This window comes from Lissotriton helveticus, chromosome 8 (genome assembly GCF_964261635.1).
Source record: "Lissotriton helveticus chromosome 8, aLisHel1.1, whole genome shotgun sequence".
Lineage (NCBI taxonomy): Eukaryota > Metazoa > Chordata > Amphibia > Caudata > Salamandridae > Lissotriton > Lissotriton helveticus.
The window spans coordinates 33,175,348-33,247,170 of record NC_136069.1 but is presented as its reverse complement, the minus strand read 5'-3'; the positions used below and the strand labels follow the sequence as shown (position 1 = coordinate 33,247,170).

The window sequence follows — 71,823 nt, the reverse complement described above, 5'->3', positions numbered from 1 at the left end:
TGAGCTGGGATGGTGCAGTGAGCTAAAAAACGGTGATGGATCAAGCCCTGATCTTTGGACTGGGTAAGAGTGGTCTGTTTAATTCAGGCACTCTGTTCATCACCACCCCCTTTTCTGAATCATTTTGTCCACCATAAGCGTGGAAGGGTATACTCAGATGTGAGTCCCTTGCTCATTGCACCATCAGGATTCAAGCAAGCCGGGCCGACGACGCCTGAAATGGCAGAAACCGGTCCCCGGAAGCTTGTTTCCTTCCCAGTATAAGAATTGGCTTGGTAGTTTGGTTTGCCCTGTTCCCATCATGCACTGGGACAGGAACAGACTAATTTGCATATAGCCAAGTTCTGAGCTGGGATGGTGCAGTGAGCTAAAAAACGGTGATGGATCAAGCCCTGATCTTTGGACTGGGTAAGAGTGGTCTGCTTAATTCAGGCACTCTGTTCATCACCACCCCCTTTTCTGAATCATTTTGTCCACCATAAGCGTGGAAGGGTATACTCAGATGTGAGTCCCTTGCTCATTGCACCATCAGGATTCAAGCAAGCCGGGCCGACGACGCCTGAAATGGCAGAAACCGGTCCCCGGAAGCTTGTTTCCTTCCCAGTATAAGAATTGGCTTGGTAGTTTGGTTTACCCTGTTCCCATCATGCACTGGGACAGGAACAGACTAATTTGCATATAGCCAAGTTCTGAGCTGGGATGGTGCAGTGAGCTAAAAAACGGTGATGGATCAAGCCCTGATCTTTGGACTGGGTAAGAGTGGTCTGCTTAATTCAGGCACTCTGTTCATCACCACCCCCTTTTCTGAATCATTTTGTCCACCATAAGCGTGGAAGGGTATACTCAGATGTGAGTCCCTTGCTCATTGCACCATCAGGATTCAAGCAAGCCGGGCCGACGACGCCTGAAATGGCAGAAACCGGTCCCCGGAAGCTTGTTTCCTTCCCAGTATAAGAATTGGCTTGGTAGTTTGGTTTGCCCTGTTCCCATCATGCACTGGGACAGGAACAGACTAATTTGCATATAGCCAAGTTTTGAGCTGGGATGGTGCAGTGAGCTAAAAAACGGTGATGGATCAAGCCCTGATCTTTGGACTGGGTAAGAGTGGTCTGCTTAATTCAGGCACTCTGTTCATCACCACCCCCTTTTCTGAATCATTTTGTCCACCATAAGCGTGGAAGGGTATACTCAGATGTGAGTCCCTTGCTCATTGCACCATCAGGATTCAAGCAAGCCGGGCCGACGACGCCTGAAATGGCAGAAACCGGTCCCCGGAAGCTTGTTTCCTTCCCAGTATAAGAATTGGCTTGGTAGTTTGGTTTGCCCTGTTCCCATCATGCACTGGGACAGGAACAGACTAATTTGCATATAGCCAAGTTCTGAGCTGGGATGGTGCAGTGAGCTAAAAAACGGTGATGGATCAAGCCCTGATCTTTGGACTGGGTAAGAGTGGTCTGCTTAATTCAGGCACTCTGTTCATCACCACCCCCTTTTCTGAATCATTTTGTCCACCATAAGCGTGGAAGGGTATACTCAGATGTGAGTCCCTTGCTCATTGCACCATCAGGATTCAAGCAAGCCGGGCCGACGACGCCTGAAATGGCAGAAACCGGTCCCCGGAAGCTTGTTTCCTTCCCAGTATAAGAATTGGCTTGGTAGTTTGGTTTGCCCTGTTCCCATCATGCACTGGGACAGGAACAGACTAATTTGCATATAGCCAAGTTCTGAGCTGGGATGGTGCAGTGAGCTAAAAAACGGTGATGGATCAAGCCCTGATCTTTGGACTGGGTAAGAGTGGTCTGCTTAATTCAGGCACTCTGTTCATCACCACCCCCTTTTCTGAATCAGAATTATGACTCAAATGATGTCACTACAGATATGGAGTCTTCCGTTAGCCTTAACCAAATAAACTCAATATTCAATGCAGAAATGGCGCAAAATGTGCGTTCTATTTAATAAAAATTAAAAAAATGAATAATATATGATGTGAACTCCAAGTCACTGCATGCGTCACAAACTACTGTCCGTGCTAATCCCCTGTGTATGGCAGCATCACCATGGTCAGCCACACCACAGGCCTCGTCCATGGACAAGGGCTTAGCCCCGCCCAGGCGCAACACAGTTGTTGAGTGCTTCACGATACCTGCTCATACAAAAGGTTTACTTGTGTTCCATTGTCTGCTACTGCGGCCATCGCTTTCGCTCCTACACACACTTCCAATTGCGTTGCAATACGTCCTACCTTCGTACTGCAGGCTCAGTGCGAACATAAACCCGTCATTTAACAAGACTTTCGGTAACCGTGCTCACTTTGCCACTGGATTCAAGCAAGCCTGGCTGAAGACGGCTGGAATGCCAGAAACCGGTCCTAGGAAGCTTGATTCCGGTCCAGGGAAGGCATGGCTTGGCAGTTCGGGCTGGAATGTTCCCATGAGGCACAGGGTCATACTGATTTGCATATGGCCATGTCTGAACTGGGGTGGCAGAGTCGGCTAAAGAACTGTGATGGAATAAACCCAGATCTGTTGACTGGGTGTGAGTGTTTGATTGGTTCAGATGCTCCGTCCATCACCACCCCCTTTTGTACCGCTTTGTTTGCCATAAGTTGGCAGGGTATGCTCAGACGTGAGTCCCTTGCTCACTTTGCCACTGGATTCAAGCAAGCCTGGCTGAAGACGGCTGAAATGCCAGAAACCGGTCCTAGGAAGCTTGTTTCCGGTCCAGGGAAGGCATGGCTTGGCAGTTCGGGCTGGACTGTTCCCATGAGGCACAGGGTCAGACTGATTTGCATATGGCCATGTCTGAACTGGGGTGGCAGAGTGGGCTAAAGAACGGTGATGGATCAAACGCAGATCTTTTGACTGGGTGAGAGTATTTGATTGGTTCAGATGCTCCGTCCATCACCACCCCCTTTTGTACCGAAAATGATAAACAAGCACGGCCAAAGCGGACCGCACTGAATAGGGAAATGAAAGCGTGCTTACAGACTTATAATGGAGACTGTGTAACTCCGCCAGTAAACGATCCAGTCCGGGTGGGCGGGGCCACCAGGAGACAGAGCGGCAACAAGGAGGGATTTAAAAACCTCACGTGCAATGGAAAGCCAGCGTTTTGCATGCACGATGATGCAAGCCAGTGAAAAAAAGGGGCCAAGCCTACACTCACTTCTAAAATTGTATCGATTGCCAGGCTGTGTACAGATGTCAAGCATTGGAGGTTGATGCCTCTGTCGCTGGTGGGCTGCTCAGCTCTTTTTAAAATGTTGGCTCTCCAACGATTTCTGTACATTCTCCAGAACTGCCCGCATCCGGATTCCAGATACATATTTTGTAGCGGTGGAAGGGGAGATACGTACACTGCTCTGGGATGGTAAAGCCCCGAGGATCGCACCTCTGAAATTGATGAAAGGATGGTATGATGGGGGCATTGCGTTGCCTGATATAAGGCTGTATTATTGGCCTTCTCAATTGGGTGCTGTGAATAGATGGAGATAACGCCCCGCCAGATGACCCGGCATGGGTCCTAGAAAAGTATCAGATGGATCGTTCAGGCTATCTGGGAGCTCTGTATTCCCGTACTAAGAAGCAACAATATATTGGCCCCACATTACATACAGTACTGATCTGGCGGTTAGCTAACTCACGTCTGGGATGGGCAGGGGTGCTCACCAAGGCAACGCCACTGTGGTATTCGCAGAAACTCGGCATGCTTTGCTTTCACCCGGGGATTGATAGGTGGGATGTCATTGGTATCTCGACAGTCAAAGATCTGGTTAAAAGAGGAGCAATTCTCAGATTCGAGGAGCTGCAAAAGGCCTACCACTGTGCCCCAGGAGAGATTATTAGGTATCTGCAAATTAGGCATGCTTTGCAGGTGGCCTTCCCTAGCTGCAAGGACATACCGGAATCCTCACCCCTTGAGGATCGCTTGTTGGATGGGTTGTTGCAGTCCAAGGCGATCTCCTTGACCTATAAAAAACTTAGTAATAATTTGCCTGATACCTTTGAAAAGCTTATGGAGCAATGGGAGGGAGACCTTGGGCTGATTGATGGGGAGGGCTGGAGACAGGCGCTAATGTCGCCTAGAGAGGCTGCTATTACGCTCAGATTCAGATTAATACAGCTTCCTATCCTATACCGCTCCTATTTAACTGGAATAATACTAGCAAACATCGGATGTAGACAAAATGACCTGTGTCTAAAGGGCTGCCGGCATCCGGCTACCTTTTATCATATGGTGTGGGAATGCCCCGATTACTTACCGGTAATCTTCATTACTCCGAGTATAGTCTTCCCCGCCACATGACTAACAAAGTGAAGAAAGTGAGCTTCAGCTCCACACCAGAACCCTCCAAAGGAAAAAGTCAGCCTCCCATGCCTTCCCAATATGGCCGACCCATTACACCCCGGACCTCTATAAGAGGCGGGCCAGCCCAACCCATCAGCCTGAAACTACCAAGCATAAACATGAAGCCGATAGCCAGACAGGGAGGGAGGGATGGGAACTCATGTGTTGAGGAAGACTATACTCGAGTAATGAAGATAACCGGTAAGTAATCGGGGCATTACCACCTCGTTAGTCTTCCTCGCCACATGACTAACAAAGTGAGCATATACCAAAGCCAAGCGGCTTCATGGAAACCCACAAGAAACCAACGGACCAGGATGGGACCTCCACGGAAGAGGACAACCAAACAGGCCAGACGAGCAGAAGAACCACCCAAGAGAGGCAACCACGAGCCATAAGAACCAGCCCGGGACTGAAAGACAACGGAAGGGCCGAAAACCAGGACTCCCGCGACACGAAGTGCCACCAGAAAACGCGCCCCCGGGAAAGACCGAAGGAGCACAGAGAATGCCCGGCACCAGACTGCACAGAGCCAAAAGCAACAGCAACAGGCCCCAGAAGAGAAAGCAGCAACCCACCAAGACAGCCCAACGGACAGCCAAAAGTGAGAGGGAGGGCAAGAGCCCACGATACAGAGGGCAACCCCACCACAGCGGCCAACAAAAAAGGCACCGCAGTAAGAGAGACGCAGTCCAACAAACACAGCAACACTGCAAGGGAGGCCAACACAAGGGACCCCTGTAAAGGATCGAGACCACGAGAGAACAGAGGCAGGCACAAGGCAAAAAAAGACCAAGGAAGGAGCCGGAAATGACACAGAAGAGACCGGGCCACCGAGGGAACACAATCAGCCAACCAAGAAGTGCGGAAGGCCCAGTGGCCCGCCTACGGAGGCCGAAGGGCAGAAGGGACCAGGCCAAACTACCAGAAAGGAAGCGAATAGCCATCAAAAGAAATCAGAGGTGCCCACCTCCATACAGGAGGAACAAGAAACATCGAAACACCAGGAATCGAACACTCAATATTGAGGGGAAGAGTATAAGACCACAACCAATCAGGCCATGGGGACCACCCAGAGGACCCTAAGTATAAAGTCACCGTTTGAAAACGTACCACCAGGGGATACTTTTACAGCATGGGCCGGATTTGAACCCTGGTCTGTGAGGGAGGACACCACCAAAGGGACAAGACTCACCTTTGAGCTATAGCTCCATGGTACAGAAGAAAAAACACAGAGCCCGACGGAAAGGACACACAGCGCGGTGGGCCAAGACCGTCGTCCCAGGAACGCCCCACAAGATGGAAGCGAGCCGCCAAAGCGCGCACCCAGGAGAAACAGGGCGGAACAAGCCCAAGCCACCGCAATAATCCCAGAGAGCCACAGAGCCAACAGGCCCCGGAACCCCAAAACCAGGGGGAAAAAATTAGGACACAAAGCCACCATGAAAGAGCAGGACTCCGCCCGGGAGAAGAGAACCGTGAGGAACACCCCCGGGCACCCAACAGCACCGCCGGAAACAAAAGCCAGCAAGGGAAAGCCAGAAAGCAGGGGCAGGACATGAAACCTGCACCCACATAGGCCCTACACGGACCAAAGAGAAACATTGCCCAAGCCAACCAGTTCAGCAGCTCACGCCAATGGAGAAGCACACAGGCGAGTACCACCAACCGGACAAAAACCCCGGACAGGCCACAGAGTCCGTCGACCCAGAACCCCTGGAAGGAAAAAGGACCCCAGGAAACAGCAAACCCGGATGGCCGAGGAGAACCCGACCCAGGCACCAAGAGGCCCGACCCACAGAGCCGAAGGAGAGCAGACGAGAACATGAGCTGACAGGGCGGTACGGATGGAGCCAGAAGAAAAGAGACCCAGGTAAGGACTGCACCAATGCGCCAAAAGGTCAACATGGGCGAACCCCGCAAACACCCCGGAGCACGAAGCAGGGGAGAAACCACCCAGGAGAGCAACCAGAAGCCCCACAGGGGCAAATCCGAGAGAGGCCAAGGAACAAGCGACAGAAAGCCGACCCGGCACTGACCGGGAACCCCTGCACGCCCCAAAGGGAAGCAAAGGCCCCCTGCACCCGGGATGGACACGGACCCCACAGGAGAGGCAGCCCAAACCCAAGAAGACCCAGGCTGCGACACACCAAGGAGCAAACCAGTCCAGAGCTGGCCAACAACCGAGAGCAGAGGAGGACAGATGCACTCAGGGCAAGAAGGCCATGGGACGCAGGAAGACCAAGGATGGGAAGCACGACCAAACGGCAAGGCGTAGCACCAAAAAGGCTGTGGCAGCCAGCCATAGAGCAGCACAGAAGACACCAGAGAGGGTGACACAGTGAGGAAGCAAAGGCCGCCAGCACCCAGGAAGGGGAAACCAGAACAGAAAGACCACCTGACCCACTGGCAGACAGTGTGGGAAAGGAGCCACCGGGGCAAGAAAAAAGGAACACCCACGGGAACAGGCTGGAGACGGGAAGGCCCACAAGGCACAGAGACCAACCGAAAGGGGAGGATCCCCAACGGACAGATGGTGAAAGCACCGCAAGACCCAAAGGCACCCAAAACTCTCCCTGTTGAGGGCCCACACCAAGGGGAACAACCCGGATAGGAACAGCCGGGGCCACAAATGCGAAACACAAAGAGAAAGTGCGAAGCGCACGTATCACCCAAGGGCCTCAAGGGGCCGAATCACAGAAGGCAAAGGCCACCCAGTGGAAAGGAACTCATCAAATCGCCCCCAGATGAAGGAAAAGACAGAGGAGAACCGCCAGGAGAAGACCCCGCGACCATGAGGACAAACACAGACCTCAACAGCGGACGCATGAGACCACCGTGCCATCAGACCCAGCCACGGAATAGGCCCCCAAGCAGAGACCCCAACCACTAGGATGCGAGGAAAATGTGACCGGGAGGGTAACGCAAGGCCACCAATCGAGACAGGCAAAAGGGGATGCAACCGCCACGGGCTGGAAAAGAAAAGGCCAGACCTCAAGAGCAGCAGCAGAAGAAAAAGCCCACCTGGAGACCACAGAAGCAGCCCAGGGAAGGACGGGCAGGGGCAGACAGAGGCACGGCCCAGAAGATAAACCGTAGCCTTCGGAAACCCCAAACCTAGAGAGGGTACCCAACGGAAAGAAATAAGGGTCCAAGAACGAAACCACGGAGGGGGACCTAATGATTAGCAGTCAAACGCTCCCCCACTGAGCCACTCCCCCCCCACCCCCACCCCCCCCGGTGCCACAGCATACAGGACGGAGGAACCGCAGGACAATGTCCGCAACACACCAGGCCAGGAACACACACCCCACCGGGCAAGCGCAAGCCGTAAGAGTCACCATAAGCCCAGTGATGGGAAAACTACAGGTCGAAAACAAAAATCCGAAGGTGGCAAGGCGCAGGGGGCTCTCGGGAAGAGTAAGTGAGCAATTGCCCAGAGTCACATGGAGTTGGGCTGATCCGCCCTCATTGGGGATCGAACCGTGAGCCCCCAGGTTCCAGCGCCAGTCGCGCTGGCCGTAGCACCACACTACGTCCCCAATTGAAGAGCGGATGACTACTCCACAGCACCCCCACGGCAATCGCAGAAAAAAACATAAAAGAAAGGACCCAAAACTCGACAAGCAGCGCCCGCTTAACAGGGAAAACCAGGAGCACCCACACCCCGAAGGGCATGCCGGCACAGAAAGAGTTGCACACCCACAGGGCCACGCGGTCCCGACGAGATCTGAACCTGTGGAAAGGAACCTGAACAGAGGCCCCAACCAAGAACAGCCGCACCACAACACAAACCCGCAAGGAGCTTGTGAGCACGGGGAGAGCAGGAGAGCCGGACAGAACAAGGGAGACCGATCTAGCCCAAAGGACGCGCCCCACCCAATCAACCCATGAAAACATGGGGGGGAAACCGGGAGGAAAACCGGGACCCGCAACCGGGGAGGAAATGTAAATAAACACACACACAGACCCCGGGCGGTGAAAAGTACAAATAATGTCCCCAACAGAAACCACATCAGTGTCATCATGTACAGTACAGTGTGCAAGCATTAACTAACGAAACACCGAAATAGCACATAAGAGAATAACAGTCCATACCAAATGCCGATACATCGCCCAGGCAATGGCTGTCTCCAGCCAATCGCAGACACCTATGAACCTCCGAAGTGAAACCAGAGGCGCCCGGCCCCGCCCCCCCGGTCCGAGGCGAGGAGCCGAAACATGGAGGCTCACAAGAACAAAACAGCCTGGTCCCGTCCGACAGAGGTCGGGAAAGAAACGTGGGAAGAAGCTGCACCCGGCCGCGTAGTCGACCCCCGCCAAACTCCTGAAAGACAACGGAAGGGCCGCAGGACAGACCGAAGCCGGAGGCAGCAAGCCATAACCCGCCTAGCGGAATGCCCAGGCAGCGCCGAGGACTGCCCCTGCCCTGGCCGAAGGTGAGTCAGCGAAAAGCGTCGAACGAGCTGAGCTGCTGGGGGAGAGCTCAGAAGCCAGCCCCACGGGGCTGACAGCACAGGCCGTACAAAGGCCCGGGTGCACATGGGGGCGCGGCCACGGAAACAGCCGCTCGATGCAGACCCACCCCCACAACAAGGAAGGAGCACACGCGCCCGACATTCAAATGCAGAGACAGGGACAAGGGGGCGCGGCTGCGAGAATGGAGGCGCCACGCTGCCAGCATGCAAGGGAAAACTCCCCAGGAGATGCCTAGGCTATAAGCGAGTGTCTTGCCACAGGAGGGGGCAATAAGACGCCGCAGGCAGAGATGCCAAGGGACAGGAAAACCTCAAATGTAGGGAAGAGTCAGAGGCCAGATCCACAAGGCCTGAGAGACAACAAACGCCCACCCAGAGAAGGAGCGGGCCATAAAAGGAAGCCCGCAGCCTCACGGGAGAAGAAAGCACCCCCCACCAGAGCCCACCAGCCGTCCCACTCGGTGACCGCAGGGCACAAATAACAAAGCCCGCTAAAGCAGGGCAAAAAGCTGAAAATGGAGGGGCAGGGCAGAACTCCCAAGAGCCTGCAAGCACTAAGAGCCCGCTAGAGCAGAGCCGTGAACCCATAGGGTCAGTGCGAGGGCCAGAGGGCAGGGGAACCAGAAAGTGAGCCCGCTGGAGCAGGGCTTCCCCCCCCAGGGTACAGGGACCTGCTGTAGCAGGGCCTCAGCCCAACTTACCTGAACAGACGCTCTGGAGAATCTGCTGCGTAGAACTAAAAAAACAGGCTGATGGGTTGGGCCGGCCCGCCTCTGATAGAGGTCAGGGTGTAATGGGTCGGCCATATTGGGAAGGGAGGGGAGGCATGGGAGGCTGACTTTTTGCTTTGGAGAGTTCTGGTGTGGAGCTGAAGCTCACTTTGTTCACTTTGTTAGTCCTGTGGTGAGGAAGACTAACGAGGAGGTAATGCCCATTTGTGCGGAAACTATGGGACAGGGCCTCAACACATGTGCAATCTGCATTGGGGAAGACGCTGAGCCTGACGCCCCGCTTGGGCTTGCTTAATGTATGGGAAGATACAGACCTGACTGAGACAGAACGGCAATTGGCAATGCTAGGCTTTACGCTAGTCAAGCGGGAGATAGCGAAAGAGTGGGGCGGAGTGGCGCCGCCGGGAGTGGGGCCGCCGGCAGCGGCAGTATGGCTGAAAGAATTCGATAGATGTATGCTAGCGGACAAAGAAGTATTTATAGCTAGGAGGTGCCCGAAGAAATGGGATAGGAAATGGTCGAAGTGGAATTTCTATAGGGGGAAGATATGTGTATCGCCTGTGGTGGAATTGGAAATGCGGAGAAGTAGAGACAGAGAAGTAACTGTTTAATATATAGGATTTTCCGGCCTTTGTCCCAGGTGCGGTGTTAAATGTAACTTGCAAGTACTGTATGTAATTACTGTCTATCTGTCTGTCATGCACTTTATTTATAAAAACAATTTTAAAATTGTATCGATTACAAGAAGCCTTCCAGAGCAAACAGCACATGCGCGCTGCAATGCTAGGCTCGACCTAAAACCTAAAACAAGTACCCACGTTTATGCCTCCCTGATCTAGCAGTAATGACTTACTATGCTACATTGGTTTCAAGTACTCGACTCAAATATAATTTTTCACAAAAGGGGGAAAATATATGGGAATCAGTTTTTTACGAAAAACAAATGAACATTACATCCTACTGCCAGCAGTCCTCTCTGAGGGTGGTGTCCTGGGCCAAATTACCACATAGCTAGCGCTGTGGCAACAGACTCAGGGCCAGATGTACGTAATCCCAGATTACCGATTCTTAAATACCGAATCATACTGATTCGGTATTTAAGAACAGGCAAATGGGATGTAGGTAATTTTACCGAAAAAATTACCGAATCGGTAAGTTTCGGTAATTACCGAATCAGTAAATACCGATTCAGTAATTGCCTGGAGGCCCATAGGAATGAATGCCAATTACCGAATCAGTATTTACCGATTCGGTAAAATGGGGAAACATTGAAGGGTGGCAGGGTGTCACTTTGACACCCTGTTGCACCCCTCAATTGTGTATGGGTGCACATTTTGCAGACATACATGCATGTATGATGCCCTAAAGGCATGTATGTCTGCAACATGGCAATGTTGGAAAAGCAAAAAAAATGCTTTTTCCAAGGTTTTCATTATTTACCACCAACTTGTAGTTGGTGGTAAATAACGAATCCTAAAAGGGGAAAAGCACATATTTGAGTGCTCCCTACATAGCAAATTCGGTAATTTACCGATTCGGTATTTTAAGAAATCGGTACTTTGCGATTTCTTAAAATACCGATTCGGTAAATTACTGAATCAGGAAAATGGCCACCTACATCTCATTTTCCAAATACCGGTCGGTAACGGCCGAAGTTACCGAATTTTGGCCCTGTCAATATCTAAAAAGTGATGACATCAAACATACGTAGCTTGGGCTCTGCGACCAAACGCCAAGAAATCTGGATGTATCTTTAAAGACGTGGTGTGCATGTTGCCCTAATTCATGAGTCGTACCTCACGTTGGTTGAGTCTGATCGCATGTATGTGTGCCACATGACACTTTTCAAAGAAAAAGGCCAAATTGCACTTTTTCTGTGCTTCTTACATTGCATTTAAGGAATAGCAATTTTTCGATTCCTTAAATGCAATCGCAAAATAAGGAATCGCAAATTTTGCGATTCCTTATTTTGCGAAGCAGTTTTCTTTTCATACATACCACTTAGCCAAATTGTGATCGCAAACTGCGAATTTCGGCGTTTGTGATTGCAATTTGGAATGATACATATATAGGGCCATATGTATCAAGCTACCCATTTGCGATTCTCAAATAGCGATTTTTAAGAAATCGCTATTTGAGAATCGCAAATGGGTATGTATGTTCAAAATCTCATTTTTTTAGCGATTTCTTAAAATTCCTTAATTGCAATTAGCAAATTGCGAATCGCAATTAAGGAATGCTTTCCCATTCATTTCTATGGGCCAGGAGGCCCATAGGAATGAATGGGAAGTTATTCTCAATTTGCGATTCGCAATTTGCGAATCGCAAATTGAGAATAATTTCAAAGGTGCAGGGGTGTCTAAAGGACACCCTGTTGCACCCCTGAAATATGCATGGGTGCACATGTGGCGCACATACATGCCCTAAGGGCATGTATGTGCGTCACATGGCACTTTGAAAAATGCAAAAATGTGCATTTTTCATGGAATTCGCAACTGTTGGTGGTAATTTGCGATTCCTTAAGGGCATTTTACTAATTTTTTTTGCCACATACATTGCATTTAAGGAATGGCCAAATTTGCGATTCCTTAAATGCAATTGCAAAATAAGGAATCGCAAATTTTGCGATTCCTTATTTTGCACCAGATTTTGCTTAATACATTCCATTTAGCAAATTCGCATTCGCAAAGGTCGAAATCCTGCGAATTTCGGCCTTTGCGGATGCGAATTTGCTTGATACATATGGCCCATAGTTTTTTAAAAATCGTTTTTACTTTGCAATTTCTATTCCCTAAATGACAAGCTTGGGCGACATATCAATGCCTGTGACCGCTATCATCAGATACTGTGGACCTTTCAGAGCACATTTAGCGCTGTGTTCACTAGGCGCATTGATTCCACACGTACATGTAGCGCTGTGTTCACTAGGCGCATTGATTCCACACATACATGTAGCGCTGTGTGCACTAGGCGCGTTGATTCCACACGCACATGTAGCGCTGTGTTCACTAGGCGCATTGATTCCACACGTTCTTGTAGCGCTGTGTTCACTAGGCGCATTGATTCCACACGTACATGTAGCGCTGTGTGCACTAGGCGCGTTGATTCCACACGCACATGTAGCGCTGTGTTCACTAGGCGCATTGATTCCACACGTTCTTGTAGCGCTGTGTTCACTAGGCGCATTGATTCCACACGTACATGTAGCGCTGTGTTCACTAGGCGCATTGATTCCACACGTACATGTAGCGCTGTGTTCACTAGGCGCATTGATTCCACACGTACATGTAGCGCTGTGTGCACTAGGCGCATTGATTCCACACGTACATGTAGCGCTGTGTTCACTAGGCGCGTTGATTCCACACGTACATGTAGCGCTGTGTTCACTAGGCGCGTTGATTCCACACGTACATGTAGCGCTGTGTTCACTAGGCGCGTTGATTCCACACGTTCATGTAGCGCTGTGTTCACTAGGCGCGTTGATTCCACACGCTCATGTAGCGCTGTGTTCACTAGGCGCGTTGATTCCACACGTTCATGTAGCGCTGTGTTCACTAGGCGCGTTGATTCCACACGCTCATGTAGCGCTGTGTTCACTAGGCGCGTTGATTCCACACGTTCATGTAGCGCTGTGTTCACTAGGCGCGTTGATTCCACACGCTCATGTAGCGCTGTGTTCACTAGGCGCGTTGATTCCACACGCTCATGTAGCGCTGTGTTCACTAGGCGCATTGATTCCACACGCTCATGTAGCGCTGTGTTCACTAGGCGCATTGATTCCACACGCTCATGTAGCGCTGTGTTCACTAGGCGCATTGATTCCACACGCTCATGTAGCGCTGTGTTCACTAGGCGCGTTGATTCCACACGCTCATGTAGCGCTGTGTTCACTAGGCGCATTGATTCCACACGCTCATGTAGCGCTGTGTTCACTAGGCGCATTGATTCCACACGCACATGTAGCGCTGTGTGCACTAGGCGCATTGATTCCACACGCACATGTAGCGCTGTGTTCACTAGGCGCATTGATTCCACACGCACATGTAGCGCTGTGTTCACTAGGCGCATTGATTCCACACGCACATGTAGCGCTGTGTTCACTAGGCGCATTGATTCCACACGTACATGTAGCGCTGTGTGCACTAGGCGCATTGATTCCACACGTACATGTAGCGCTGTGTTCACTAGGTGCATTGATTCCACACGTACATGTAGCGCTGTGTTCACTAGGCGCATTGATTCCACACGTACATGTAGCGCTGTGTGCACTAGGCGCATTGATTCCGCACGTTCAGACCTCGACGCTGGGGCGGATGGATATTGTAGTCCTAATGTGTATATCAGGAAGAGGAAGTGTGCATTAACACGCGAGGCGCGAGGACCGTGGCCTGCCTGGGCTCACTGAGGCCGCTCATTCGCTTTGAGGCGCTAGAAAGAAACTCCCGTGGGGGGAAACCCGCGTCCATCAGGCCTCAGAGCGAGAGCACGGCGGATGGAAGAAGTGCAGGTATGTTGGAGGCCAGGGCCAGACTCCATCGCCTCGAGGCGCTACAATGGAACATGTTAGTTTTGAACGAGGATCACGGGGTGCGCTGCCTCCGGAGCCGGGATTTCCGCTCCCTGTACTTTTAAAACTACTTTAACCGAGCATCTGCTCTCACTCGGGAGAACGGGCTTCTTTATTTATATATAAAGAACGAGCGGGGGCGGCCCCGGGGGCTGAGTCATGACACAGGATGCTTCCGCTATACATACTCGAGTGGAAACACATTCAGATCGAATACACTTCAAATATAAAACTACGGACAGGGCTTTTACAAACTAGAGTCTCTGTTAACCTGGGGAGATGGCCGCCTTATTATAATAATATATATATATTATTATTATTAATATAATCTATATTTATTATAATAGTTTTTTTGTTTTCTCTCCCTTATACCCCCACATTTCTCACATGCCTCATTGATTCAAGGTTTGATCTCCAATAATCGAACCTCCAGGCTTTAAAATTGAAGCCAAGGACGATCGACTTTATGGACAGAAGTTTGTTCTCCTTGAGGCCAGACTTCTTCAGTCTGAGGGTCGGTGTTATTCCTCAAGTGGCCTCAGTGGAGGGGCTGAGATGAGGAATGAACTCATCAGTTCAGTCTCTTTAAATGTTGTTCCGCCCTGTGGATTCCGGGCTGGACAGGGTTAAACGGACGAGAGGGGCGGACGCCGCCTTTAGGGCCCTGGACAGAGTAGAGTTGAGAAACACCACCAGGGGTTGAGGATAAAGTTTACCCAAGGTGAGGAATGAAATACAGGAAGCAAAGAGACTAGGAGGCTTGTTTCACTCCCCTCCCCCCTCCTATGTAGATACCGATGGGAGGGGGGGAAGGGGGGAGTGTGCTCTGTACCCACCCAGGGATACAAGGACAGCCTGACCTGGAATATGGTTCGATAAATTCTGTTCAACTTACATATCTGGAGGATGTTAAAGGATAAATCCCTCTCTTGAAGTTTGTGTGGCCACCACGGGGCATATGCCGGGGGCTCCTAGTTTTATTAAAACGACCACCAAACAAAAGGAGGTTTCCACCCATTTAATTGTGCGGATGAGGTGTCTGTGGTCCCCAGTCCATCCGAAAAGCATCAGAGAATAGGATGCTCGAGTCCATTGAAAATAACAATGGGATGATGAGAACTGGTGGATGTGAACAGGGGTGATGGATGCAGGCATGCTGTTGGTAAGGAGTCTTAGGTTGTTTGTTTTTGTTTAGGCCCTAAGTTCAAGAAACATATACAGTCTGATATATATAATGTGATGTGTTTGTATTTAGGAAAGATCATAAAATACTCTATGTAAGCTACTAAGACAGTAGCATATATTTAGTAGTGATGATATGGATATTTATCTGTTGTTTTATAACACAGGTTTAGGACCAAATCTTGGGCACCATAGAAGGTCGGGAAAGTCACATGTCGTGGTCTTGAAAAAGATGGTTCCAATGAACTGGCTTCCACCGAAATGCGTCGACGCTGTGTTTTCATGATCTGTGTACTGGCTGGAACCACAAATAGAAAAGGAGATACACTCTGTCGAGTTCCAGTTATACATCTCTTCTAACACGGATATGTATTGTCTACGGCAGTCTTGTGTATTTTGGACACTATGGGGGTCAATAGGATGGTGGGCGGATTGGCGGGGGCAATCCGCCCGCCACCCTCAGCTAAATGACCCCCCGCCATATTAGTATGGCGGTGGGGGGGGACCGCGGCGGACAGAAAGACCGTCCGCCGCTTTTCCGCCCTGGTCGCCTTGCGACCGGGTGGAAAAGGTCTAACATGGTGGCGGTGTTTAGCATGGGCTGTTTGTGATGCCTTTCCGTGGCGGCATGCGGTCTTCACTTTGGGGGCCCCCAGAGTGAAGGAGAGGTGGGGGGTGCACACAGGGGGTACCTGCGGTACCCCCCTGCATTTACATAAACAAAGCGGCAGGCACCACGCGGTGCCTGCCGCTTTGTTTATGTAAATGCGTCACATGCATTTTTAGCATTGTGGCGGGCGGTGCTGAGATCACCGCCCGCCACAATGATAAACATGCAGGATGCACCCGCCACAGTGAAGGGCGCATCCTAATACCCCTCACGGGACCCCGCCCTTAAGGTGGGCGGTCCCCATCACCGATAGGATGGCGGGCGGACTAAGTCCACCCGCCATCCTAATGACCCCCTATGTGTCTATCTTTCCATCTCAGGGGAGAGGATCATCTTGATCTTGTGGGTTGGTACGAAGGTCCCTCAACAATGGTTCCCAGATGTCCCTGCGGCGAGCCTGTGCTGGCATAAGTTCCCAGTAATCAGACAGCTGCCCATAAAAGTACTCCACATCCTTAAGCCAATTTGCGGCTCGTGGTTTCTGGTGGCAGCTCCAGCACATCGCTATCCAACGTTTAGCCAGCAGCAAAAGCATGGACACTAGTGTTCTACTTGTCCCAGGTGCATTTCACACATAGCTGAGCAACGCTATCAAGGGGGATCGTTCTATCTTACACTTCAGCATCTTATCGAACGCATCAAAAATGGTTTCCCAGTAACGTGTCATATCTGGGCAGCGGCAGGCCGAATGCAAAAAGGACGCCTCCTGGGCACGGCATCTCAGACAGCTCACATCCCCACTCAAACCAACTTTATATAACCAATCAGGAGTCCTGTATAATCTATGTAAAAACTTAAAGTGAATCAACCGTAGCCTATAGTGAGGGCACAGCTCCTGAGCCTGCCCGCAGCAGTATGCCCACTGGTCCTCTGCTATGGGGAATCCCAGCAGTGTCTCCCACTCCTGACGCACCCCAGGGATGCTTATCGGCGCTGTGCACTACATGCCTGGGTATAGTCGGGTAATCATTTTGCCAGGTGATGGGTTAGTTAGGATGTCTTCTAGTACCTGAAATGTGGGCGGCGCCATCGGGAAAGAAGCAAAGCCAGCATGCAGTGCCGCGCGGAGCTGATATGAGGGCATTCTGTCAAGCAACCCCATGCCTTACCCTGCCATCACTCTGTCTGGCTTGAAGAATGTTCCCTCAGGGAACGCATCTCCAGTAGTGTGGAGATGAAGCTTCCTAAGTCTCCTACAGGCACACGTATCCCCAGAGAATGGCAATACTGTGTGCCGAGGCAGTGGCACAGAGGGGGCATATAACATCTCCAGCAGTGCCCTACGTCGCAATCCCTGCCAGGCCCATACTGCGCAGCCCACTGTATCTATCCTAGATCACAGTCTAGTGTGTGGCCTTTAAAGGACCGTGTTCAGTGGTATCGGAGCCGATTGCTCGTGTTCCAGTTCTGTATGTGCCATGAATTGCGGTGGGAATATCCAATGAGGGGAACAGCCATTCCAACGCGGTTTTTAGCACGCGTTGCAATTAAATTACAACTCATGGTAAAAACCACGCATACCATTACATCGCATGCGCTTTTACAACGCATGAGATGTAAGGGCTATCCACGTCTTTGTGAGGAGACTGAGGCTGTTTCCTCACAACGACGTGCACCTCTGACGATGCAGGAAGCAGGAACCGGGAGCAGAGACGGCGACACTGGAACCACAAGGAAAGATGTAAGGCTGATTGTGCTTGGGGTGGGGGTAGAGTAGTGTAGTGTAGGGGTGGGAGTAGTGTGGGTAGTGTTGTAGTGTTTTAGGGTTTAGGGTAGTGTTGGGGTGGGAGTAGTGTGGGTAGCGTAGTAGTGTTTTAGGGTTTAGGGTAGTGTTGGGGTGGGAGTAGTGTGGGTAATGTAGTAGTGTTTTAGGGTTTAGGGTAGTGTTGGGGTGGGAGTAGTGTGGGTAATGTAGTAGTGTTTTAGGGTTTAGGGTAGTGTAGGGGTGGGAGTAGTGTGGGTAGCGTAGTAGTGTTTTAGGGTTTAGGGTAGTGTAGGGGTGGGGTGGGAGTAGTGTGGGTAGTGTTGTAGTGTAGTAGTATTTGAGGGTTTAGGGTAGTGTAGGGGTAGGAGTAGTGTGGGTAGCGTATTAGTGTTTTAGGGTTTAGGGTAGTGTAGGGGTGGGAGTAGTGTGGGTAGCGTAGTAGTGTTTTAGGGTTTAGTGTAGTGTAGGGGTGGGGTGGGGTGGGAGTAGTGTGGGTAATGTAGTAGTGTTTTAGGGTTTAGGGTAATGTAGGGGTGGGGTGGGAGTAGTGTGGTAGTGTTGTAGTGTAGTAGTATTTTAGCGTTTAGGGTAGTGTGGGGGTGGGAGTAGTGTGGTAATGTAGTAGTGTTTTAGGGTTTAGGGTAGTGTAGGGGTGGGGTGGGAGTAGTGTGGTAGTGTTGTAGTGTAGTAGTATGTTAGGGTTTAGGGTAGTGTGGTGGTGGGAGTAGTGTGGGTAATGTAGTAGTGTTTTAGGGTTTAGGGTAGTGTAGGGGTGGAAGTAGTGTGGGTAATGTAGTAGTGTTTTAGGGTTTAGGGTAATGTAGGGGTGGGGTGGGAGTAGTGTGGGTAGTGTTGTAGTGTTTTAGGGTTTAGGGTAGTGTAGGGGTGGAAGTAGTGTGGGTAATGTAGTAGTGTTTTAGGGTTTAGGGTAATGTAGGGGTGGGGTGGGAGTAGTGTGGGTAGTGTTGTAGTGTAGTAGTATTTTAGGGTTTAGGGTAGTGTAGGGGTGGGAGTAGTGTGGGTAGTGTTGTAGTGTTTTAGGGTTTAGGGTAGTGTAGGGGTGGAAGTAGTGTGGGTAGTGTTGTAGTGTTTTAGGGTTTAGGGTAATGTAGGGGTGGGGTGGGAGTAGTGTGGTAGTGTTGTAGTGTAGTAGTATTTTAGGGTTTAGGGTAGTGTGGGGGTGGGAGTAGTGTGGGTAGGGTATTAGTGTTTTAGGGTTTAGGGTAGTGTAGGGGTGGGAGTAGTGTGGGTAGTGTTGTAGTGTTTTAGGGTTTAGGGTAGTGTAGGGGTGGGGTGGGAGTAGTGTGGTAGTGTTGTAGTGTAGTAGTATTTTAGGGTTTAGGGTAGTGTAGGGGTGGGAGTAGTGTGGGTAGTGTTGTAGTGTTTTAGGGTTTAGGGTAGTGTAGGGGTGGGAGTAGTGTGGGTAGTGTTGTAGTGTTTTAGGGTTTAGGGTAGTGTAGGGGTGGAAGTAGTGTGGGTAGTGTTGTAGTGTTTTAGGGTTTAGGGTAGTGTAGGGGTGGAAGTAGTGTGGGTAATGTAGTAGTGTTTTAGGGTTTAGGGTAATGTAGGGGTGGGGTGGGAGTAGTGTGGTAGTGTTGTAGTGTAGTAGTATTTTAGGGTTTAGGGTAGTGTGGGGGTGGGAGTAGTGTGGGTAGCGTATTAGTGTTTTAGGGTTTAGGGTAGTGTAGGGGTGGGGTGGGAGTAGTGTGGTAGTGTTGTAGTGTAGTAGTATTTTAGGGTTTAGGGTAGTGTGGGGGTGGGAGTAGTGTGGGTAGTGTTGTAGTGTTTTAGGGTTTAGGGTAGTGTAGGGGTGGGAGTAGTGTGGGTAGTGTTGTAGTGTTTTAGGGTTTAGGGTAGTGTAGGGGTGGGAGTAGTGTGGGTAGTGTTGTAGTGTTTTAGGGTTTAGGGTAGTGTAGGGGTGGAAGTAGTGTGGGTAGTGTTGTAGTGTTTTAGGGTTTAGGGTAGTGTAGGGGTGGAAGTAGTGTGGGTAATGTAGTAGTGTTTTAGGGTTTAGGGTAATGTAGGGGTGGGGTGGGAGTAGTGTGGTAGTGTAGTAGTATTTTAGGGTTTAGGGTAGTGTGGGGGTGGGAGTAGTGTGGGTAGCGTATTAGTGTTTTAGGGTTTAGGGTAGTGTAGGGGTGGGGTGGGAGTAGTGTGGTAGTGTTGTAGTGTAGTAGTATTTTAGGGTTTAGGGTAGTGTGGGGGTGGGAGTAGTGTGGGTAGTGTTGTAGTGTTTTAGGGTTTAGGGTAGTGTAGGGGTGGGGTGGGAGTAGTGTGGTAGTGTTGTAGTGTAGTAGTATTTTAGGGTTTAGGGTAGTGTGGGGGTGGGAGTAGTGTGGGTAGTGTTGTAGTGTTTTAGGGTTTAGGGTAGTGTAGGGGTGGGGTGGGAGTAGTGTGGTAGTGTTGTAGTGTAGTAGTATTTTAGGGTTTAGGGTAGTGTGGGGGTGGGAGTAGTGTGGGTAGTGTTGTAGTGTTTTAGGGTTTAGGGTAGTGTAGGGGTGGGGTGGGAGTAGTGTGGTAGTGTTGTAGTGTAGTAGTATTTTAGGGTTTAGGGTAGTGTGGGGGTGGGAGTAGTGTGGGTAGTGTTGTAGTGTTTTAGGGTTTAGGGTAGTGTAGGGGTGGGGTGGGAGTAGTGTGGTAGTGTTGTAGTGTAGTAGTATTTTAGGGTTTAGGGTAGTGTGGGGGTGGGAGTAGTGTGGGTAGTGTTGTAGGGTTTAGGGTAGTGTAGGGGTGGGGTGGGAGTAGTGTGGTAGTGTTGTAGTGTAGTAGTATTTTAGGGTTTAGGGTAGTGTGGGGGTGGGAGTAGTGTGGGTAGTGTTGTAGTGTTTTAGGGTTTAGGGTAGTGTAGGGGTGGGGTGGGAGTAGTGTGGTAGTGTTGTAGTGTAGTAGTATTTTAGGGTTTAGGGTAGTGTGGGGGTGGGAGTAGTGTGGGTAGTGTTGTAGTGTTTTAGGGTTTAGGGTAGTGTAGGGGTGGGGTGGGAGTAGTGTGGTAGTGTTGTAGTGTAGTAGTATTTTAGGGTTTAGGGTAGTGTGGGGGTGGGAGTAGTGTGGGTAGTGTTGTAGTGTTTTAGGGTTTAGGGTAGTGTAGGGGTGGGGTGGGAGTAGTGTGGTAGTGTTGTAGTGTAGTAGTATTTTAGGGTTTAGGGTAGTGTGGGGGTGGGAGTAGTGTGGGTAGTGTTGTAGTGTTTTAGGGTTTAGGGTAGTGTAGGGGTGGGGTGGGAGTAGTGTGGTAGTGTTGTAGTGTAGTAGTATTTTAGGGTTTAGGGTAGTGTGGGGGTGGGAGTAGTGTGGGTAGTGTTGTAGTGTTTTAGGGTTTAGGGTAATGTAGGGGTGGGGTGGGAGTAGTGTGGGTAGTGTTGTAGTGTAGTAGTATTTTAGGGTTTAGGGTAGTGTGGGGGTGGGAGTGGTGTGGGTAATGTAGTAGTGTTTTAGGGTTTTGGGTAGTGTAGGGGTAGGAGTAGTGTGGGTAGTGTTGTAGTGTTTTAGGGTTTAGGGTAGTGTAGGGGTGGGGTGGGAGTAGTGTGGTAGTGTTGTAGTGTAGTAGTATTTTAGGGTTTAGGGTAGTGTGGGGGTGGGAGTAGTGTGGGTAGTGTTGTAGTGTTTTAGGGTTTAGGGTAGTGTAGGGGTGGGAGTAGTGTGGGTAGCGTAGTAGTGTTTTAGGGTTTGTGTAGTGTAGGGGTGGGGTGGGGTGGGAGTAGTGTGGGTAATGTAGTAGTGTTTTAGGGTTTAGGGTAATGTAGGGGTGGGGTGGGAGTAGTGTGGTAGTGTTGTAGTGTAGTAGTATTTTAGGGTTTAGGGTAGTGTGGGGGTGGGAGTAGTGTGGTAATGTAGTAGTGTTTTAGGGTTTAGGGTAGTGTAGGGGTGGGGTGGGAGTAGTGTGGTAGTGTTGTAGTGTAGTAGTATGTTAGGGTTTAGGGTAGTGTGGTGGTGGGAGTAGTGTGGGTAATGTAGTAGTGTTTTAGGGTTTAGGGTAGTGTAGGGGTGGAAGTAGTGTGGGTAATGTAGTAGTGTTTTAGGGTTTAGGGTAATGTAGGGGTGGGGTGGGAGTAGTGTGGGTAGTGTTGTAGTGTTTTAGGGTTTAGGGTAGTGTAGGGGTGGAAGTAGTGTGGGTAATGTAGTAGTGTTTTAGGGTTTAGGGTAATGTAGGGGTGGGGTGGGAGTAGTGTGGGTAGTGTTGTAGTGTAGTAGTATTTTAGGGTTTAGGGTAGTGTAGGGGTGGGAGTAGTGTGGGTAGTGTTGTAGTGTTTTAGGGTTTAGGGTAGTGTAGGGGTGGAAGTAGTGTGGGTAGTGTTGTAGTGTTTTAGGGTTTAGGGTAATGTAGGGGTGGGGTGGGAGTAGTGTGGTAGTGTTGTAGTGTAGTAGTATTTTAGGGTTTAGGGTAGTGTGGGGGTGGGAGTAGTGTGGGTAGCGTATTAGTGTTTTAGGGTTTAGGGTAGTGTAGGGGTGGGAGTAGTGTGGGTAGTGTTGTAGTGTTTTAGGGTTTAGGGTAGTGTAGGGGTGGGGTGGGAGTAGTGTGGTAGTGTTGTAGTGTAGTAGTATTTTAGGGTTTAGGGTAGTGTAGGGGTGGGAGTAGTGTGGGTAGTGTTGTAGTGTTTTAGGGTTTAGGGTAGTGTAGGGGTGGGGTGGGAGTAGTGTGGTAGTGTTGTAGTGTAGTAGTATTTTAGGGTTTAGGGTAGTGTGGGGGTGGGAGTAGTGTGGGTAGTGTTGTAGTGTTTTAGGGTTTAGGGTAGTGTAGGGGTGGGGTGGGAGTAGTGTGGTAGTGTTGTAGTGTAGTAGTATTTTAGGGTTTAGGGTAGTGTGGGGGTGGGAGTAGTGTGGGTAGTGTTGTAGTGTTTTAGGGTTTAGGGTAGTGTAGGGGTGGGGTGGGAGTAGTGTGGTAGTGTTGTAGTGTAGTAGTATTTTAGGGTTTAGGGTAGTGTGGGGGTGGGAGTAGTGTGGGTAGTGTTGTAGTGTTTTAGGGTTTAGGGTAGTGTAGGGGTGGGGTGGGAGTAGTGTGGTAGTGTTGTAGTGTAGTAGTATTTTAGGGTTTAGGGTAGTGTGGGGGTGGGAGTAGTGTGGGTAGTGTTGTAGTGTTTTAGGGTTTAGGGTAGTGTAGGGGTGGGGTGGGAGTAGTGTGGTAGTGTTGTAGTGTAGTAGTATTTTAGGGTTTAGGGTAGTGTGGGGGTGGGAGTAGTGTGGGTAGTGTTGTAGTGTTTTAGGGTTTAGGGTAGTGTAGGGGTGGGGTGGGAGTAGTGTGGTAGTGTTGTAGTGTAGTAGTATTTTAGGGTTTAGGGTAGTGTGGGGGTGGGAGTAGTGTGGGTAGTGTTGTAGTGTTTTAGGGTTTAGGGTAATGTAGGGGTGGGGTGGGAGTAGTGTGGGTAGTGTTGTAGTGTAGTAGTATTTTATGGTTTAGGGTAGTGTGGGGGTGGGAGTGGTGTGGGTAATGTAGTAGTGTTTTAGGGTTTTGGGTAGTGTAGGGGTAGGAGTAGTGTGGGTAGTGTTGTAGTGTTTTAGGGTTTAGGGTAGTGTAGGGGTGGGGTGGGAGTAGTGTGGTAGTGTTGTAGTGTAGTAGTATTTTAGGGTTTAGGGTAGTGTGGGGGTGGGAGTAGTGTGGGTAGTGTTGTAGTGTTTTAGGGTTTAGGGTAGTGTAGGGGTGGGAGTAGTGTGGGTAGCGTAGTAGTGTTTTAGGGTTTGTGTAGTGTAGGGGTGGGGTGGGGTGGGAGTAGTGTGGGTAATGTAGTAGTGTTTTAGGGTTTAGGGTAATGTAGGGGTGGGGTGGGAGTAGTGTGGTAGTGTTGTAGTGTAGTAGTATTTTAGGGTTTAGGGTAGTGTGGGGGTGGGAGTAGTGTGGTAATGTAGTAGTGTTTTAGGGTTTAGGGTAGTGTAGGGGTGGGGTGGGAGTAGTGTGGTAGTGTTGTAGTGTAGTAGTATGTTAGGGTTTAGGGTAGTGTGGTGGTGGGAGTAGTGTGGGTAATGTAGTAGTGTTTTAGGGTTTAGGGTAGTGTAGGGGTGGAAGTAGTGTGGGTAATGTAGTAGTGTTTTAGGGTTTAGGGTAATGTAGGGGTGGGGTGGGAGTAGTGTGGGTAGTGTTGTAGTGTTTTAGGGTTTAGGGTAGTGTAGGGGTGGAAGTAGTGTGGGTAATGTAGTAGTGTTTTAGGTTTAGGGTAATGTAGGGGTGGGGTGGGAGTAGTGTGGGTAGTGTTGTAGTGTAGTAGTATTTTAGGTTTAGGGTAGTGTAGGGGTGGGAGTAGTGTGGGTAGTGTTGTAGTGTTTTAGGGTTTAGGGTAGTGTAGGGGTGGAAGTAGTGTGGGTAGTGTTGTAGTGTTTTAGGGTTTAGGGTAATGTAGGGGTGGGGTGGGAGTAGTGTGGTAGTGTTGTAGTGTAGTAGTATTTTAGGGTTTAGGGTAGTGTGGGGGTGGGAGTAGTGTGGGTAGCGTATTAGTGTTTTAGGGTTTAGGGTAGTGTAGGGGTGGGAGTAGTGTGGGTAGTGTTGTAGTGTTTTAGGGTTTAGGGTAGTGTAGGGGTGGGGTGGGAGTAGTGTGGTAGTGTTGTAGTGTAGTAGTATTTTAGGGTTTAGGGTAGTGTAGGGGTGGGAGTAGTGTGGGTAGTGTTGTAGTGTTTTAGGGTTTAGGGTAGTGTAGGGGTGGGAGTAGTGTGGGTAGTGTTGTAGTGTTTTAGGGTTTAGGGTAGTGTAGGGGTGGAAGTAGTGTGGGTAGTGTTGTAGTGTTTTAGGGTTTAGGGTAGTGTAGGGGTGGAAGTAGTGTGGGTAATGTAGTAGTGTTTTAGGGTTTAGGGTAATGTAGGGGTGGGGTGGGAGTAGTGTGGTAGTGTTGTAGTGTAGTAGTATTTTAGGGTTTAGGGTAGTGTGGGGGTGGGAGTAGTGTGGGTAGCGTATTCGTGTTTTAGGGTTTAGGGTAGTGTAGGGTGGGGTGGGAGTAGTGTGGTAGTGTTGTAGTGTAGTAGTATTTTAGGGTTTAGGGTAGTGTGGGGGTGGGAGTAGTGTGGGTAGTGTTGTAGTGTTTTAGGGTTTAGGGTAGTGTAGGGGTGGGGTGGGAGTAGTGTGGTAGTGTTGTAGTGTAGTAGTATTTAGGGTTTAGGGTAGTGTGGGGGTGGGAGTAGTGTGGGTAGTGTTGTAGTGTTTTAGGGTTTAGGGTAGTGTAGGGGTGGGGTGGGAGTAGTGTGGTAGTGTTGTAGTGTAGTAGTATTTTAGGGTTTAGGGTAGTGTGGGGGTGGGAGTAGTGTGGGTAGTGTTGTAGTGTTTTAGGGTTTAGGGTAGTGTAGGGGTGGGGTGGGAGTAGTGTGGTAGTGTTGTAGTGTAGTAGTATTTTAGGGTTTAGGGTAGTGTGGGGGTGGGAGTAGTGTGGGTAGTGTTGTAGTGTTTTAGGGTTTAGGGTAATGTAGGGGTGGGGTGGGAGTAGTGTGGGTAGTGTTGTAGTGTAGTAGTATTTTAGGGTTTAGGGTAGTGTGGGGGTGGGAGTGGTGTGGGTAATGTAGTAGTGTTTTAGGGTTTTGGGTAGTGTAGGGGTAGGCGTAGTGTGGGTAGTGTTGTAGTGTTTTAGGGTTTAGGGTAGTGTAGGGGTGGGGTGGAGTAGTGTGGTAGTGTTGTAGTGTAGTAGTATTTTAGGGTTTAGGGTAGTGTGGGGGTGGGAGTAGTGTGGGTAGTGTTGTAGTGTTTTAGGGTTTAGGGTAATGTAGGGGTGGGGTGGGAGTAGTGTGGGTAGTGTTGTAGTGTTTTAGGGTTTAGGGTAATGTAGGGGTGGGGTGGGAGTAGTGTGGGTAGTGTTGTAGTGTTTTAGGGTTTAGGGTAGTGTAGGGGTGGGGTGGGAGTAGTGTGGTAGTGTTGTAGTGTAGTAGTATTTTAGGGTTTAGGGTAGTGTAGGGGTGGGAGTAGTGTGGGTAGTGTTGTAGTGTTTTAGGGTTTAGGGTAGTGTAGGGGTGGGAGTAGTGTGGGTAGTGTTGTAGTGTTTTAGGGTTTAGGGTAGTGTAGGGGTGGGAGTAGTGTGGGTAGTGTTGTAGTGTTTTAGGGTTTAGGGTAGTGTAGGGGTGGGGTGGGAGTAGTGTGGTAGTGTTGTAGTGTAGTAGTATTTTAGGGTTTAGGGTAGTGTAGGGGTGGGAGTAGTGTGGGTAGTGTTGTAGTGTTTTAGGGTTTAGGGTAGTGTAGGGGTGGGAGTAGTGTGGGTAGTGTTGTAGTGTTTTAGGGTTTAGGGTAGTGTAGGGGTGGAAGTAGTGTGGGTAGTGTTGTAGTGTTTTAGGGTTTAGGGTAGTGTAGGGGTGGAAGTAGTGTGGGTAATGTAGTAGTGTTTTAGGGTTTAGGGTAATGTAGGGGTGGGGTGGGAGTAGTGTGGTAGTGTTGTAGTGTAGTAGTATTTTAGGGTTTAGGGTAGTGTGGGGGTGGGAGTAGTGTGGGAGCGTATTAGTGTTTTAGGGGTTTAGGGTAGTGTAGGGGTGGGGTGGGAGTAGTGTGGTAGTGTTGTAGTGTAGTAGTATTTTAGGGTTTAGGGTAGTGTGGGGGTGGGAGTAGTGTGGGTAGTGTTGTAGTGTTTTAGGGTTTAGGGTAGTGTAGGGGTGGGGTGGGAGTAGTGTGGTAGTGTTGTAGTGTAGTAGTATTTTAGGGTTTAGGGTAGTGTGGGGGTGGGAGTAGTGTGGGTAGTGTTGTAGTGTTTTAGGGTTTAGGGTAATGTAGGGGTGGGGTGGGAGTAGTGTGGGTAGTGTTGTAGTGTAGTAGTATTTTAGGGTTTAGGGTAGTGTGGGGGTGGGAGTGGTGTGGGTAATGTAGTAGTGTTTTAGGGTTTTGGGTAGTGTAGGGGTAGGAGTAGTGTGGGTAGTGTAGTAGTATTTTAGGGTTTAGGGTAGTGTGGGGGTGGGAGTGGTGTGGGTAATGTAGTAGTGTTTTAGGGTTTTGGGTAGTGTAGGGGTAGGAGTAGTGTGGGTAGTGTTGTAGTATTTTAGGGTTTAGGGTAGTGTGGGGGTGGGAGTAGTGTGGGTAATGTAGTAGTGTTTTAGGGTTTAGGGTAGTGTAGGGGTGGGGTTGGAGTAGTGTGGGTAGTGTTGTAGTGTAGTAGTATGTTAGGGTTAGGGTAGTGTGGGGGTGGGAGTAGTGTGGGTAGTGTTGTAGTGTTTTAGGGGTAGGGTTAGGGGTGGGAGTAGTGTGTTGTGTAGGTGTAGGGGTAGGGTTGTCCCTTACCTTGCATACTTTTACCACAAGTATAGCTTTACCACGCACGCCTTTGCGTGGTAAAGGCATACTCGTGGTGAAAGTATGCGATGTAATGGCATTCAATGTCATTGACATTGCGTAGTAATACCCGCGTTGTAATGGCACACGTGGTATTAGTATGCGATGTAATGACATACATCCATCCAATGAAATCTGAACTGAGCTTGGGCACAATTGTAGTAAAGCTCCATGGCTGGGGCACCCAAACCTCCCTGTTCAAAGGGGAGGGTCAGGGTTTTTGAAGAAACCCTGGGTTGTTTCCGGGCGCAGGCAAGGGATATCAAGTTTGATCGTAGTCGATGTCTGAAACTAGTGCTAAGGGGGAGCAGGAGGTTAATAAACATAGAGGAACTTGGAGACAACAGCCATTTTTTGCTATGGCCTGTCATCCTGCAGGTACAGCAGCAGACCAGCCCCTCATCCCATTCGACTTTCCATGAGTCGCCCGTAGTTATATTGCCAAAGTTTCTCAATATTACGGCTTAGTCAAAATCCCAGGTATTTCACTGGGCCCTCCGCCCAGCAGAGTGGATACTCCGATTGAAACCGCTCTGTGACTGCCGTCAGTGGAGAGATAACCGATTTTCCCCCAGTTAATGTTTGCCCCTAAGAGCCTGCCTAATCTTGCGATCTCCCTGATCAGGGGGTCTTAGTTTTTGTCCGGGTGTTTGACGTTCAGGGTCTCATCATTCACATGCAAAGAAACCAGTATTACCCGAGGGCGAATGCCGGGCCTCGGTGTGCATGAAGGTGTCTTAGTCTGGCCGCCAGGGGTTGCATGGCTATGGCAAAAAGAAGGCTAGACTCGTGTCCCGAGATACATGGAGAGGGAGGGAGGATATCGTCCTGTTAATCCAAACCCTCACCATAGGGTAAGATTATAGGAGAGCGATCAATTTGATGAATTTGGAGCTATTGCCCAATCGGGAAAGCAGTGCGAATAAATATGACCATTCTAAGGAATCAAATGCCTGAGGGGCATCCTGAAATAGCACAGCCGCTTGGAGTGAGGGGTAAATATCTTGAATTGTTGCAACAAATGTGCGTAGATTGTAAGATGTAGCCCTTCTGGTAACAAAGACGCACTGGTCAGGGTGCATCACGAGAGGCAGCAGTGGAAGTAGTCTCGCAGTAATGAGTTTTGCGAGGATTTTATTGTCCAAATTGATCATGAATTTTTATCCGGTTTTAGAATTGTAATGATAAGTGCTTCACTAAGTGACGGGGGAGCTCTCCCCTCTCCAGCAATTCTTCATACATGTTTATTACATGTGGCACAAGCAGTGGTGCAAATTCTTTGTAAATGGAGGCCATCCAGTCTGGGAGCCCTATCCCCATGTACGGCGCATGACCCTGAGCACCTCTTCCTTGAGTACGGCTCATCCAGATAGCTGCGGTGGCCGTTCTCGAGCCACAGCAGCTGGATAGAAAAAAAGTCCACCAAATCCGGGTGGGTAACATTTTGCCTCGCTTCATAAAGTGAGGAGTAAAAGGATATAATTTCCCCCTGGACAGTGGTCTGACCAATCCAGTCTCGTTGTCTGAAGTGCGTAATTTGCTGATGTAGTCACGAGCCCACGGTTTCTTTAATAAGCCGGTTAGTGTCTTGCTCGCTCTGTCCCCCTCTCCTTATCTTCTAGCACATGCCTCCATTCCAAGGTAGTGTCTTCTGTATGGCTGCTTCTTCAAACTCACCAATCTTACCCCTAATATCCCCTAGGGTTTCGGATTTGTTGCTGGCAAAGAATTCGCTTACCAGACCCTGTATCTTCTCTTCTAGGCACTTAAGGTCTCCCTGCAGTGAGCGCAGGACCCCCGCCAACTTTGCAATGCACCACCCGAATGACAGACTTAAATGCCTATTCATGCATAGTGGGGGAATCAACCGTGCCCTCGTTTAACGCAAATTACTCCACTATTGCTGATCTGATGGCATCTCTGAACACCTGATCCCATACGGCGCCTCAGGCGAGTCGCCAGCTTAACGCTCTGACTGGGTAGTCCAGCAGAGTCAGTTCAACAAGTACCGGGGAGTGGTCAGATAGGGTGCTAGCTAGATGGGTGACTGTAGAAATCCAGCCAAGGTCAGCCAGAAATCGATTCTGAACCAAGAGGGGCCGACTGATGACACACATGTACCCTCCTCCATGTTTGCGTTTCAGCTGTGCCATATATCTGTCAGTCTGTGGTCTGCTATAATAGTCTGCAGTTGTGCTGTTTCCCTTGGGTGGGGACATTGCCCCCCCTTCCTCCCAGAATGCCTCCTGGGGTTAGGGTATCTGTTGACCCCCAGACCTCTCCGAAGAAGTCCGGGTCGTCAGCATTGGGTCCATATATCGAGATCAGCCTGATTGGGTGTCCCCCCAGCGTGCCCTCTAGCATCATGTATCGCCCTTGTGGGTCGTGTAAGGCTTTGCACGTGCGCCACAACATTCCTTTTCTGATGAAAACGGCCACCACCTTGCATAATTAGAATAGCATGGAACATGTTTCTACCCAAGTCAGCCTGCCTGCAGGCGCACGCAAGTGTTCCCTGCAAGTGTAGTTCCTGCAAAAAACAGACGTCCACAGCATGGTGGTGAAAGTAAGCGGCTATCAGCCTCGCTTTCTGTCTGTCTCTCAAGCCTCGGACATTCCAGGGTATTACTTTTAGTCAGGTCATATTCTCCTCCTGTACACCCATGCGACCAGCAGCTAGCTCTCTCTCTCTCTCTCTCTCTCTCTCTCTCTCTGTCTCTCTCTCTCTCTCTCTCTCTCTCTCTCTCTCTCTCTCTCCCTCTCTCTCTCTCTCCCTCTCTCTCTCTCTCTCTCTCTCTCACTGAGAAGCTCATCGCCAAGCACCTTACGATAGGAGGCCAGCGGGGTACGGAGGGAATAGCAAAGCAACATATTAACCAACGAACTAGTCCCAGAGTACCCCACACCCACTACAGCCACCCAACCTGGGTGGACCTACTTCCCCCCACAACCACAATACGGCCACCTGTGGCCAACTGAAAGACACAACAGAGGAATCATCCCTGAGGGGAAATCACTAGGGGCTCGGCACTTCCCATCGGGTGGAAGCTGGGTGGCTGGACAAAGTTAACGCAACAGGAAGGAACTCCCAGCTGCCGGTAAGGCAGGCATCAATGCATGGTACATATCATATATAATGAAAGAAAAAAAGAGGAAGGTCGGTAGTTACGTCCCTATGAATGTAGAATAAATGCTCCGCGGGCCCGGCCCGGATCCCAGGTCGCGTTGGGTTGGCGTGTCTCGATCTTTTAGTCACTGTCGCTGACGCGGCTATCGTTTCCACTGTCCTTCTCTGATTTCTAAACTTTCTTGATTGTCCAGAGAGAGGTGCTGCAGCAGTGACCCCACTAAGGCTGATGAAATTCAGTCTCTTAGGGCTTTGGAATGAGGCAGTCAGACCCTGTGCCACGCGGGCGGGGAGAAACATTTGTCTTGCAGCAGTCCCTCTTCAATGTTTAACAGATGGCAGACTGCCCCCTTTGTTGTGATGCAGCCTTCATGGCCATCAGAAACGTCCAGTAAATGCTTCAGGCGTCCTAGGAAAACACAGCAAGGAGCATTTCTTACACTAAATGCTGTCAGTAGAACTTGCAGTGACTAGATTGATCTAAGGCAGTTATTCTAAAGTAGTGTAATTAAACAGCTCCCACCCCCATTGAAGGTGCAACTGGTTTAATGTTCTAATGAAATTAGTGCAGCTCTTTGTGAAACTGTTGTTATGGATGAGCTAAATTGTGCAGCGCAGTGCGTGTGGTGCTTGTTTATTTCCTGTGCTGGCAGGGTGTAGATACATGGTCTCACAATAGTACTTTTTGTGGCAGAAATCTCCCCACCGAGCCAAACCTTCCTTTTGGGGTTGTATGTTTTGTTTGCTTACTCACTGCATTTCTACTTGTTTTTTTCTGTCCCCTATTTTCAAATTTCACCAGCTACCACTGGTCTGCGAAATGACTCCGGGCTACAGTGACATGTAGGAGTAAAGCTGCTTTTTCTCTTCTGCCTTGTCTTGGGTCTATCGACTGTATGTGTATGAGGCCGCGTGGTTTTCTACCTGCAGAGAGAAAGAAAATAATACGCAAGACACTTATAGCGACCGTTTCGCGTTTCACTCCAACCAAGATGTTAGGTTTGCCTAGTTTCCTCAGACTCCATAGATCAAATATTGTGCTAGGTGCAACTAAAATGTAAAAAGCATCGGTGACTGGAGACGGCAGAGGTAACAAACTGCAGGAGGCGTGCTGTGCAAGCAACAATAGGCAAGCAACGACAACAAGGAAGCAACAGAAACAGGATGGAGCAAGGATTAAAAAAAAAGTACCTGAATCCGAGCTTCAGCCATGGCAGACACCAATAAAGCAATTAATCAGTACTTTGTCCATGCTTCATGGAAGGGACAAACATACAATGAAGAAAGTGAAACCAACAGGTGCTGGCTAATGAGAAGCAATGAAAGGAATAAACAAAAGATCCCGCAAGCGAATCACAGGAGAAACCGAAAAATGACAAAGAGAAGCAGCGTAAGACATGATGGACAGGCACATGGACAGATGTAGGCCACAAACACCCCTTCATCAAAAATATCAAACACCAATACTTGCCTCCAGACCAAAGCCTAGAGTGCTCTTATCTTAGCATCCCCAGGGGTCTGAGATAAATACAGAGACAGACAGACTAGGCCAGGTGCAAAGACAAAGCAAACACAAGGAGATGATGGACTGAGCGCTGAAACTTTTCAGACACTCACCCCCAGGTACTATTAGATCAGGGTTGAATCCATCATCGTTCTTTAGCTCACTTCCCCACCCCACTTCAAACCCAGCCATATTCAAATCAGTCTTGACCCTGTGACTCATGGGAACAGTCCAGCCCAAACTGCCAAGCCAGGCCTTCCCTGGGCCGTAAACAAGCATCCTGGGACCGGTTTCGGGGTAACACCCCTCATCAGCCAGGCTAGCTTAAATCCAGTGGCAAAGTGAGCAAGGGACCCACGTCTGGGCATACCCTACCAACTACAAAGACAGACGGATGTACACACACACTCACGCACACACTTACACAAACACACTTTAAAAACACACAGACTGTACATGGAAGAGAGGCTCTTGGGCAAAAAGAAGCTGTGTTATGTGGGTTTATTTCTGTACTGTAACACATGCCAACTACAAGCCTACCTGAGTAATTAAACGTTTTATTGTTCTCCCGTTATCATATACACTCAACTTCTTCAAAAAGACTATCCAGATCTCACATAATCATTTCTTTTATTTTCCTTAGGCTTAGGCCCTGCAGACTCCTTCCTAGCTCCAGAGGCTGAATGGGGCTCGACCTCCAGTGTCCTCAGATTAAAGGAAAAGGTGAGTGTCTTTTTAAGTAGATAAAAAAATCTCAAAGTGATTGGCTAGCCATTTCCTCTCAAATTCTCATCTATGGCTGTTCTTCCCAGCTCTATCGTATCCAGCTATGTTCTACTTTCTATGCACAGTTGTATTTCTTTTTCTTTATTTCCCCTGTCTGTTTTATTCTTTCTTTTGCTGTGCTCTCATTCCTTCACACTCCCTTTGCCTGGACCCGCATCACAATTATAAGGCCCTTAGTTAGGCCGTCAAGACTTGCTTCTAAAAGAAAATAAACCCAGAAGATTTCAGGGCTCGCCCTGTAAACAGGATTCTATGCACCATTGTCATGGTTCCCAGCATCCCCCCCATGTGTCTCTCATGGGCTCTGCGTCAGCCTCTATGCCCGTACTCTCCATTACCTGTACCTTCCCTGTGCTACCGCTGTCACACACCTGGTCAGTCAAGGACCCAAGAACCATGGTGGCACCACAGCATTTCCAGGTGAGTGCCGGCTCCCGTCTGTGTCGTTTGTCTGTATTTTGAGGTCTTGCTCTTGGCTCTGTGGTCTCTCCCTCCAACAGAGCTCCTTGGTTTCGACTCCTCCTGGCTTTCATCCATGCTGTAGCTCCTCTGTGTTCCCTGTGCAGCGGGGTATCCTCCCCCGTGAGCCGACTCCTCGTTGGTGGTCCTCCGCTTCCCAGGTCTTGGGGTCAAAGATTGTCAGAATGAGAAAACTTTTCATAGACCTTTGCTAGTTTTCTCTCTCCGAGTCTTTCTTGTCTATTGCTCTTTTAATATTCTGTTTTCTCCCTTCTTTCCATTTGTCAGTTTTTCTAAGTTATCCTTTGTTTTTCCTTTGCAGGTCCTCGGCCACACTACTAGCTGGATGTAATTAAGACCACATGCTGAAAAACAAGCACGTATTCAACCCACAAGCTGAAGGCTAGTTTTGCATTTGTTTTACTCTTGACTCACAAATAATATGAAACAAATATATATAGGCATTTGCATTAACACTGAGACTGGTGACTACATATTTCAGACCCTGAGCAGACTACAAATGGTAGACATTGCCTGGATGCATGTACTTTGTTTCCGGCAAGGCTATGCCAAGAGTTGTTTGATAACAAATGACTGCCCACAGCTAAGAAGCCCTCTGGTGGACTCCCAAGCATTTACCTTTCTAAATTACCATATTGTCCTTTATGCAGACTCTCCCTCCTTCTCTCCCCTGGATATTGCGGCACGGAGTGGCAAATTTTAAAACATCATAAGTGTGGCACAAAACTATGTGTTTTGCGGCATTTTACCGGCGCTTTGATGATCCATATCTGGTTGTCCTACACCCCAGAAACACTGAATAGCCAGTTATTCCACTTAATGTTTTTGCTTGACCCTACCTACCCTCCCTCCTTTCTGTGTCAGTGTTGCTTACAGCCCCACCTGCCCTCCCACCTTCTGTTGTCCTTCCTTGTTACTACCCCCACTTCTCTGTTATCCATGATAGCCTCCCACCATCTGTTGTCCGTGTTGCCCCACTCACCTGTCCACCCTCTTTCCTTCGTTCCACCCACCATAACAAAACAAAGACACTGACACTGGTATCCGCGTCATAGTGGTTTATTTCCTTACACCGTTCGTTGTCCGTGTTGCACCCACACATGTCCTCCCCCATCTTGCCTCGTACCCCACCCTCCCGTCTGTCAGTAATACGAAAAGCTTTTTATTTTTGGTGCTGGACTTCTCTTTCACTCTGGCAATGCCAAGTCTGCAAGGAATCAGGCAGATACGTAGGCAGTGGATTGTCAGCTGGGGGTCATTTGTCTCTATGTGTATGCTGTGCTCGGAATGTTCATCGTGCAGATACTTAGGCAGTGGATTGCTAGCTGGGGTCATTTGTCTCTATGTGGATGCTGTGCTCGGAATGTTCATCAGGCAGATACGTAGGCAGTGGATTGTCAGCTGAGGGTCATTTGTCTCTATGTGGATGCCGTGCTTGGAATGTTCATCAGGCAGATACGTAGGCAGTGGATTGTCAGCTGAGGGTCATTTGTCTCTATGTGGTGCTGTGCTTGGAATGTTCATCTTCACACCGGCCCCAACAGCGCTAAGGATGCCTGGCTTCACCCTGGGGGTGCCCAGGAGTGGACACTTCACAGGGAAAGCCAGGAGAGGTTCCACAGCGGTATGAGTATCAGCGCCAGGAAGCCGAATAGGCGACACCGCAAGGTGACCGTCTGGTGACAGTGCGCTCTATAAGTACCATGACATTTACATTTACATTCTATTCAAGGGTGCAGTGGAATTGGTTCTAGAGCAGGAAAGGGACAGGAATGCTATGCCAGATATTTTCTGACCCCGAAAAAGGAAGCTGATTTATGATTGATCCTAATCCTTAGGATTTGGAACTTGTTGCCCACAAAGAAGGAGTTCAGAATGCTATCCTTCGCTCCGGTTCGGCTAGTGCTGAATGTGGAAGACTGGATGGTGTCTGTCGATTTGCAGGAAGCCTATTTTCACACAGGAAGTATTTCCACTTCACTGTAGAATCAGAACACTATCAGTTCAAAGTCCTACCATTTGTCCTCACTTCTGCACCACATGTCTTCACAAAGGTGATGGCAATTGTACTGCGTCAGCCAAACAATTGACCCTAACTTCTCCGTAAGTTCCCACATCACCTTCAGCCCCACCACCGAACTCCACTGGACCGACCATCGCTGCATCCACTTCACCTTTCAGAAATCCACCACACACCACCGCACTCAGCAGAAACCCCGTCTCAGCTGGAGCAAAATCACAAAAGACCAGCTAAACACTACCCTCGCCCGAAGCCCACCTGCCGACACCACCGCCCGCAACCTCAGGCGCTGGATCGACGACTGCACCAACACTCGCCCCGATCAAAAAACCCTCCAACAGACACACTAACAAGAAAGCCAGCTGGTTCACCACGGATCTCCAGGCCTCCAAGCAAACCTGTTGAAAACTAGAGAAGAAATGGCACCGAGAACAGACACCGGACAGCCATGCAGCCCACAAGAACGCCATCCACAGACAGCATCGCCTCATTAGATCCGCCAAGAGGGCCTCCTTCAAGGACCGCCACGACAACAACACACACAACAGCAAAGAGCTCTTCAACATCGTAAAGGAACTCTCCAAATCTAGCTCAAACACCAATGACATCCCACCATCGCAAGACCTGTGCGACTCCCTTGCCACCTTCTTCCATTGCAAGATCGCAGACATCCATGACAGCTTCAACAACCTGACCGCCACGACAGCCACCAACACCTCAGACCCTACGGCCACCACCCACATCAACCCCCAGCTAACCAGGACCCACATAAACGGTACAACACCATCAAAGTCATGAACAGCATCCACTCCGGCTCTCCGTCAGACCCATGCCTGCACCACATCTTCAACAAAGCTAGATCCACCATCGCACCCCATCTCCGCAAGGCTATCAACATCTCCTTCGATACCGCAACCTTCCCGGAGAGCTGGAAGCATGCCGAGATCAATCCTTACTCAAGAAACCCAAGGTGGATCCGAGAGGACCTCAAGAACTTCCAGACCATCTCCCTGCTCCCGATCCCGGTGAAGGTCATCGAGAATATCATCACCAGACAGCTGACCTGCTACCTCGAGGAGAACAACATCCTGGACCCGGGTTCTGCACCAACCACAGTACCAAAACTGCCCTCATTGCCCCCACCGATGACATCAGGGCCCTGCTGGACAACGGCAAAACTGCGTCCCTCATCCCCCTGGACCTATCAGCCGCCTTCGACTCTGTCTGCCACCGCACCCTATGCACATGCCTCCACAACGTAGGGATTCGAGACAAGGCTCTAGAATGGACCACCTCCATCCTCTCTGGCAGAACCCAGAGCGTCCGCCTCCCCCTTTCCGTTCCATCCGCCTCCCCCCCCTTTCCGTTCCAAAGCATCCGAGATCATCTGCGGCGAACCCCAAGGATCAACCCTCAGCCCAACATTGTTCAACATCTACATGGCACCACTCGCCCACGTCGCCCGATTGCACGACCTCAACATTATCTCTTTACGGCAACAACACCCAGCTGATCTTCTCCCTCACCAAGGACCCCCTCACTGCAAAAACCAACCTCCACGAAGGAATGAAAGCCGTCGCCGAGTGGATGAAGAACAGCCGTCTGAAGCTGAACTTGGCAAAACAGAGGTCCTCACCCTCAGCCTCACCCCCTCAGCCTGGGATGACTCCTAGTGGCCAACCGCACTGGGAGCAGCACCAACACCCACTGATCACGCACGTAACCTGGACTCAACACTCTCCATGCCCAAGCAAGTCAACGCTGTCTCATCATCCTGCTTCAACACCCTCCGCTTGCTCCGCAAGATCTACAGGTGGATCCCCACCAAAACAAGAAGAACGGTCACCCAGGCCCTCGTCAGCAGCAGGCTGGACTCGCCGCTAAGACCTGGAACACCCTCCCCTTCTTTCTACGGCAGACCCAGCACCTACTAACCTTCAGGAGGCTACTCAAGACCTGGCTATTCGAGCAGTAGCAGTACCCCTCCCCCCAGCACCTTGAGACCCTCTTGGGTGAGTAGTGCGCTTTACACATTTTTTGATTGATTGATTGATTGATTGGCTACAACCAAAATTGGCTTTGTTACAATCTGCCTTTCAAACAATAGTTAAAAGCAGAAAACAGTACACCTTTGACTGGTTTCTGAAAATAGTTACTGCCAAACTTATCCCAACTCTGGAATATGGGACAGAGGCTTTCCCAATGAAACTTGGCACCTTCTTGAACATCTCAGAGTGCAGTATTCAGATCACTGTTTAAACTGCAGTATAATATCTCTGCTGCCCAGATCAGAATGGAATTCGCATTGAGTGATTAACTATTCATACAGAAGGCTTGTATCTTAAAGTTTATGCACTCCACACATGCAGCAGAATCAGGATCGCTAAAACATTTCAACTGGCATGAAGTCTCTCTCGTCAACAGCCTGTGTCAATCAAACGCTTGGGTCCATGCCCTTTCTGACCCACCGGAGCTAATAGGTGCTGTAGATATGTGGAGCTTAACACTACCACATGGACATTTCAAGCAGCCTTAAATAGAAAGGTTAAAATGGCATCTTTTGCATTAAACCACCAGACGTTTATCAAAAGAGAACAGGCTCCCATAGTTCTTATCAGCTATTACAGATGAGGGCTTCAAAAATATGTCACAGAACCATTCTCGTCGTATTATGGAGTGAAATGTTGCCAATTCTACTACCCCCATGGGCATGTCAACCTGATACCAACTCATGCCACTTATGTGGCTTGCTCCAGGAATCTTTATCACACTTTTTCTGCATCTGCCCCACCCTTCTCGAGGAACTCAGAAGTCTTCTCTGGTATCTGCTGATTAAAGAAGAGATACAGACATTTCCACTGGCTGTTCATTATCTCCTGAACAATGCTCAGCCGCAGGCGATTTCCAGACTTCTAACATTTCTGGACACTGCAGATAAATTATTAAGGAAGAAAAACATCATTTTAAATGTCTCTGCACCTTAGGGCAAGTATTTAAAGTCACAGTTACAAATTATGTAGTCACAAAGTTTGTTGTAGATTACTTGCTTTACTCAAATCACAGGTTCTCATCTGCTGCATAGTTAATATACAAACACGCAGAGACAATAGAAACAATTGACCCACTTAGATGCTCCATCTGCTAAAGATTTCTACCCTCAGTTATTAATGATGAGTTTAAATCATATGGCTGCACCAGGAAATTGTATTGATTATCAGGTTAGGTTCACCTTAAGAGGGGCCATAATGAACCATTAAGAGTCAAAATATTTTATCTTGTATCTCCTCAAAAAGAGATGTTTTAAATACTATGTTATTTTTAATCAAACTTGTGTTTTAATCCACCAGTTGATAGAATCTGTATTAGATGCTGCTATTTGAATATCACTTTTTAATATAATATGGCTAAACTTATGTAATGCGATGTTGTGTTTCTTCTTACCTTTTCTGGCACTTTAAGGGATTTGAGTGTTTAAATAAAGTATTTGAAAATTGAATTGATATATGCCCTTACCTGGATGACTGGCTAACCAAAGCCAAGACTCCTGATTTGATGATTCACAAGAAAGAGCTCAACTTTTGTACCAACTGTGCTCTCCGGTCAACAAATGCTTTTTGGTGCAAGTCTCACCTATTCATAACACAGTATTGGAGTCAAGCCTTTCCTCTACCTCCCAGAATTCAAGACTATCTGGCTATGATTCTAATGTTTCCTAATGGAGTGGTCACTCCAGTTCTGACGGTCTTGCACCTGTTAGGTCTTTTAGTCTCCTACATTCTCTTGGTCTCTGACACATGAGAGCCCTCCCGTGTTGCTTCCACAGGCAGTTCTTTCAATGCGTTGGAGATCTGTAGGCATGCATAAAGGTCTGAAGGGACACAGCAGAGGGAATACAACGGTGGCGTGTAAACGACAACATGCATCAAGGAAACACGTTTCACCCTCTTCTTCCGGTGGCACAGTTATCACAGATGCCTCTACGTGCTCAACTCAAGATCAAAGGGTTATATATCAATCTGTTGGGATTACAGGTGATACATCTACCTTTCAAGGCTTTCCTTTGTGGTCTGTTTGTCTAAATCTTGATGGACAACACAACTAATGTGGTACACAAACAAACAGGGAGGAGTAGGGTTGTCTTTTCTCAGTAGAAGCTCTGTATCTTTGATCCTGGGATGACGACTATCAGATTTGTGTAGTAGCAAGTCACCTGACCGGAGTTCTCAATGTACGAGCAGACAGTCTCGGCCGACGTCATCCGGCAGACCACGTGTGGGGTCTAAACACAGAGGTGATCCAGGGAATCCTTCAGTTATGAGGGACTCCTCTTGTGGATCTATTTACACTCAAGAAAATTCTCACTGTCCAAACTTCTGTGCCCTCAAGTATCCAATGCAGGGAGCCTTCGGGGACGTGTTTTATCTCAAGTCAACTGCTCCGCTTTTGTTTGCATTTCCTCCCATACACCTATTTCCTTGAGTGTTGAGGAAGATTCACGTAGACCGGGCCCAAGTAATTGCCCCGGACTGACCGAGAAGGATGTGGTATGCGACCATGTTTATATCTCACTGTGCCCTCTGCTCTTTCTCACTCACAGATTTGCTCTCCTGTCGCAGTCACAGGTGGGGGTTCTACACCACAGCCTCCACCTGCATGCCAAGAGATTTAGTGGGGAAACCTGAAATCTTTCTCTGTACCGCCTGAGGTGGTAGACATCATTCTCTCTTTCAGACATCTGTACACCAGATCTGTGTACTCTGGTAGATGGTCTGGGTTTGTAAAATGGTGTGCTGATGATTCCATCCATACATCCCATTAAAGCCCATTCACCTGAACTTCCCTTGTTTGCCCTCCACTTCAGTTGGGACAGTTAAAGGTAACTAGTCTGCCTTAGCGGCTTTCCTACACTTACCGGATCAACTATTACTGTTTAAAATCCCAATTGTTTAATGAATTCTAAAGGGTCTTACAATTTGATACTCTCCTTCTCCTTTTATTATACCTCAATGGGACCTACATTTTGTTCTTGTTTAAAAAAAATAATAGTTTTTATTGGCATTTATCAATAGAGAACAATACAACAACTGTAATCATGTAGGGGAGGGGGCCTGTAGGAGAGGATGGCAATGGTGGAGAGAGAGCGAAAGCAGAGGGCGCCCAAGGGAGGGGAGCTACAGGATTCACAATCTGAGGAATTGCATGATTCATGTGATAAAGACTCCTATGCAATACAGCCAGGAAAGATAAAGAACAAAGGCTAGAATATAAGGACATTGGTTACATGAAACGTGGTTTTAGCGTCCTGGTACCATGCATAGTGAGTGTCCGATAGATAGGCTACCCCCCCACTCACAGGCCACAGGCAATTGGACAGTGCTGCAGCTCAGTGATGCACTTAGGGCATTAGAGCTGACAGCATTCGTAAAGAAGTGTGTTTACCCTCAAAGATCTGTAATTTGGCTGGGCAATAGGAATGCATAGGGAATTTCTGCTTTTTTGAGAATCCTTTTGGTAGGCAGGAATTTGCGGCAGGCAGCCTGAACTGATAGTGTGAAGTCTGGATAGAAGGAAAGGCTGTTTCCCAGATATTGGATAAATCCGTGCTTGTGCGCAAGCCGCAGGACCAGATCGCAATACTGAAGTTCAATAGGCTATAGGGGCGAGCCGGTGTGGCTGGGGGGCCCCGGGCCCAGCGAGTGGTGAGCCCACTCCATGGTGAAGCCCATGTACAAGCCTTCCCCAAAGAGGTCGCGAAGCAAGGTCTCCACAAAGTCCTTCATTCTGGTGATTGCTGGGGACGCTGGGATCCCCATGATCGTAGATATTGTGCCGGGAGCACGCTTCCAGGTCTTAGTTTTTGGCCTTGATGAGTTTGAGGACTTTGCCTACACACCATAGATGTTCTTAGGGAGGCCCCCTGTGCATTGTCCGCATCCGAGATGCAATTTTCCAGATGATCCAGTCTGTTTGTCGACGCATTGTTTGACATGATGCAGACAACTTGTGAGCATCATTGGCCTTCAACCTTGTCTTCATGTCCATGAGGAGTTACTTGAGATCAATATCATGGTGTCCATCCTCCCCAGATCAATTTGAGGAAGCCTCAGATTGTGGTCCCTGTTCCTCCTGGCGAGTTAGAGAGTTTGTTGTTTAGCATTGTGCTTTCCCATGGTCGGGGTGTGTGGTAAGGGTGCTTGGCATGTACACTGTGCAGACAGGGGGTGCTAGAGAGCCCGGCTTCAAGATGGCCACCTTCTAGGGAGGCTCTGCCGGCCGAAGTACTTCATCCAACTCAAGCATTCAAACCTCAAAACGCCTTTAAAACCTCACTCCGTGCTCTGCTTCACGTTGAGCCTGTTTGTCCCCCGAACTTGTGAGCAGAACACACATATTGAGGTGTGAGGTGACGAGGTCTGGAAAAGCGACTGTGCCGCCATTACTGAACTGCTGCAGCTGAGTAGGGCGTTGCTGATGCTACTTACTTCTTTTGCGGTGTCTCCGCTCTGGCTGCAGGAGAAGCTGAGAGTGTTTTCCACCAGTTGCAGGCCCGGGGATACTGGCCTGGTAAGTCTTTGCCGGTGAGTGGGGAGGCCATGCTGCTGAGCAAAGTGAAGCTGCCCTATGGATCCGAAGGGGAAGGTGCCCTGGCAGAGCAGAGACGGACATCTCCTGCTGGATGTGCGCTGCATGACCTGGACTCTTTTGGATGGACTAGTGGAGGGGATATCAGAAGCCCTGAGATTGGAACGCGTGGTTGATGCGTTAGTTCTGCTCCAGCTCCCCGGAACTGCATTATATGGGTGTGTTAGAAGCCCTGACCGCCATTCTATGAGGAGTGCTGGACAGATCCTTGAGCAAAACACAGTGAGTACAAGTGACATTTGCGGGCTGCAGCAGTGTAGTGGAGATGACCGTGGGCCACATGACTGGGTGTGTCGGCCTGTGGACTACTGTTGTTGTTCAACGCTGGGGTGTGTGGTCAATGGCACATGGTTTTCCCTGGGGCGGACTCCCTCCACAGGCACTGATCAAGTGATCTCTCTCTACATCCAGAAATAAATTTACTTCACATGTTGAAAACACTTCATGTAAATGCTGCTGTTCATTAATGGGTATCTTGTACTAGACATCTCTGCAGGCCACAGTGCTCCTGCAAATCACTGGACGGGTGGATCTGATCTGCCCCCTGCACTAACTGTTGTGCGCTGCTGCCATTTGAGCCTGCCTGCTGATTGAGGCCCCCCTTGTGTTCTGGACTCTGTGAGGCTCCTGTGACCTCACTGATTAAAATCAACTGCAGCTTGTGGGGGCCAGCTGTGCCCTGCATGCGATGTGTACCTAATCCTGGTCCATTGGGGAGGAACCTGTTTGGGAGAGATGTCCCTTGCCTGCTCGTGCCTCTCAGGTCTTGGGGTGTTGCGGGCCAACTGCTTGGAGGGGCTCACTCCAGGCAATAGATCTGTCTGTCACACACCTCAACGCAAAATACCCAAGCTTGGTGTCCAGGTATCCACACCCATTTATCCAAAGACAATGCGATATGGATGAATTGTGCAGGAAGATTTGCTGATGCTTTTCCACCTCTCACGCTAATTCCATTAGTGGTTCGGAAACCCACAGAGCATTCCCTGACACTCATCCTAGTTGCTCCAACATGGGCTCGACAGACATGGTTCACAACCCTGTTGGAACTGTCAGTAGTTCCTCACCAAAACTACACCTCTCAGCAAGCTTCTCACTCAAAGCCATGGAGAGATAAGACACCCAGATCCTAGTCATCTCAACCTTGCGATCTGGCACCTGGAATCCTAGAGTTTGGCTACCTTAACCCGCCAGACTGCATGAACATCATTAAAGAGGATAAACGCCCTACCACAAGAGCATGCTACGCAGCAAGGTGGAAGCGATTTGTAGTTCACTGTACCAACAATTAAATTAATCCACTAGATGCTTCAATCCAAAACATACTTTGCTACCTTTTACACCTACAGCGTTCTAATTTGGCATATACATCCATACGCTTACTTCTTGCGGCAATAGCTGCTTACTTACAAAACAGACAACATTTGCCTCTGTTTAGAGTACCCGCCATCAAAGCTTTTATGGAAGGGCTCAAAAGAATCATTCCTCCTAGACTTCCATATAGTTCTTACTAGGCGCATGGGTCCAATATTTGAACCTTTACACAAGTGTGAACTACAGCTTCTCACCTGGAAGGTAGCCTTCCTTATAGCCATCACATATCTTAGAAGAGCGGGGGAGCTTCAGGCATTAACTATACAAGAACCATTTTTACAATTACCCCAAAATAAAGTGATTCTTAGGACTAATCCCAAATTATTACCCAAAGTCGTTTCTGCCTTTCATATCAACCAGTCTGTTGAGGTGCCTGTTATTCCCTCAACCAGATTCAGTGGCGGAGCGTGCTCTTCACACATTATATGTCAAAAGAGCCATACTGTATTACATAGAAGAGCAAAACATTTTAGGGAAACAAAGTAACTTTTTGTTGTTTTTGTGCCAACGCATAAAGGCAATCCCATATCAAAAGCAGGTATTGCACGATGGATAGTTAAGTGCATTCAAATATGCTACATTAACGCTAAACGCACATTAACAATTGCCCCTAGAGCACACGCTACATGCAAACTGGGGGTTTCTATGGCATTCTTAGGGAATATTCCCTTAGATCAATCAATCAATCAATCAATGACACTTATAAAGCGCGCTACATACCCGTGGGGTCTCAAGGCGCTAGGGGGGGGGGTGCCGCTACTGCTCGAACAGCCAGGTCTTCAGCTTCTTCCTGAAGGAGAGGTGGTCTTGGGTCAGGCGCAGGTCGGTCGGGAGGGAGTTCCAGGTCTTGGCGGCCAGGTAGGAGAAGGACCTTCCTCCTGTAGTCGTTTTTCGGATGCGGGGGACGGCGGCGAGGGCGTGGTTGGCTGATCGGAGGTGGCGTTTGGGAGCGTAGAAGTTGACTCGGCTGTTGAGGTAGCTCGGGCCTTGGTCGTGTAGGGCTTTGTGTGCGTGGGTGAGGAGGCGGAAGGTGATTCTTTTGTTGACGGGGAGCCAGTGAAGGTCTCTCAGATGTCCGGAGATGTGGCTGGTTCGCGGGATGTCGAGGATGAGTCTGGCTGAGGCGTTCTGGATCCGCTGGAGTCTCTTCTGGAGCTTGGCGGTGGTACCGGCGTAGAGGGCGTTGCCGTAGTCCAGTCGGCTGGTTACGAGGGCCTGGGTGACGGTCTTCCTGGTCTCGGTGGGGATCCACCAGAAGATCTTCGGTAGCATGCGTAGGATGTTGAAGCACGCCGAGGAGACGTTGTTGACTTGCCTGGTCATGGAGAGGGAGGGGTCCAGGATGAAGCCCAGGTTGCGTGCATGGTCTGTCGGTTTGGGTGCGGTGCCCATGGCGGGAGGCCACCAGGAGTCGTCCCAGGCGGAGGGTGAGGAGCCCAGGATGAGGACCTCCGTCTTGTCCGAGTTCAGTTTCAGGCGGCTGGTCGTCATCCACTCGGCTACCTCTTTCATCCCTTCGTGTAGGTTGGCTCTGGCGGCGGCGGGGTCGTTGGTCAGGGAGAGGATCAGCTGGGTGTCGTCGGCGTAGGAGATTATGCTGAGGTTGTGTTTGCGTACGATGGCCGCGAGGGGGCTCATGTAGACGTTGAAGAGGGTGGGGCTCAGAGATGATCCTTGGGGGACGCCGCAGATGACTTTGGAGGCCTCTGACTTGTACGGTGGTAGGCGGACTCTCTGTGTTCTTCCGTCGAGGAAGGAGATGATCCATTCCAGCGCCTTGTCCTGGATTCCGATGTTGCTGAGGCGCCGTACTAGGGTGCGGTGGCAGACCGTGTCGAATGCCGCGGAGAGGTCTAGGAGGATGAGGGCCGCTGTTTCTCCATTGTCCATCAGGGCTCGGATGTCATCGGTGGCGGCGATGAGGGCGGTCTCGGTGCTGTGGTTGGCTCGGAAGCCGGACTGTGAGGGGTCGAGGGATCCGTTCGTCTCGAGGAAGGCGGCCATCTGCTTGTTGACGGTCTTCTCGATGACTTTGGCTGGAAACGGGAGGAGCGAGATGGGGCGGTAATTCTTGAGGTCGGTGGGGTCCGCTGTTGGTTTCTTGAGTAGAGCGCTGAGTTTGGCGTGTTTCCAGCTCTCAGGGAAGATGGTGGTGTCGAAGGATGTGTTGATGATGTCTCGCAGGTGGGGTGCGATGACAGCGTCGGCCTTGTTGAAGACGTGGTGAGGGCAGGGGTCGGTTGGTGATCCGGAGTGGATGGAGTTCATCGTGCGGATGGTGTCTTCGGTGCTGATCGGGGTCCAGGCGTGGAGGGTGGTGGTGGGGGGTGGTTGCTCGGTCATGGTGTGCGTTGGTTGGTTGTTGAAGCTGTTGTGTATGTCCGCGATCTTGTTGTGGAAGTATGAAGCGAGGGAGTTGCAGAGGTCTTGCGATGGGGTGATGTCGTTGTTTCCTGCGCTGGGGTTGGAGAGCTCTTTGACATGACATGACATGACATCTGTATACCTGCAACATGGTCTACACCATACACATTCACAAAGCGCTATTGTGTAGATGTGTTAGCAGACAGCAAGCTAGTGTGGGCTAGGCAGTTTTACGAACACTATTTCAAACCACTGCAACAGCTACAGGTTAGCCACCGCTTGGGAGATAACTGCTGTATAGTCTATGTTATAGCTTATGATCTACAGCTCATATGCCTCGAACGGAAAATGCTACTTACCCAGTATGCATCTGTTCTTGGCATATAGAGCTCTAGAGCCATATGCGCTCACCTGCCTCCCCAGGTACCTCTAATTGTTGCAGTGTTATCTTATTTAGATACATTATACATGGACATCTATGGTTACTACTTTACTAACTCTATCATCGCCCTTTGTGGCAAAACAATCTAAGGATGGAGCCGATGCCCATGCCCACTATCACCGAAAGGAGGAGTCACCTACCTTGTGACTACAAAGACTTCGAAGAAAAATAAAGTGCGAACATCTGGACCCAACACTAGATGGCAATCTATGCTGAAGCATATGACTCTACAGCTCTATATGCCAAGAACAAATCCTTACTGGGTAAGTAGCATTTTCCTTTTTTTGCGTCTTTATGCCACTTTGTAACTCTTATTATTAAGATGTTTTCATCTTCCGGATTAGTCATTTCTATTTCGGGTTGTAGTGCAATTGCTACAAATGTGGCGAAACCTCCCTTTGGGTGACAAGCTTTGTTCGTTTTCATAGCCGGAGAGAAAAAAACTATGTAGCTGTTGATTGGGAATGATTGTAATGGCCAAGTCTGTTGGAGGAATATTATATGATTATTTTCCAGGAGTTGTATAAAAAATGTGTCTGATTTTAGGGTAATGCATCGTTGATATTCCAAGAGCACATTGGTAATACACCTACTTCGTTAGCAAATTTAGATCCTTCTATTTCGATACTCTTCTTCCCATGCAGTGCATCCGTTAGGCAACTTATATTTAGCTTTCATCTTTCCCATTTGATCTCATGTTCTCTTGTTTTTTTTGATGCAGGAGGAGATGCTTGAAGTACTCTCTACTAGATTTGTCAAACCTGAGTATGGTTGTCTGACCTTTCTGTGATTATTCCTCATTGGTACCGGGTTTACTGAGGCAAATAGTGCTGGATAGGAAGAAGAAGGGCCATTTCGACTTGGATACCCCTGAACTATAGACTGACTTATTTCTGAAGTACCATTTTAGCAGTAGGGCTACATGCCCACGAAATTAGGATTTGTTCTTGGGCCTTATCATCTGGTGGTTCGATAAATTCAAGGAAATCTATGTCGGCTGATGTAATTTCCACTAGAGAGGGCACTGCCTGCAGAAGTTTAAGAATATTGTCTCTGTTCAGAATATCATACCTTCATCTTGATTGATATGTAGGCGTAAACATTATTTTGGAGCTTGTACTACCCTCGTCTTCATTTTGGATTTAGTTATACCCCACTCCTGCAACCCTGTCCTTGCGGGTTAGTACATTCTGTTTGGGCTCTGTCTCCTTTTGTTCCTTTTCTTTACCTAGTTGTTTACTTTTAGTACTGTCCTTTTTAAGAGGGGATGATATTGCTTGATTTCTGTTATAGTCCAGATTTTCGTTTATCTCCTTCTCTTTTTGAAATCCTTTTAGTTTATCAAAGATTGGGAATGGCTCAATATTTTTTTACCAAGGCTTTGCCATTTTCACGTTTTACATCCTCTTGCATTGTTGCACTTTTATTACTTTGCTGGATTATTGTAGTGAAGCCTTGTGCATTACACTGTTTGCTGTTTGTATATTTCTTGCTTTGCACAATTTTTTCTGTTTCTTAGAATTTTTTGGGTTCAGATTGAGTTAGAAGCACTGTTTGAGATTCATTGATATCCTGTTCAGTGGCGAGGGCAGGAGAGAGCAGCTGCTTTTAGTTTGGATTTGGCTTTAATATTCTCTGTGGTTTGAAGCAGAATTTCATCCATAGTGGTTATTGTTTTGGGTGTCTTCCCATCCTGCATGGGAGGAGGGTTGTTTCTTTCTTCATCTTTCTATCCTTTTATTTCCTGGGAAGATGGAAATTTTTCTGCTGGGTGATTTTGTTGACTGTCCTGGAGATGGACTTTGCTGTTCCATGGAGATATTAGATTTGTTTTTAGATCTTCTATTAATGCATACATTGCCTCAGGAATTGTAACAAGTTTGTTTGCCACTGGAGTGTATGTGCAGTCTATTGTGCCTGAGGCCGCAATTTTTGTGTATGTTTTATCAAATTATTTAATTTGGCCATGCTCTAGTCAATTCCAGATACTGAAGCTGCCATTATGTTCAATAAATCAATTTGAGCATTAATTGTCTCTGAGTGATAAGAAAGGGCGTCCAGTGTTAGCTGCAATGTTCTAAACAAAATTTCCCACACAGAGGCTAGATTTTTCATTTCTGATAAATCCTCCTGGGGGAGAGACAGCTTTTAATTTCTCTTCGCTCCTCTCAGTGTTTTTGAGTAGTCGGAGGGGCATCCCATACAAGTTTAAGATTTACGTGTTTAGGTTCCATTCGCTCGGGACCTTAGTAGGTTGTTAGTTCTACTGGAATTGTTCCTCTACTCACTTCTACTTTAACTTCTATTGAAAGACAGTTTCCATTTGTTAGAAAATGTGTTGTCAGATCCACATATGTTTGACCTGGCTGTTCCCTAAATAGTGGATTCCCGTAATGATGTGCTATGCTCAGCTTTCTTCCCTCATGTAGGCAATTACTGCTCTTAGCGCCAAGATACCTGTCTGGTCACAGTGCACTCTACAAATATTTATAATATAATATAAATACAATGATGAGAGGAGTTGGCTAGGGCGCTCGACCTCGGACCTGGGGCTCTGGGTTCGAGTCTCGGTAATTACGCCAGAAAACCTCCTGTGATTCTGGGCAAATCACTTAATCTCCCCGTGCCTAAAATGAATGTGTGTCCGTCCTCATGTAACGTAACTGGTGCTATGTAAAGCGCTCTGATACCTGATTCGGTTCGGGTCTAGTTCGCGCTATATAAAACTCTGCAACAAAAAAAATGATATGAATATAACTCTTTGGCCCCTATGAAACTATGTAAACCGCGCCCCACTTCTTGTCAAGAGGCGTGGTATACTGATCAACTACGATCTGATAAACAGGCCTGTAGAAAGTAGGAAAAAGTCTGGAGAAAAACGCATCTGAGGAAGATAAAAAGGGTTATCATACTGCCTTGTCTACATATCACAAAAATATTAGACTGGCCCAGAAAAACCACATTGCCTCGCAATTAACTGAGGCAGGCAACTCCTCTAAGGTATTACATCGGATTCTTCAATCCTTTACTAAACCTACGGCTTGTGAAAGTCTTGACTTAACTTCACAATCATTATGTGATGACATCTCCCTCTTTTTTAATAATAAAATAGAGTTGATATATGATAAAATCATCAAGACTACAAAACCTATGGAGTGCCCCCTCACTCCTCTACATCATTCCCGGACCACTGATACCGCCACACTCACAGCCTTCCCAGCAGCTAGTCAGAGCAATATTGAGACACTAATAGGTCAAATTAAGACAGGATCCCCTTTAGATCTTATTCCTGCCAGAATTTTCTCCTCCTTGGGTGATTCTCTTTGTCCTATGATCCAGACTTTGGTGAATCTTTCTCTTGCTGAGGGTCAGGTACCACAGGAGTGGAAGAAGGCTCTTGTAAATCCTATCCGTAAAAATTCTGCTCTTCCCTGGATGGACTTATCCAACCTCCGCCCCATATCTCTTCTCCCATATCTGAGCAAGATAACGGAAAAGCATATCAACATCCATCTGTCGAATTCCATCGAGCTAACTGGAGGTTTAGATCATTCCCAGTCAGGATTCAGGCCCAACTATAGCACGGAATCGGCGCTCCTCTCTGTGATTGATACCATCAGAATGTCACAGGATAAGGGGAGCTCTGTGATTCTGGTGCTGTTGGACCTGTCCGCAGCTTTCGACACGATATCGCATGAAATCTTGCTCAGCCGTCTGCAGGAGGTAGGGGTCAGGGGCTTGGCTCTGTCCTGGTTGAAGAGTTTTCTTATCTGGTCGCTCGCAGAGTGTCAGTTTGGGTTCCTTCCGTTCAGCACCTGTGGAGCTCACCAAGAGGGTGCCACAGGGCTCATGTCTGAGTCCCACGCTTTTTAATGTGTATGTGGCACCCCTGGTTGATCTTATGAGATTGTATGGATTCATTCCTGTGTCGTACGCCGACGACACTCAGCTGCTTTTTCCGTTCCAGACTCTGACTGCTGCAGTTAAGCACTCCTTTTCTGAAGGTATGAGGGCTGTGTCTCGATGGATGGCCTCGAATTTCCTGCAATGTAATGTAGGGAAAACCGAGGTTATGTTGTTTGGGGAGGCCCCACTATTGTGGTCACCGGACTGGTGGCCATTAGATCTGGGCCCTGTCCCCAGTCCTAAGCAGGCAGTAAAGAACCTGGGCGTTCGGTTGGACCAGGGGCTGTCTTTAAAGGAGCATGTCAATCAAACAGCTGGGTCCTGTTTTCACATAATTGGACTCCTTAGACGTGTGTTTCCTTTACTGCCAGACACTTCCAGAAAGACCCTTGTCCAGGCTTTAGTGCTTAGCCGCCTGGGCTACTGTAATGGGCTACTAATATCAGCCAATAACAACTTGCTAAGTAGACTCCAGGTGGCTCAGAACACCGCGGCAAGGCTAGTTCTTAATGCCCCGCCCAGAACCCCCTCTGGTCCTCTTCTGGAAAAGCTTCATTGGTTACCGATCCGACAACGGGTTAAATTCAAAACCTGTTGTATTATCCATAAGAGTATTTATGGTTCAGGCCCTCTGTACCTGGCTGAGAAGTTTATCCCCTACAACCGGGTACGCACCCTCCGGTCTAGCAACCAATATCTTTTACAAATTCCTTCCATTAGAAGGGCGAGACTGGGTGGAAGGGCTCTCTCATTTTTGGGTCCTAGTCTTTGGAACAAACTGCCTGCTACCCTCAGACTTTGAACTAATTACTTAGCCTTCAGGAAATTGTTGAAGACTTTCTTGTTCTAAATATAGCGTCCCCCTCTCTTTAAGATCTTGAGAGCATTGTCTTATCTGCCTGTAGGGTGAACTAAGCGCAGAGATACTCCTTCGGGAGTCGAGTCTAGCGCTATATAATCCTATAAATAAATAAATATATAATTAATAAATAATATAATAAAATAAATCTCATCTTCCACAGCCTATCTCATGTGAATTTGGCCCTATGTATGTATTTCATCTGTATGACCCTAATCTGTGAATCGGTAACTACTTCCTGGTGGAACGCCCATGCCTCCCTTGATTCGTCTTACATTAGAGAACCCTTTTCCCCTTTCAACTCCTCACACAATTGGACAAAAGAGTCGGTGAGCAATTTGCTAAAGAGCTATAGACTGCTGAGATCTTATGACCTCAATTCCTCCATTAAAACTTCTCTAGCTTTATTTGGGGAGCTTGTCCAGGTCTTTTATGTCAGGAATAAGAGCACACGGGCGGTTCGGAAGTCTAAGGAATTGACTACAGTGGAGGTTATATTCACTATTGAGCTCTGTAAATAATTTCAGTGTAACTCGACATGACATTCCCCATCTTAGAGATTGCATCCCTCCACCTGAGTCCCTGTAACCCAGACATCTGCCCTAGCCAACAGCCCAACTACAGGAGTGTCTCGCTTGTCATGCAACATATCCAGAGACCTAATAGCTTCATTCCAAACTGGAAATACCACTCTTGTGCCCAGAGAGAGAGAAAGGGGTCTATCCCTCAAAAAAGGATCCTCCTCTGTCCTCCTCATCAGCCCTGTCAGAGGTAAAGGCTGGGTCCCCCCGGATATCAAACCACCATTCATTTTTAATAATGTAATGGGTTTCCCTATGATATGAAGTCATTATAGCCCATATACGTCCCTCATATATGGATTTGAAGCATTTTGACAGTGCAATTCTGAGGTGGACAGAACAGGAAGTAGTTCCCCAGAACATCTTACAAGGCAGCGTCCATTCAAGTGAAGAGGTATCAGGGAATAATATATGGATAATTATGTAGTTGGCATAATAAGTGTAGGAAGATTACCATCTTAAAGATTAAGGAGCACCCCAAAAAAGACAGGGGTGTCCTGACCAGAACCCCAGGCTGGGTCAGGCGATCCAGCTGCAGTTAAATGTCTGTCCCAGGCCCTTTTGCCTGATAATCCGCACCCATCCATAATGCAGTCATGATTCAGTTGTCTGAAGTATATAATTTCACAACCATCACAATGGTCACACCCTGCCAGTAGGCTCAATTTGTGGTTCTTCCTAGCACAGTGTGAAGAGTGCACCTTTTTATAATTGTATTGTTTAGTTACAGCTGCAGTTTTTATGAGATATGGAATGTGTTTCTGTCATGAGTAGGAGAAGTATGAAAAACTTTGCAATATTAGAACTTCCATATTCGTGCGAGTGGCTTCATCCCCCATGACGCCTGTCTTTGTTGATAAAACAAACATCAACCTGCCTCATAACTACCCTCCTCATTACCATTGATTTAAATACCTCTCTTAAAGCACCGATACATAATTCAATGACTTTGATGGATCTATTAATTGAAAGTGCAGATCGCAAAGTCAGCAAGCTTCAGGCAGAAATCTCTATTGTGGAGCAGGAAATTAAAGATCTAAACCTGCCAGAAGCAACTGTAAAAAACTATACCATCTTAGATGATATTCTTCTCAAGCAACAGTCTGATATAAAGAACAGAAAAGCTAGACAGCTCAGGAGAGACGAGCAAGAGTATCAGCATGGCAGGATATTTGCATATGCAAGAAAGTATGATTCCTTGATTCCGAACATTGTAGCCAGAAGTAAAAATAATCCTCCAGGGACAGGACCCAGGTCAGTATCATCTAGTAATACTTCTCTAAGTACAACAGGTGTTAGTGAGAGCGACCCTGAAAATGCAGAAGGACCAGTACCCAGTGGGTCCGCTTTTTTACGGGAAGTACAACGCATAAGAAGAGGGAACAGGGTACTACCACAAAGAGATCTATCAGATCCAAAACCCGCAGGGGTAGGAGGGTCAAATGCGGAAGATTACAAGAAGAAACTCAGGTCGGGCACAACCAGGAATTAGACCATCTGGGTTCCACAGAAGTACAGGTTATTAACCTCTCTTCATACATTCTTACACCAGACATGATCTCATTGTTAGGAAAAGGTCTCAATTTTAATCCCTACGCTACAGGTGACATATGTAAACTGAAGATTGATTTATTCAAGTTTATTAGAAATTTAAAACTAAAGAAACATTTTTCTGGTAAAGAAAAGGTAACCACTTGTGCTATGAATATTCCTGCATTTGCTGATTCTGATGAATTTTTGTCAATAAAAGACATAAAAGCAACTCAGCTTCTCCTGTCCATCACTGATGTTGAGGATACCCCATATGAGATGGATAGGCTTTTAGCGGAGCTAAATATAGATTCCGATTCTAGTATCTCAAGTGGATTGAGGTCAAAATCAAAATGGATTCCCACCCTACCAGGTGGTAATCCCATTGATAATTTCCACAAACGTGTACTGGAGGACATAGACAGACTTAACTCCAGACACAGACATAATGTCTTTAAATTTAAGGGCAACTTGACACAAGGCGAACGTCTCGCTCTAACAATACTAAGTGAGAATGACAAAATCACCATCAGGGAGGCCGACAAGGTCGGCAATGTGGTCGTAATGAACAGCGCGGACTACCAGGAAGAAATTCTTGGACAACTTGGAGATCCTGTATGCTATGAACGCATTACACACAATCCCATGGGCCCGCTCACTATTGAGATCAATGGAAAACTTCTAACTTGGAAGCAATCAGGTCTCTTGAATGATGAAGAATACCTTTATATGAAAGTGTTCAGACCATCATATCCTTGGCTGTACACTCTGCCTAAAGTCCATAAGAACTTGCCATTTCCCCCAGGTAGACCTTTAGTATCCGGCATAGGGGGACCGACAGAGAGAATTGCCGAATATGTTGATCTCTTTCTCGGCCCTCTTGTGCAGAATCTTCCTTCCTACATACAAGATACAAGACATATTTTAAGTACACTATCTGACATCCAGTGGCAACCTGGTACCATTTTGGTCACCATGGACGTGGTGTCCTTATATACCAGCATTAATATGGACTTAGGTATACAGGTCATTAATAAGATACTACACAATCGACCAGCATCGCTTTGGCAACATACTGAAATGTTGTCTGCTATGGTGGAACTGGTATTAAGAAACAACTATTTTATCTTTGAACAAACCTGGTATCGTCAAAAGAGGGGTGTGGCAATGGGGTCAACATTTTCTCCATCTTTTGCTAATCTTTTTATGGGTACACTTGAGGCGGACTTGATCTGGGGACAAAAAGGCTCACAATATATCGACTCCATTATCTTTTGGGGTCGGTATATTGACGACTGTATACTCTTGTGGTCAGGTACTGAAGAGCATTTGATTCAGTTTTACGAACACTTGAACAACAACACGTGGGAGATTAACTTCACCATGGAATTCAGCAAAACGCGAATTGAATTCCTAGATGTGGAGTTTTATGTAAGCAAAGACACATTACACAGCAAATTGTTTAGAAAGTCTACAGCATGTAATTCAATTTTACACGCCTCTAGTTCACATCCACCACATCAAATCAACTCCATACCATATGGTGAGTTCCTCAGGGCAAGAAGAAATTGTAGAGAAGACCTGGAATTCAAACGCTGTTTAAACAGCATGAAAGACAGGTTCTCTAGAAGAGGCTACACTGATGCTACCATCTGAAAAGCCGAACGGAGAATAGCAAAAGTTAAAAGGCCAGACACATTCCACACACAAGCATCTAAGAAACAGGGAGTAAACACCATCAGGTTAGTTACGGATTACAACTCACTCCACCATACATTACGGAAGAGCCTCACGAAACACTGGGGAATTCTTCAAACAGAGAAAACAATCCAGGAGTACATAACAGAAAGGCCACAGATTTGCTTTAGGAAAGGCAATACATTAAGAAACAGACTCAGTCCTACAGTGCCACATGGCACTAGTTCCACTACCTGGCTGTCCCAACGCAGTATTGGCTTTTACAAATGCGGCCAGTGTGCCATGTGTAGATGGGCCAAGCATGGCACAAAAAACTTTAACAGTCCAGGGGGGGATGTGTTCACCATCAAATCCAACATTAATTGCATGACAGAATTTGTGGTCTACATCATAGAATGCAACTGTGGGAAACAATATGTAGGCAGCACCATCCGACCACTAAAAGAAAGGATATCAGAACATATGAGAGCCATACTCAACCAAGACCCTAAATATCCTGTGGCACTACATGTAGCTAGTTGTCAAAACGCAGAAATTGATAGATCAGTGCGATTCTTTGGCATTGACACAATCATCATGGGGGTCAGAGGTGGCAACAGAGAGCTGAAACTCAGACGTGCTGACGCAATGTGGATCATGCGTCTGTACGCGGTGGGACAGGGACTCAATTATGACTCAGAATTTCAATTTTTTCTAGGTGATTGACTGTAACCTAAGTGTCTGACCGTTTATTCATTCAAATGAGTGTTAAACTGTGATTTGGATAACTAGGAGGTCAAGGTCACTAACATATGGATAACTAGGAGGTCTAAGTCACCAACATATGGATACCTAACAAATGGGGTTGTTACGGCTCGTGCCACTCTCATTCAGACTGTATCATGTGTTAGAATATCATCTTATGACACAACTAACTGACTGTACCATTTATTGAGTGATATTTAATGTGCTTATCTATATAACTTCTGTAGGAAATCGAATTCATAAATCCATGAGGTCACAATATCAGTAAAAGGATTTATCTTTAGCAATCTATTAAGCATATATCTTGATAGATCAGCTATATAAAGAGATACTATCAAGTTTCATGTTAAGGAGACTAATTCGAATGAGCAATGATATTGTCCACATGAAACACATGGTTGTTGGAGAAATATACGGTTCTAAGTTTACAAGTTCTATGTATTCTTTCTGTTTGTAATTTTGTTTCTCTAATACAACAAAAGTTAACTTTAAGTGAGACACTATAATGCGCATTTTATACACTTCACCAAAAAAAATAAAAAAAATGTGCATGCTCTCACTTAAAACACTGAAACGTACGTAGGAGCATCATGTCGTTTGGTTTGGGGACATTTAGAAAGTTCTTCGTGGAAGAAATAGGTCAGGTACATTTGGTGCCTCTGTGTTATATGATCCTTGATATTCTTTGTTCATATAAATAAGGACCTTATCTTCTACGGTTGCTTCAGTTTTACAGATGTACTGCGAGTTGCTACGATCTTTCTAATAAAACCATTCATTGTAGCAGTCCATCACTTGGAAACTTGTCCATAGCCTTTTAATGCTCTCACTATTACTAGGGTAAATGAACTGGGATTTCTTAGGTCAAAGTGGTATCTTTACACTCAACTTACTAATACCACACGGATTTTATCCGTATAAATTAAGAACTTTTAGCCCCCAATTCAGTACATGAGGCTTGCTATCTTGATCGGGTGGCATATGTACAGGTGTATAGGTTCAATTCAAATTTATTCAATCTATTAAACATATTCACAAAAAAGTCTCCATTTTAAAACAGAGTCCTCCTTTGTTTTTCTTTGTTTCTTCTTTTTTATTTTTATGTAGTGTCTAACTTGAAAATCCGTATCCTTACTTGAATTGTTCAAGGGCCCCACCGGGTCGGAAGTATCACAGGCAGAGCGGTGAGAGTCCTCCTTTTTCTTGGCATTCAAGAGCTACATTTCAATTGGGCGTTACTAGCAATATTTTGGTCGTTTCATACTTATCCATTTTAATGAGTTAGCTCAATTTTTTCTTTCCCCTTCTTCTTTCCCCTTCCCTACATCTTCTCTGGTCTCTTCTCTATATATTGTTTCTGCATCTGTTTCTATCCCCTCAGACCTTTGGCATAGACGCAGTCATTCAGAGGTATGTGTCGCTTTGAGAAATTTTTTGGATTTCACTCTTTCACGTAACTTAGCCACTAATATCACCATTAAGCAATCAGCCATCTATGGTGAAGGCTATATTTTCAACTCTAGGCATGGAGTCACTAAATTTCACTTTATAAAGCGTTCTTTCTCCAAAGAGCACATCATTTTATGGTAATGGGTACTTTCTTACAATTATCAACTCATCTTCGAGATTATCACAGGGACATCACCTTTTACCTTTCGGCCGTCTTTGATTCATGACACTTGTGCACGCGATACAGGTGCACGGTGATACTCACATAATGTTCATTAAGTGTCTTAGGGGTATTAATTTCTAGAACTTGTCTAGATATGTGTTTCACTGATCTATATGTTTGACAGAATCAATTGTCTTTTGAAATACTCTTTGTACAAAAGGATTGTTTTTATTCCCAGCCCTGAAGATTCGCGCAAGCGATGAAACACGTGTCGGCTGGCTGCTGTTTTGTACATGAAAATTAAAGATCAGAAGATATCTCTTTTTCTCTTCCTTTGTGGATACGATTGTCTTTCTGCAGCTTTACCTATATCACATGTTGCATGTAATACTACCTACGTTGATTTAATATTTAATATACAAATGTGTGTGCATAGGGTGTGTTTTTCTATGCCTCTCTTAATGCGCACTGGATAAGGTTGAAACATACTTACTTTTCGTATTACAAGTTCACATGGTCCTTCAGTATCCAGTGATTTCTATATGTCATGTACAAATTCTCTGCAAGAATCCAGATACATACTGTTCGTAGTAAGTTACTTGCTTACTATTACTAGAGTTCTGCATCCTTCCTGTTAGATGTATTCATAGTCATCGTTTCACCTTCTTCTCTCATGGCTGCCTGTAGCATCAACAGATTATTTTCTCAATTTTTGAGGCACTGCCTGGAGACTTCTTATCTGCGTCTGTCTCTGGTGTCCTTCTGCTGCAGCTCTGACACAGTCTGGGTGCTATATTGAGCACGCCTCTAATGCTGGCTTTGTAACCTTCAGAGTTGGCTCCTGGCTTTCATTTGTATTGAGTAGTGTGTCCACATTTGTTTCTACCTTCAACATTATGGTAAGAAACTCTCCTAGAGGTCCGGTGCTTACGGTATTACAAGCCATTCTTAAAGAGATCTAACACATTTGCTTTCTTATTTATAAATTTAAAATTTCACTCTGTCCTCTATGGTGACCATAAGTGTCATGCAGAGATCTGTATATAAAGCGTTGTTCACAGTTTGCAATCGTATGTATAGATAAGTGAATTCATGCACCTAGGGTACCGTGGTCAGTGTTTACCTTTTGTTTCACAAGTTGTAATTCAAGTGGAATACCTCCTCCCCCATAGTTTACTCGTAGAATGAGCTCCAAGTCACCAGAGTCCTACTATACTTAAACATTTATTTATTAAAATGCACTGGCATCCGAAGACCCCCTCAAATTTCTCCTAAAAAACCCCAGTTTACAATGTGAGCATTGTTTTGCAAAAGGACACAGCCGGTACTACAGTTATGAGGTAATTATAAAACATAAGAATACTTTTCTGTGCTGTTAATCCTCTTTTGAAGACTGTGCCAAGGACAACGCAAGATATTTACGGATCAGGGCTGTAGCTCCAATGTCTCTGCTTGTCAATTGATTTGAAAAGCGACAACAACCATTATTTGCACCCCTGCTGTAAAAGGAACAAATATACATGCAAGGATTACATCATTTAGTGTTTCAGGCCAGTTCTTGCATACACAACACAGGTAAACTGGACGTCCTGAGAAAGAAGGTGCTCTCAGTCCCCACCCTAGTAACAAGGTCATCCTTTGCCACTAGATTTAGAAGTGTCATCCATCATAAGCGCTGACTGATACAGCCATTTGTTTTTTTTAAATGTATTTTATTTGCATTTCAAAACAAACGTAACAGTCAAACAAATAAATAATTGCACAGATATTTGCACTGTCCCAATTCCCTAACCCAAGTGCGGAATGAATAGTTCCACTCTGTTCAGAATGGATCATCTGTATCGCAATAAGACTGGGGGTGAAGGGGTTGAGCACCATCTTAGCTTTCCATAATCTCCATTAGCACGGCTCCGCCCTGTCTCTTCTCCGGGCCCAGCTGGTCACCCATGGAATCCGGTTTCATTCACATTCCCCCCAAATGTTCTCAGATTTCATCTCCACACCCTTTCACTTGTATACCTGCTTTTCCGTGGCACAGTATATGTTCACTTCCCTTTCCCAGTTCCACACCTGCGGGTTAGTTGGGTTACCCCATAGCCATGCAATCTCCCTTTTTGCCAGTAGGAAGTCCAAGTTAACCAACATTTGTGGTTTTTATAAGTGGAGACATCCGAGTCCTGCCATATTCCCAGCAAGCCTAGGGCTGCCTGTCTGTCAGCGGGTGCACCTGTGGTGCTTTCTAGCCTCTCAGTAACTCCCTCCCAGAAAGGGCGTAGCTTGGAGCAAGCCCATATGGTATGTATGAATGTACTCTCCTGGATGCAGGTGCACAGGCACGTGTTGTCACTGGCCCTGCCTATGTTGTGTAGAAATGACTTAGTGTAATAGCTTCTTTGTTGTATTTTCTGCTGAATCAGCCAAAAATGCGCCTGAATCGCTACGGCACACTAGTTCCCGCACATCAGTTTGCCAATGGGACCTCAATCAATCATGCTCCGTTTGCATGTTAGTCAGTAAAGTGTCATATCTATGGGACATTGCCTTTGTGGTCTTGTGGAAGTTCAGCAACCTCCTCTTCAGCAGTAATTCCTCTTTAGTTTCCCCCCCAGATGATATCTGTGCTTTCAGTGTGTGGCTCAGTTGTCCCTTTTTAAATACCTGTGTGGGTGCCCTGTCATACTGGATCCGTAGATGTGCAAAAGGTACATTACCATTTGCGCCCCACACATCTTCCAAGGTGGAGAGGCTAATGTCGCCCCTTTTTGTTAACCCTGGTAATGCTGTCACCCAGCCCAGTCTTGTGCCCAGCCACAGTGGGGTCTTTGAAGTCAATCTCCTCTCCCGTTTCATTTCACTTGGTTATCTATGCCACGTAGTTGCAATGTTGCATGGGGGCCTCAGCTAAGCGTTCTCCACTGTGCAGTGCATGCAGATAGCCCCTCATGCCCAGCCAGACAATGCAGTAGGAAGGTGGGATACTCTAGCGGTACGTATCCCATTTGTTGACAACACTGATCTGTGCCACTTCAGCCAAGCCTAGTATTTGCATATGTTAGATAGTGCTATACCCCATCATAGGTAGACCGTTGGTTTGTTTGGAGTGCTATTTGTGGCGGGCTGTCTAGCCAGAACAGGGATCTCAGGAGCCTAGTTATTGCGACGAAGAAAGTGTTGGGCAAGGCACACCTGCTATTCTGCAGTATAAAGGTGAATCCAACAGTGGTAGTGCCCTCCAGTGTTTTACATATTTGTCTAGCTTACTAACCAGTGGGATCAGGTTATCCTCATAGTGGGTATCATCTTTGTTTGAGATCCACATACCCAGATATTTAAAGCTCTGGGTGGTGACATTTAATGGCATGGGGGGGCCCTCGGCTTTCCAGCCGCCCATCAGAACTATTAGCGAATTCTCCCAGATTATCCCAAAGCCGTAGAAATGTCCATAAATAGTGACAATGTCACCTATCCGCAACAAGCATTGGAAATGCAATAGGTCTCGCATTAGGAAAGTTTGAGCTATTGGTCTTATAAATGACATTTTTTTTATTTATGTGTTGTTTTTTAAAATAGGTAAATTAATAGCTTTGTCATTTACAATGCCAATAGTTATAACTCTCGCAAATTTGACACCTATAGCATTTGTAATGGAACATGTTTTGTATTTACGTGACTTAGATGTATTGATATTACAAATAACAATGGCTTTTAACTTTTTAAAATAATTAATACTTAAATAAAAGTGATTGTAATTTATAATGGCAATAGCTTAAACTTTTGTAAATAACTTTAGTGAAGATTATGTTCAGTGTATTTTATTGTGACGAAAATCCAAGAACAGGAGTGAAATATTAACATCTTTTTTGACATTTGTAATAAAGCTTGAAACATTGAGAGAACATATTTGAACCAGTGATGCTGTGGTGATGCTGAGTGATGCTGTGGTTACGCTGAGTGATGCTGTTGTTGCGCTGAGTGATGCTGTGGTGATGCTACGGTGGTGCTGAGTGATGCTGGGGTGTTGCTGAGTGATGCTGGGGTGTTGCTGAGTAATGCTGGGGTGGTGCTGAGTGATGGTGTGGTAGTGCTGAGTGATGCTGTGGTTGCGCTGAGTGATGCTGTGGTTGCGCTGAGTGATGCTGTAGTTGCGCTGAGTGATGCTGTGGTTGCGCTGAGTGATGCTGTGGTGGTGCTGAGTGAGGCTGGAGTGGCACTGAGTGATGCTGGTGTGGCGCTGATTGATAATGTGGGGTGCGGAGTGATAATGTGGTGTTGCTGAGTGATGCTGGGGTAGCGCTGAGTGATGATGAGTGGTGCTGTGGTGGTGCTGAGTGATGCTGGGGGGATGCTGAGTGATGATGTGGTGATGGTGAGTGGTGCTGAGTGATGCTGGGGTGGTGCTGAGTGATGCTGTGGTGGCGATGAGTAATGCTGTGGCATTCAGTGATGCTGTTGTGGCGCATAGTGATGTTGTGGTGCCCCTGAGTGATGCTGTGGTGGTGCTGAGGGGAGCGGGACGAGAGGAGAGAGGTAAGAGGGTAGAGAGTAGATAGGAGAAGAGAGGTGAGAGAATAAGAGAGGGGAGAGAGGAGAGTAAGGAGAGGGGAGAGCGAGGAGAGGGTTGAGTGAGGAGAGGGGAGATGGGAAAGTGAGGAGAGGGGAGATGGAGAGGAGAGAGGGGAGTGAGGAGAGAGGGTAGTAAAGAGAGAGGGGAGTGAGGAGAGAGGGGAGAGGGGAAAGAGAGGGAGGGGAGAGAGGGATTGGAGAGTGAGGAGAGGGGAGAGTGGTGAGAGGGGATAGTTGTGAGAGGAGAGTGGTGAGAGGGGAGAGTGGGGATAGTGAGGATAGTGAGGAGAGGGGATATTGAGGTGAGAGGGAGGGGAGAGTGGTGAGAGTAAGGAGAGCGGAGAGATAAGAGGGGCCGCGCATCCCTCATTTCAGTTCTTCTGTTGTGGGCAGTGGAGTATCTTTACTCACTATTGTTTGGTGAGAATATTAGAGACAAAACATCTGACTGAATGGTGGTCCGAGGGGACTGCATCTCATGCTGGCGAAAAGGCAAGATTTAGTAATTGAATGCTTCAAGGAAATATTGTCTACACAAGACATCTTCTACCATAATGTCGACAGTCTGAACATTGTCCACCAACTCCGAGGATTTCATTAAAGGAAATCGGACATGCTAAAGTGCTTGACGGGCACCGGCACGACGGGACTGATCATACTGTAACCAACGGATGGCAGAGGGTGACGAGACGCATGGGGAACAACAGCCTTTGATGTGCCGGGCAGTGAATAATTAGGGGAGGAGAAATCACTGGGGGAAGCTTGCACAAAGACAATTTTCGCGGACCCTTCTTCCATTTATTAAATCCGATTTAGTTCCCCAAACCTCTGCAACCCTCGGAGTGTACGACACTCCTGCGGATTCTAAGGGGACACACTGGTTTATCTTTTACTACTCCTACGGATTCCAAGGGAACACACAGGCTTATGCTTAACGCCCGAAGACAATAGATGTTCTGGTCAGTTTTTAAACTAACTAAAAAAACATACTGAAAGGTCGCACTGAAAGAACGCGTGTTTTTACGCTTTATTTATTTATTTAGAAGTGTCTTTGCTTTGGCTTTAAACTAACAAGCAGAAAGCAGATTAAACAGAAACCTGACGCCTCGAGCCCGACTGCACTGCGATTACTCAGCAGGTCTGTGGGAATAATGACTATATTTCTGAAGTCGTTATTTCATGCTTCCAATTCCCGCTCACAGCTGAGAGCCAGAGCCGCCTTTCGGGATTGAAAGATGTCGGTAGCAAGGGAAGTAGAAGGAGTGGGAAAGAGCAAAATTCCACCCAGTTGGAAATTGTGTCCCTGACAATCAGTGCCAGTGAGGAGAGGTAATATTGCGGGCAAAGGAAGGCATCGGGATTATAAGCGAAGGGTGAGCGGTGGAGAAAGGACATGCTTAAATAGGAATAAGCAGAGGGCAGTAACAGAAGAGAGTTGGGGGAGATGGGAAAAATGTAGGTAAACAATGATTATGGAGTAGTTCGGAATTGAGGTTTGGGAAGCAGTGGGTGAGTCTGGGAAAGCGGACAGGATCGGGAAACAAAGGTGGTGAGGGGAGGGACTGTTAGTGAGGAGTAAAAGCCCCAATGGGGAGCATTAGCAAATGTATAGCGAGTGATTGGTGAAGAATGAGGGGGTTCATAATAAGGAGGGGGAGCGACTAACAGACAAGTAAAGTGAGGGGTGAAGAGATGGACTAATTGAGATGGTAGAGTCACTAACAGAAAACAAGCCTTGGCCACTTAAAATAAAAATTTTAAAAAAGGAGACACGGCCTGTCGGCCGTGAAACTGAAAGCCTTTGATGCAGCAGGGGGCAATTAGGGGAGGAGAATGGCTGGGCTGAGGCAGAGCAAAAAGCCTTTGATGCAGCAGGGGGCGGAGCGGGAATAGCTGCTGGCGGCACCAAGCTGACGATTTGATGCTGTGCACGCGCATTGTAACTCATTGCGCTTGCGCATTGAGCTAAAAGCGCACATGCACTGCATCAAATCGCCAGTCTAGTTAAAGTCTGTTTAAACCCCTATAGTCTCGCTCTGCTCAATGCGCATGCACTTTGATGTGTTGGGCTTGTAAAGCGCACAGCTGCCCGTAAGCGTCCCGGCGCTGAAGACCGCTGGGGAACCCGTCCTGGCTTTCCCTGTGAGATGGTCCCTTCTGGGTATCTCCAAGGTGAAACCAGGCATCCCCGGCGTCTGTGGGGGGCCGTTGTAGAGATGAGGCAAGCTTAATGCCCAGAGTTGCCGAGTGTGATCCCTGGTTAGAGTAGGCACCGAGGCGAGAATTGTTGAGTCCGCTGACCCTGGTCCACGACCCTGCCGCGTCGGGAATTGAACCCTGGTCCCGGGCCATTCTCTGCTTCCGGGTCTGCTGCCTCTAACCAGTGAGCCACACCACTCCGCATTGACAGGCGAAACCTAAAAAATAAAATATCTGGGTTGGCTAGGTGCAATATTGAATATCATCCGCATAAATGGATAGACGTTCCTCCCATGGGTGATCTCATCTCCAGCCCCAGTGTGGGCATCGACACGCATCCATCACTAGGGCAAATAGCACTGGTGAGAGGGGGCAACGCTGCCTCGTCCCAGTCTTTTATGGGTAATTCCCGAGAGAGGACACCATTGACGTTGCTGTGCCCTAGGGTTAGTATAGAGCAACCTGACCCATTTCAAGAAGTTGGGACCAAATCCCATCTTGCTCATAATGCCGAATAAGAAGGGCCATTTCACTGAATCGAACGCCTTATTGGTGTCCAGGGAGGCTACTGCCAATGGAGCCCTAATTCCTTCTGTTGTAGCAATGTTGTTATAAAGACACCGAACGTTAACTTTGGTCGATCTATATGGCATAAATCATATTCAAGATTACCCTTCTCAGTCAGTTTAGCCAGTATTTTCGTGTCCGGATTAAGCGGAGATATCAGCCTGTAGGAGTCCCACCTGTCTGCAGGGTTCCCAACCTTGGGTATAAGGACAATGGTTTCTGTGCACATATGGTCAAGGAGCGCCTCCTGTCGATACAGCCATTGTTAATGCAATACTTTTCAGAGCACCCTGTCCAAATAAATGGGCTGCATGTTGCCTTGTGTTCAATGATTACCAAGCTTCCTGAAATTACCTATTACAGAGCATTTGTGTTGTGTTAGCATGTTTTATACAGACAAGAACAATACCTCTTTCTATTACAAAATGTTTTATTTTAGCACTGTTGCAAAGCATTTGAGCTGGTTTTAGTAAAACAAAAGTGAAATCTAATAATGCTTTTTTGCTCAAACAGAATTAATTTAGTGAGTAGATTTGAGTAATGAATTTCAATATAAGGCCCAATATGTTTCACTAGCATGTTGCCCTTTGAGTAAGTTTATTGTGTAAATAACTCCATCCCCAGCTGTATGATGCAGTGTGATAATGATGGCTGTGGGGAATACTGGGCATATCATAACAAAGACTAGCATATGGTGGTTATGAAAGGTTTTGAGAGTTTTGTACAGTGTGACATTAAGCAAGTAAACTGACTTTTAATGCACAGTATAATGAATGTGCTGTTGCATTGTTTCCCAGTTGAGGGATCTTGTATTCTAACCTTAAAACAGTGTCTGCCACTCGATGCTCATTGCAGTACTGCTATTTTTACCTTTGCTTTTTATGTTTCTGGCCCAAAGCTATTGTCTGTAAATCACTGCCTGTTGCTGCCTGACCTGTTTCGATTTATCTCAGAGCATGTCTTGGGGGTTGCATTTTGAATCTCACATCAGCCACTGCATTTTAGGATATGTTTGGTTTGTGATTGGAGATAGTTGTCAGTGCTGCTGAGTCTGCAGGTTACTATTCAAATGTAGTATGCTGCCCTTTGGTCTTGTATGGTGCTCAGTGTCCGTGGTATCATTGTGGTTAGTTGTTTCTTGGATTCATATCTTCGCTCACTAGCTGCTGCTGTTTTATGAGTGCAAAAAGAACAATTGATGGACAGAATGCAGAGCAATGTCATACATTCACCCCAGTACAGAGAGTACTGGGCCTAAATCCATCGATTTTTTGGCTCACCATGCCATTCCAGTTTGGACCCAGCCATATGCAAATCAGTCTTGACCCTGCGCCTAATGGGAACAGTCCAGCCCGAACTGCCAGGCCAGGATATTGTTTTTGTGCTCACCATGCCATTCCAGTTTGGACCCAGCAATATGCAAATCAGTCTTGACCCTGTGCCCAATGGGAACAGTCCAGCCTGAACTGCCAGGCCAGGCCAGGGCATGCTCACTTTGCCACTGGATTCGAGCAAGCCTGGCTGATGACGGCTGATTAGCCAGAAACCGGTCCCAGGATGCATGTTTCCAGTCCAGGGAAGACATGGCTTGGCAGTACGGGCTGGACTGTTCCCATGAGGCACAGGGTCAGACTGATTTGCATATGGCCGTGTCTGAACAGGGGTGGCGGAGTGAGCTAAAGAATGATGATGGATTAAACCCAGATCAGTTGACTGGGGGTGAGTCCTTGCAATGTTCAACACTCCGTCCATCATCCCCTTTGGTATTGATGTTTTATGAGTAACATTACTTAGACTTGTAGGTTAAGTTGGGAGAAGTCTGTAGATAGCAATAGATTTTCTAGGTGATCATTTTAGTTGCACTGAATGCACCAGTTAGAAGGTGCTTGGTACGAGACATTCTGTAGTTATTCTGAGTTTTCTTTGATGATCTCTAACCTCTCAATTTCTGGTGCACTGACAGATTTCTTTTTAAATTATGTTTTAATGATCTTTAAATACAAGCAGCAAACATAGTAGGAAGTGGGTGATCTACGAACCCGACGAGTCATCAGTTATAGCCTAATACATACTAACAAAGTGTAATAGTTCTAAATCAGTTACACTAATTGTATACAAGTGTACTCTATAGAAAGACTGACAAGTACATAATCGAGCTCTGTTGTGTTTCAGGAAGGCAACATTTCTTATGCATACATCACCTTAGACAGCACTTTGTTTAATCTTCCCAGGTGCTGATTACGTTTAGGGGCATTTCCTCTGCGCTTCATGTGAGTTTCTTCAGAAACTCTCCAGTGAGCAGCAGCTTTAAGCCACTTGGTGAGGCGAATCAATGATTTTCATTGTAAGGCTATTCTTTCCTTAGTTATGAACATGATGAGGTGAAATGTATTAATTGACAGTCTTGCTGTACCATAGGACTTAAGCAACAACTCACTAACCCAGGCCGACACGGTCATTTACATTTTGCATGGTTGCTTATGTTACTATTCAGATCCAGCTGAACTCTGGTACATACTGGGCTGTTCATTTTGGAGCAGGATCAACGCTGATTTCCATAAGAATGATTATTGCCTATAGAGGCACAGTGAGCTAAAAAGATAGACTAGATTTATATCTAGAGTAATAACCAGTGGCTGGAATTTATTCATGTTAATTTTTTGACATTTCATCTGAGACATAGTGTACACTTTGCTGCTTATAGATTTCGATATTACAAGTATTCTTGTATCCCTCCAATAGGAGATTCCTGAACACATAATAAGACGAAGAGTAATGAAGAAAATATGACAATTCTGGAAAGCTATCTGAAACTCCAGAAGAACCAGAAATGATGCCAAACAGTAACTCGAAATAGAACAACTTAGTAGGAGACAGAGACTCTCGTACACAAACAGACAAATCCTGCAAGAATATCAAGTGCAATTCGGCTGCTTCAAGAGGCTGAGGACATCCGTGCGGCTGGACTTTAAAGATTGAATTAAATTAAAATCACAAAAATTAAACTGGCAGAACACAATCATTATTAAAATATGCTAGATACCACCCTTTATCTTAGATAATTATCAGGTAGTTACAACAATGCTAGCCTCTCTAACATGATAATATAAAGGCTGTGATGTTAGTACACCATAAACACTGTTTTGCTGGCCCCTACAATCCGTACATTATTCTAGAACATAAAGACTTGGTAATGAGTTTTTTTTCTGCATGTGTGTATTTTATAAATACTGTGCAGGAAACAGACTATTTAGATAAGCTGTCAGATTGCAGTTCTACTCAAAAGTTCTTAACACAGGTTGAGGACACAGCTCCTTATAGGAAGACCATGCATATGTTATCAGTCAGGCAAGAATTCCAGTAACTATTCAACATTATTATTAAGAACAGACACCCTTCAAATACTACAAATATCAAGTGAATATTAAAATATAGTTAGTGGTTCAGGAACCACAATGATCAGTCAGCAAACACATTAATATGATTTATGCCAAAATATAGCCAATACTTGAACTCTAACCCCAAAGTAAAACACATACAAAGGAAGTCAAGCTCCAGATTCTCCTCAGTGCTACTCTACGCACAGGGGAAAACCCATGAGGGCACAGTTAATGTGGCAATAGTGTTCATCAGCAATTCACAACTAAGAGTTCATTAAGAAAGAGAAGAAACCACATAAAGGTTCTATGTTTATGATAATTTTTTGTCATTCATCATTCCTACACGGACACCAGTAACAACTCAACAGAAAACTTATTTTAGTGTAATGAATGTAAGATGACGTTTAATGAGCCATCAACTCTCTGGAGCAAATATCGCACACATAAAGCAGAAAGCACGGACGCAAGTAGTGAAAATGGAAAGAGCTTTAGTCACACAGCAGACCTAAAGATCCATCAACCAACACACACAGGGGAAAAACCATACACATGCAGTGAATGTGGTGAGGGGTTTGCTTATGCATCAGAGCTAACCATCCATCTGCGACGGCACACAGGAGAAAAGCCATACACTTGCCAAGAAGGTGGAAAGAGCTTTAGTAATTCCTCACATCTAAAGAGACACCACCTCACACATACAAGGGAAAAACCACACACATGCAGTGAATGTGATAAAGGGTTTGCTCAAGCATCGGAGCTAACCATCCATCTGCGACAGCACACAGGAGAAAAGCCATACACTTGCCAAGAATGTGGAAAGAGCTTTAGTAATTCCTCACATCTAAAGAGACACCACATCACACATACAAGGGAAAAACCACACACATGCAGTGAATGTGGAAAGAGCTTTACTTTCGCATCACGCCTAGCAATCCATCTGCTAAGGCATACAGGAGAAAAACCATACACTTGTAGTGAATGTGGAAAGAGCTTTCGTACATCGCCAAATCTAAAGAGCCACCAGCTAACACACACCGGGGAAAAACCTCACATTTGCAGTGAATGTGGAAAGAGCTTTAGTAGATCCTCACTTCTAAAGAGACACCATCTAACACACACTGGAGAAAAACCATACTCATGCAGTGAATGTGGAAAGGGCTTCACTCGGGCAACAAACCTAGCAGTCCATCTACGATGGCATACAGGGGAAAAACCATACACATGCAGTGAATGTGGAAAGAGCTTTAATATAACATCAGACCTAAATATTCATCTGCGACGGCATACAGGAGAAAAACCTTACACTTGCAGCGAATGTGGAAAGTGCTTTAGTGGAGCAAAAGCTTTAAAGATCCACCAGCGAATACACACAGGAGAAAAGCCTTACACTTGCAGTGAATGTGGAAAGAGCTTTAGTACATCCTCAAATCTAAAGAGCCACCAGCTAACACACACCGGGGAAAAAACATACAGATGCAGTGAATGTGGAAAGAGTTTTACTTACGCATCAAATGTAAGGAGACACCAGCGAATGCACACAGGGGAAAAACCTCACATTTGCAGTGAATGTGGAAAGAGCTTTAGTAGATCTACACATCTAAAGACCCACCAACTAACACACACTGGAGAAAAACCATACACATGCAGTGAATGTGGAAAGGGCTTCACTGGGGCAACAAACCTAGCAGTCCATCTCCGACGGCATACAGGGGAAAAACCATACACATGCAGTGAATGTGGAAAGAGCTTTAATACAACATCAGAACTAAATATTCATCTTCGATGGCATACCGGGAAAAAACCATACACATGCAGTGAATGTGGAAAGAGCTTTAATACAGCATCAGACCTAAATATTCATCTGCGACGGCATACAGGAGAAAAACCTTACACTTGCAGTGAATGTGGAAAGAGCTTTATTATCTCCTCACATCTAAAGAGCCACCAGTTAACACACACAAAGGAAAAACCATACACATGCAGGGAATGTGGAATGAGCTTTACACGTTTACCAACTATGAAGGTCCATCAGCGCATGCACACAGGAAAAACCACACACAAGGAGTAAATCTGGAAATGTCTTCACTTGAGCATCACTCCTGACCATACTGCTGCAAAGGTATGTAGCAGAGAAACCATGCACTTGCAGTGATTGTGAATGTGGAAAGAATTTTGCAAATCCATGTATCCAAAGAGCCACCATCTAACATGCAGGGGAAAATAAACATACAAATGCAGAGGATGTGGAAAGAGATTTACACACTCCTCAGACCTAACCATCCAGCTGTGATGGCATACAGAAGAAAAAGCATAGAAATACAGTGAATGTTGAAAGTAGATCCATACATCTTAAGAGTCAGCAGCTAACATAGAAATTGAAAAAACACACATGCAGTGGATGTGGAAAGAGCTTTACTCAAACATAAGTCCTAACCATCTATCTGTGAAGACATCCAGAAGAATACCCATTCAAATGCTTTGGAGGTGGAATGGGCTTTGCTAGCTCAACATACCTACAATGCCACCAGCAATCACACATAGGAGAAACAACATAAAATATGTAGGATATTTCAGTTATTCATAAAATATAAGACACCTCCTGCAAACCCAGAGATGTAGTTAGTGAGGGAAGAACTTGCATGATTTATTATGCCTAGTGGTCAATTAGTGAACACACAAAGTGTAAATAACATTCTGTTGTAATGGGTGTGGGAAAAGCTTCCATGGTTTTTTCCATCTATATATGCATCTGCAAGTTTACACACAGAAATCTCATACAGAAGCATCGGATAGGGTGTGTTTCAGTCTTTCATTAAATTATAAGTTGCTGTCAGCAATACATCTAAGAACATAATTTTGGCTACAGTAAAACAGTAAATGTGGGAGGTTTCATTTACTTTTCAGCATTCAGAGTTATAAGGTTTTTGAAGAAACTATGTCTAGACCTTTCCGATGTGAGTTGAGGTTCAATATTGCGCTTTCTAGCTTTGGAAAAACTCAATATGTTAATTCTACCCTCCGCTGTGGAAGGTGTCTTTTACATGCTGTAAGGAGAGATAGCTCTTTGATCTTGTTACTCAATGTATTGGTAACCTTAGACATTGTTGACCATGGGGCACATTTTTTCTATTCCATTCATGTACATGGGGATGGTGGAGGCCTTAATGAATTATGTAAACATTACGTTCCAAGTATATTTCAGTGTTTAACCTTTGTTATTTTTGTAGGATAATAATAAATTACCATCGACCAACAACAAAAAGGAAATATGGTATACGGAAGCTTTAAAAACTGAAAAACAAAAGTGCAGAAAACTAGAAAAACAATGGAGGAAGGACCACTCTAGTGAAAGCAAAGAGCTTTACCAACAAGCTGCCTCCTCTTATTATAAAAACATAAAAAAGGCAAGGAAAACCAGCCTTCAATCCCAAATAGATGAAGCAGACAACTCTCCCAGAGAATTATACAAAATCGTAAGATGTTTCACTAATCCCATAGCATGTCAAAGTCCGGACACCTTCTCTCAGGATTTGTGTGATCAGATCTCACAATTCTTTGAAGATAAAATTGATATCATCTACAATAAAATACTGGCCAAACATCCCAACAACACAGAGATGGCTGACACTCTCTGTTTAAAATCTAATTCGGAGACCTTCACCGATATCCCCGAAATCTCAGAAGGTGATATACAATCTCTATTAAACACAATTAAAACTGGGTCCCCCCTTGACCTGCTTCCTCCCAGAGTGATGAACATGCTTAGCACTGCTCTCTGCCCCACTATCCAAAAAGTTTTGAACCTATCCTACAAAGAAGGTAAACTTCCACAGCAATGGAAAGAGGCAGTGGTGAATCCTATTCGGAAAAATGCAAACTCCCCTTGGACAGAGCTCTCCAACCTTCGTCCTATCTCTCTGCTGCCCCTCCTGAGTAAACTGGCCGAGAAGCATCTTAATACCCACCTGTCCAGTTTCATAGAGGAGACAGGGGGCCTGGACCACTCCCAATCTGGATTCAGGCCCAACTACAGCACCGAATCAGCTCTCCTCTCCGTGACTGATAACATCAAGATGTCACAGGATAGAGGAGGCTCAATGATTCTGGTGCTGTTAGACCTGTCGGCCGCCTTTGATACTGTGTCCCACAAGATCCTCGTGAGCCGTTTGCAGGGAGTAGGCATAGGAGGACAGGCCCTTTCTTGGCTGGAGAGCTTTCTGTCCGGGCGCTCACAATCCGTCAGCCTGGGACCATATCACTCCTCCTCTAGGATGCTCACGAAGGGGGTGCCACAGGGCTCATGCCTAAGCCCCACATTATTCAATGTGTACGTGGCCCCCCTTGCTGAGATTGTGAGAAAATATGGATTCACCCCGGTGTCCTATGCTGACGACACCCAACTTCTCTACCCTTTCCATTCCCTAAACACTAATGTTAGGGATAATTTTGCGGAAGGTATGAGGGCCATATCCAACTGGATGGCGATCAACCGTCTCCAATGCAACGTTGGAAAAACGGAGCTAATGCTCTTCGGAAAAGCGTCCATACTGT

At 46.9% G+C, this 71,823-nt stretch overlaps 1 protein-coding gene across 2 annotated transcripts; it reads left to right on the top strand.

Moving 5' to 3' along the window:
• The first annotated feature begins 13,886 nt into the window (after positions 1-13,886).
• Positions 13,887-69,481, top strand: LOC144772281 (uncharacterized). 2 transcript variants are annotated; one of them, XM_078656511.1, is made up of 4 exons: positions 13,887-14,063; positions 32,169-32,248; positions 33,093-33,172; positions 66,635-69,481. In XM_078656511.1, the coding sequence occupies exon 4, from the start codon at positions 67,670-67,672 to the stop codon at positions 69,338-69,340; it is 1,671 nt and encodes a 556-aa protein (XP_078512637.1). In that variant the 5' UTR covers positions 13,887-14,063; positions 32,169-32,248; positions 33,093-33,172; positions 66,635-67,669; the 3' UTR covers positions 69,341-69,481. The 2 variants fall into 2 exon arrangements, with proteins under 2 accessions (XP_078512637.1, XP_078512638.1); XM_078656512.1 differs by lacking the exon at positions 33,093-33,172 and adding an exon at positions 66,124-66,216 and having other exon boundaries at positions 13,900-14,063.
• Positions 69,482-71,823: the final 2,342 nt, after the last annotated feature.

Coding starts and splice junctions, on each gene's coding strand:
- LOC144772281 (XM_078656511.1), top strand. CDS start 67,670: ATGACGTTTAATGAGCCATCAACTCTCTGGAGCAAATATCGCACACAT.